The sequence below is a fragment of the Bidens hawaiensis genome, unplaced genomic scaffold, assembly GCF_021521415.1.
Source record: "Bidens hawaiensis isolate Kalapana, Puna unplaced genomic scaffold, B.hawaiensis_p1.1 tig00024421_1, whole genome shotgun sequence".
NCBI classification, from domain to species: domain Eukaryota; kingdom Viridiplantae; phylum Streptophyta; class Magnoliopsida; order Asterales; family Asteraceae; genus Bidens; species Bidens hawaiensis.
In genome coordinates, this window is record NW_027493846.1 from 195,246 (window position 1) to 267,334 (window position 72,089).

Below are 72,089 nucleotides of genomic sequence, written 5' to 3' on the forward strand. Positions count from 1 at the left end.
TGCATGTTGATCTTAATACTAATTACAACTTCAATCCTTCTACAATACATAAATATTAAAAATAACTAAAACATACTATGACATATTTACATAACTAACCCTAGACTCTAACTTGGAGGGATTAAATCTAACAGATACCTTTTGTGCGTTCTTTTATCACAAGAAAAACGTGATCCCGACGAACATAAAAGATCAGCGTTCCGGTCACCAAATATTAGCTCGTCACCGACCCTTGTCTCGATCGTTGACCGATTATCGATTTCTTGAACTTGGCTCTGATATAAATTCAAGTCCCGGATCGATAAACAAACACGAATAAACGACTAACTCTCGTTTATATTAATCAAAAAATATGACTCAAAAAACTGATTACAATATCTATCAAACCGTAACTCGGTTTGACTATTGATGAACCATAACTCGGGTACATCTAGATGAACCCTAACTCGGTTACATCTCGTGCGTGTCTCTAGATGAACCCTAACTCGATTGCACCACACTCTATAATGTCTAACCATCACTTGGTTTATATATAGTAACCTAACTTGCTAGCCAAGACATTACCTATTATAATTACAATACAATTAGAAAACATATTATAATTAGGAAATATAACCAACTATGACCAGCTTGTCAACATTGGTCCCTCAAGTTCACCGACTTGTGACTTGGAGTCCGAAATTACTTCTAACAATTTATACATAAAATTGTATTCTTAAGTGAATTTTGAAAATTTGTTCACTAAATTAGCTTTGAGCAATGATTCAATGTGTATCGAGAAAACGTGAGTATCAATGGACGTTCCAATAGAGTTGAGAATTGTCTCGAGCCACTTCATTACCTATTTAATGTATATGCAAGAGCATACAAAGGCGTCAATTTATGGAAATACTTTTATAAATAAATAAAGATAAATTGGCATAATTACAATATGAAAGGAAATTTGATTTGCATTGTGGGATACAACTACAATAGAAAATAACAAGAATGAAGAACGAGGAGAACGAGTAATTGGTCGAGGATATGTGTTCAGCGTCGTTATCTTAAAACATATTGTGCATGTTATCTTAGAGATCGAGTGTCTTTCGGTGTACATTCAAAGTAATGTGGAGTCAAATAAGATTCTAGCGTCATAAATTCTACATGAAATTGATAGCAGGAGAGAACTGTGATTGTTGAAAATTTGCTTTATGTATATTTATTGTGTAGTTAAGAGATTGTTCAAGGGTGTAGAAAGGTGTCTCGACTAAGATAACACCAATTTGATAGTTAGAATCAAATAATAAACAACTCAAATAGAAATTCAAAAAAAGAAAATACAAAAGATGTTTATTTGGTAATACAATAAAAATAAAGATGAAAGTTATCCAAAAAGCATGATAGTTATGAAATAATAGTGCCACATACTTGTAGTCATTGATGGACCATGTGGCTCTACAACCACCAACATAACATAAAACTTTAAAAGCAAAATTTGAAAGTTAGAAAACGGTTGCATAATAAATATTCCAATTACAATATGATAAAGAAAATCTCAATCACTAGATATGGAATATTTCTTCATGAAACTACATTAGATAAAATTCACACATATTTCTTCTGTATGGGATGTGACGGAAATTGTCGATACGACCTGAAACACAACGTGAAACCGACATAAAAAAGAAAAAATTTTGGATCAACTAACATGACCCGTTCACACAAACAAAACATAGAATGTTCATATGAACCTTTGCAAATTGCAATTGTAAATATCAACTAACATGACCCGTTTATTAACAAGAGTAACTGGAGTAACTGATATATATCAATATAGACATAAGTGACAAGTCACCAATACAAAAAGATATCTTGTAACACCTTGTTTATAAAAAATAAATAAAAAGAAAAACAAAGACTCTTAGGCATTTCAAATTAATTTATGTCTTTATATATTATACTTTTAATGTATTGAGTAGATAACAGTCCATCAAACATCAAATGTCATATTAGATATTTTACATTCGGCCAAACTTTAAAGCTAAAGTGACTTTCACATTAATAAAAGCATTCCAATTGTGGAAGTGTCTTATGAATGAGACTCGATTACAAACAATTGTAAATACCATTAATCAATAAAGCATTTTTTTCAACTAACACAATATTCTTTTAACTAAAAAAACATTTTACGAAATTTTAAAGTTAACTATTTCTTTGTAACTTTTTTTTTCTAAAAAAATGGTACTCACTATTAAAATATGAACGCTTAAATTATACGGAACATATAATAAATTTTTTTGTTAACTTTGGGTTGAGAAATCTAGTTTGAGCATATGTGATACTTTTAGCTTTTCTATAGTATATGTTTCTGCATAAGCTTTGTTAAAACTTATAGTTATGATGATCACACATAAGCAATAACCAAAACTCGAATGCTCGATATAAAGTTTTGTTAACGAAAGCCTCAATAACTAATCGATTTTGTTAACCTATTAAAAAGTTACTATAGAGGCTCTATATTACATTTCACTTTAGGTTTTTAAAAATGCATGTTCGTTTGGTTTAATATTATTGTTACTAAATTTAAAAAGTAAAGAGTATTTATACTACTATGGGACTTGAACCTAACTCTCTAATAGAGAGAGCGTTTTATAACACATCAAGATACCATTTGATTAAATGCACTTTGGCGCTGGTATAGAGAGTATCTATACATCAAATGAATTGATATGCCCAGACATTTTTCGTGGGTAAATAAGAATAGGTAAACATTTAATTTAATTTCTAATATTATTTAATAAACTGATAACGTTGGTGTTTGTCTAAATCATCTAACTTTTTAATATATTCATCAATGTTTAAGTCTTTAATCACGCTCTGTCTTTAATATGAAGTTGTTATGCTCACATGAGGATACACACCACATGCATGCCAACTTAAAAGCCGATTAAGTCTATCAATATTATTATGAAATAAAGTCTGGCAAACCAAATGGATTAGTCATGTAACGGATCACATCGGGTTCGGGTCCAAAAACACCAAATGACCAAAATTTTGGTATCAGTCTTGAATTAAACAAGAATCAACACCGTATTTTAGAACGTAACTCTTTGAGTAAAGGCACACGGTTTTGGCTTGTTGACTCAAACTCGCATATCTAACAATAGTCAATCCAACTCTTGGTGTTCAACACATTATTTGTAACCAAACATCAAGTAAACTGATTCATATCATCACAAGTTATTTACTATTAAAATAATAAATAAATAATTCTCTTTGTGTGCACTTTGAAAGTTTAATTACTAACAAGTACTCCGTATTATTTAAACAAAGCTTTCATACAATGAATGTATATCTAATCATTGCACTGAATTAAAATTGTTTAATACACCTAATTAATAATATTTTTTTAGTATTGGCGATTTCTTGTATTTAGTATACCGCGCTCTTCAAATTTGGAGATCCCCAATGCCTCAATCTGGCCAGACTATTTTTTTAGTATGGCGATTTCTTGTATTGTTTTAACTGGGCCCACGCAGGCTTAAGAGTTTGGCTTTGACGTTCCCCCGGGAAACCATACCGCTGATTGCCACTTGACAGCAGCTGTGCCACAACAAGAGCAGAACTCTTTGACGTAACACACGATGTGACGAAAACCCGAGGGAGATCAGGTATCGAACTTACAACCTTTCTACAAGGCCTAGCTCAAATCATTTATTACCAGTATCCACATATATATGACACAAGTGAGATTTGAACTTGAATTTCCACTGAAGAACCAAAAACTCATGTCACTAGACCACAAGTGGGGGAACTAATTAATAATATTGCAACTAGAAAAATAACATAAAGTATAGCTGTTAAGCTTAATTTACTTATGACGAGTGAATAATTTTTAAAATACAACTGTAATGTAACGTTTCCGATAACATTAATGGGGTGTTTGGGATTCCTTATTTTTCTTCATAACTTTTCATTAAGTTAATAAGTTACAACATTGTAATTTATGAAACTTTTCATCTCACAATATAATCAATCTTAAACACCTTATTACTTTTCAAAAAGTTATTAAATTATAGGTTGATGAAAATAAGCAATCCCAAACACCCCCTAACAACAAAAAGAAATTCAAATTGGCAACAGTTACCGATAACATTAAAAACTAATCAGATTTTCAAAATATGATATTCCATATTCGGATCTACTGAAAAAAAAATGATAATAGTATTAAGTTTAGAATAAGACCAACTTTTTCATTTTTTCCATTAAAAAAAAAAGAATAAGGTCAACTTTTTAAATGAGAACAAATGATCCAATATAAAACTGACCATTAAATTATTCGCCATCAACTAAAGAATATAAACTTACAATAGTGTTGTATGGTGGATTTCTTTAAAGCCCATAACTTCGAATATTGAGTTGAATATCCGGACACCACTGACGTTATGACTCATACGTAGTCGAAAAAAAAAGTCTTTAAATGGTTCATCATACAACCCATATAATAGGGTGAAAAGTGTTCAAACTGGTCATATGAGACCCAAATCATAGAGCTCGTGTGATTTTTGACTCGATTAATATAACCACCAACAAAGTCATACAACCCATATAATAAGGTGAAAAGTGTTCAAACCGGTGATATGAGGTACAAATAATAGAGCTCGTCTGATTTTTTTACTTATAAAAAAATGACTGATGTGACCACTAACAAAGCCATATAATCCGTATCACCATTTTCCACCACAAAGCCATGTAATCCATGTGAGCTTTTTCCACCCAAACGCACGGCCCATATTATACAACATAAGCCAGCCTACACTTTTGAGGGTGATATATTGCTGACAATTTCAATTTTACAATATATCTGAAAAGGTTGAATTCTTAAACGTCACCAATACCATAGATCAACCAAACCCAACCTGCCTGTATTAGAAAACGACCCGTTTCAACATAAACTGAAAACCCGTTTTAAATTACAACAATTTTGCTTTGGTGAGAAAGTTTGAAAGCCATTCAAGCTGTGACGATTACAACAAATTCAAACACAATGTATAATCCCAATATGAAAATGCAACTCAAGTAAAGTACAAGATCTTATATGTCAAATAGCATCAGATGCGTTTGCACAAAAAAGGCTCAAATAAATTGTCACGCTCGATAAACGGGCCAGAATTATTACGATCGGTTTGAAACTTAACATATTTCCGCTTAGTTTAAAGGGCATGCTTTCTCAAACTCCTTTTGCTCTTTGCGACATCGTTCAAATTCATCAGTGTTGTAATACATGCAGCCCGCATAAGCATCCATCTCTTTTGTGCACTTCTGATGAAGATCTTTCAACCTGCATGAAAACCAAATTAGAGAAGTTTTGACCCGTTTAGTTATAAATATGTGGTTCCAGATTATAATTTATTCTATCGGGCCAAACCAACATAAAAAGTTATGCAATTTATATTAATAATAGCATAAAAAAATCTAGTTTACACATTGGAATTCAAAGTTTAGTGTTGTAAACATTAGGCTACCATATTAAAGTGTTGTAAAGTTTTAGTTTTACATTATTTGGAATGTAAAATTAGCACCTCATAGAAGATTGACGGAGTAATAACTAGGCATGTAAATGAACCAAACTTTCAGTGAACAACTCTTTAATCGTTTGGCAGGAAGTTCGTTTATTTAATAACAAACAAACATGAAAACAAAATTTGGTGCACTTAGTTAAACGAACGAGCAGGAGCACATGTCTCGTTCATTGATTCATTTAAGTTCATTCATGTTCGCTTATTTACGTTCATTTATGTTCATTTAGTTTGTTTATTTAATAACGAACAAACATCAACACAAAATTTTGTTCATTTTGTTAAACGAACGAACATGAACACATGTCTCGTTCGTTAATTCATTTAAGTTCATTTGTTTTCCGTTTACGTTTGTTTAAGCATTAAAACTTGTTTAGTCTAGTCACAAAAAGTTATTAAGTCCAACACATTGTTGATTGTTCTTTACATTACTTAAAACTAGTTTTAGCTCAGTTATGTTCGTTCTTCTATGTCCAATTATGTTCATTACTTTACGTTTGTTTATACTGTTAACGAGCGAACATAAACGAACATGAATATGTTCATTTTCTTGACCCCGAACACGAAGACCCCGTTCTCTTAACTGTTCATGTTTGATTGTTTGTTTGGTTAAATTTAAACAAACGAACACAGGCATGCTCCATTAGGTTCGTTAACAAGCCTATATTAAACATTTGTATACATAAACAATCACAAAAATTAAGTCAAAATATGAAACAAACATGAATGAAGATGCAATTTAGTTAATAGTTTCATGCATTCCAGTTAGAATACTGTGTTTTAGCTTCACCTACAATAAGAATGAAATAAATTAAGCTAAATGCCTATTTTGATACTTTGACTAGACCTCTTTTCCAAAAGAAGTTTAAATATTTGAAGGTTAACATATAGCGACAAAAAGCCTCATTTATTTTAGAGGGAGACTGTCATATAAAATAGAGTTTGTGTGTTTCACTTAAAAAAACATCCCTTAATGGTTCATCGAGCCTCTTATTGGGTAAGTTTTAGTAGCATGTTGACCGATTCAGAAGCTACCACCAGTGTGGGACATTAAAAAGCTTCGCTAAAATTGACTAAAATAGAATGTGAAGAACAATGTGGAACCTCAAGTAAGTACTTTGTTGTTCTATGGCATTACCACATATAAAGCACCCTTTTACCTTCAAAATACATGTTACATGTTTTTTTCAGTAGGTATGAGTTGAAAACAGTGCTATGGATGTTGATAGCAGTAAGTAGTTAGTCAAATGTTTAGCTATATATAGAATATGTAATGCATACATAGGCATACTCAAAACTTCTAATAAACTACAGTCACACCATGTCATCTCTTATCTCCTAAGTGTGTAGATTAACAATCTTCAAGAACTATTTCCCATTTCTGTGTTATGGGTGGTTCGGTTCAAGTAAAAAGACAAGAAAGATAGAAGGAGACTAGAGAGAATTTAAGAGAGAAGTTTGGAATCAATTTTCTTCATATTCATTAATGAAAGGAAAAGCCCTTTAAAAAGGGTTGCAGAAAGCAAAACCTAACCTACATGCATAACCTACACTACATGGTGAACATGGGTTCATGGGTGTAACTACCCACTACTTCCTTTAATTCTCACAAACAACAAAAACCAAATAAAGATATATGCAGAATTATAAATATGCAAACATTAAAATAAATATGCATGTGACACTAGATGGCACATATCATTCTGGTTCTTCTAGAGGCGTAGTAAAGTAACAAACCACTTACTATCAATCTCAAACACGGATTCTAACTTGTTTGTGAGATCCAGAATTGCAAATATTACAACATTAGTATCAAAGCAATCTTGCAAAATGCTAGAAACCAATGATATAAACTTGCAATTCTGAATCTCACAAATAAGACATAATCAGTGCTTGAGAACGATAACCAGTGGCTAAGCACCTCATTAAGCGTCTAGAAAAACCATTAATGAGAAACTGTTCTTAAAGATTGCTATTCTACACACACTAACAAAATAAGAAGGCAAATGGCTATGAACAACCCTATCTATGCATTCCATCTTTTACTTACAGTGGCGAAGCTACGCTTGTACGACCGGGTCCGCCCGAACCCAGACTATTTCCGGTTTTATATATACGTATAGTACCGTACCGACGAACAAACCCAGTCTCTTCTAAAGACCGAACCCGCTATCGAATATAAAAAATCTTTGGTGTAATAGCTTGTCCATCCTTAACGATTGTTGGTAGAGTTCGAAAATATCTTAGATGAAAAAAGGAAAAGTAAAAATGAGATAAGTGAGTTTTACGTCAGATCCATTGGAGTGGCTATGTTTAAAAATCTTATTAGTTAAAGGAAAGTGAAGAAGATGACTAATTATATTGCGCATTCTTTTATAATTTAGGCAAGGCCCATGCTAAATAAAAAGTTAAGAGTTTTCAGGTGTAGTGTGTAATTATTAAAAAAAGAAAGGGGAAAAAATACAAAACGGAAGTCACCATTTATTATTTTATTATTCTCTTTTAACACTTTATTTGTTTATTATTCTTAATAATTGACCCGCCCTTATTATTTCGTTATTGTTTTATTGTTATAACCATTTTTATTGTTCTTAGTTAATGTAAAAAAAAATCATTTAGCCGTTTTACTTTGTTCTGTTTTTAATTTATCTGCTTTTTAAAAAGATGACCCGACCCAGTTTATCCCGATCCGAAAACTTTGATGTCGGATAATAATAATTTTGAACACCGAAAAATACCGAACCCATATGAAACGATTCCTGGCTCCGTCACTTATACCAAAACATTTGACAAACAACTTAACCACTATTAACAACCATAGCTCGATTTTCAACTAACTACCTACTAAACAGACACGTATCAGTACACTAATAATGTTACAAGGGTTACAGTAGCAGACTTGAAAACTGATGCGATCTTTAGATTCTGAAAGGATTTAAGATAGAATTGGTGATTTGAGACATAACCACTACTAAAGAACCAAAGATCGTAGAATAATCACACAGACTGACACACAGTTAAGAGGAAAGGAGAAGAGTTTATTATCAATCTGAATCTGAATGCCCTAATGTTCACATTACATCTTCTATTTATACTTAACAATACACTTGCTTCTATTAACTCTAATTCTCTAACTAACTTCTACTAGCAGCCCTAACTAATGGCACACTTGGAATATCAATATGTAGCAAAAACACCTATATACTAATTCTGAGTGTGCATATAGATAGTTAGCACCAAGTAATAACCTAATGGAACATATTTCCCAATTTCCACACCAAATTTAACATAATTATACAAACGAGAGAGATGCATACTCACAATGACAAAACACAGCGGGTGACTTGTCGGCCTTTATCAAGGCACTTCTCCGGATTCGGATCCTCCTTCTTACACTTAAGGAAGGCAACATTTTCACCTCGGCATCCGATCGCGATGTGCTTGGACGCTGACATCAGCACCGCCGACGTCGGAACCGGTTCGCCGGAAGCTTCTACAGAACTACTCGCCATTGCAATTTATTGATCTGAATCTCAAACCCTAATTAATTAACAACACCATAATAATAATCCGCATCGTTATTTTTTAGCTTTCGGATTTGAATCCGAAGATACATTTGATAAGAAATTAGATATTAAATTGAAGTAAATACAGATTATTATTATTATTATTATTATTATTATGAAATTAGGGTTTACGCACCTTCGTTGTTGATGTCGCACCAGAAATGGACCAGTGAGAGGAATAGCTGGCGACTAATGAATAGAGGTGCGTGCACAAATCGGTTTAAAACTTAAAACCGGTTTGGTCTGGTTAACAAAAGTCAAAACCGTTTTATGATCGGTTTTAGTTTGGGTTTTGTCCGGTTTCTGTTGGTTATTTTAGTGTTATTGGATTAACTTGTCGATCGAGGAAATAACGATTAAACGAGTTAGGTGACACGGGAGTGCGGGCTCGATTTAATTCTAAAATGTTATTTGGGCTTTGTATTTATATTTGGGCTTAAGTATAATGTAAAGTGGGCTTCTAATTATTGATTTGGGCTCATATGGGTTTTTTAGTTTAAACAAACTGATGTTATAATCCCAGGGGATTTGATAAATCTCGATCGATTAAACAGAGAAGAATTCTCTCTGGTTCTTCAATTCACATATAATCAAAATCCAATTTCAACTACAGAAAATCTCTGTCTTATCCGATAAATCATTGCGTGTAACCCGCAAATAGGTTTATCTGAAGTGATTCACGATTCAGAGATTAATCATGGCAATTGTTCAATAAACCAAGATTGAAATCATGATTACAGGTTTGCATCATTGATCGAATTCATCCTCCAGGTACGCATATATACAACAAAGATAAACCTATTAGGGTTTGATTTGGTCATTGATTCTCAATTTCCAGGAACTTTAATTTAGATGCCAAATTTATTGGGAACCCTAATTCGATCAATTATAGCAACCAAATAGATTGTGGTGTATGGTTGTATTAATCAAAATTAAAAGAAACATACATGAAAGTATGTAAACCGTAAATCAATTTCTATTGGTTTGGGCATTATAGTGTCTTATATGAATTCCATATGACAAAGTTGGTTAATATGGGATATGAAAGCGATTAAATTTTTTTTTTAAACAATAGATGATGGTTATAAATGATTAGAAAATTGAGAAATCTAGAATTATATCATGATTACGATTCAGTAATGGTTTTCTTTTTGTTCATTTAGAACAATTTCATATTAGAAATCAACTTAATAAGAAAATATGAACGAAATTAAACAAGTGAATGGAAAATAAGAAAAAGTATTTTCTTTGATTAGTGATTTTTTAGTAGTTCCATTCAGTGAAATGATTTACGATGTAACAATGGAACCATAGCAAAAGCCATTCCGAATTCTATGTATTGGTTCCATGAAAAGAGTATAAGTTCACACTTAGTCTCTGAGGAAAATTCATACTAAGTTTTGATCCACGTGTTTTTTGTGAATCAATCATCACAAATATATTTGATGAACGCACTAATCGATGCCTCCTGAATAATCACAAAGGATGTGTTTTGTATTTGAAAGATATAGCATCAAATATGTTATATTTGGTTCTATTATATATATATATATATAAACAATAAATAAAAAAAATAAAATAAATTAGTGCAGGTGGGTTGGGCATACAACATATGTCCATGTGTTCTTAGGCTAGTATCTATATGGTTGTCTTTTCTATTGTGTGGCCTGAGTGTAATCTTTTAAATACTTGGGTGTCCCTGCTTATGATGGGATTGTTTTCGGAAAAGGCTTTTCTGAAGCCACAACAAGTAAACTCTAATGCTTGGATTAACTGAAAGTTATTTTTAGTTGGTGATATTTGTGTATACCAACAAAATAAGTTCTCTTGCATCCTAATTAATGTTACTAATGTATTTTGCCTATCTTTTATTCTTTTGTTACCACTTTGATTCCAACAATTTCAAATAATTTGATTGATTATGGCAACCGGGAAAACACAAAAGTATAACGGGATAATGATTATTTCAAAAAGAAGCCAATGTAGTTATGTTGGAGACGTGGCAACTCGTGACATCTTGAGAAAGATTGTTGAGTGAAGCTTGCTGGTGGAAACAAGTGTAATGTGGCGGGTTCAGGTGGGTCGAAGGACCCAAATGCTCAAAAGGTACGTACGCTAATTATATTGGTTTGACAAACCCTATGAGTTTTGTAGTTGATTCAATGATTCATTGCGGACATGTTAATAATTTGCAAAACATAAAATTTGGATTTGATTAAAAGAAACAAAATTTATTTTATAGTTTGAATGAGATAAAAATATTATTACATATTTGTCCAGATGGTACACACATGGGTTGACGGGTCACGACCCGGGTAATAATCAACCACTAAAAGTATACAAGTCAGGAAAGCCCGTTAGGCGCGAAATAAACGAAACCATGGTTTCTGGTTTGTTATTGGACTTAAGAAGTTCAGTGGTTTCTAAATATAATTCGGTTAAGAATTATGTATCGTTTATTTTGAATCTTTTATGTACAGGATAACACCCTTGCATGGTGTGTAGACTCAGGTGATACGAGTCAAGTATGCAAGGATCTAGAATGGTTTGAAGAACTTGAACCAGTTGAATATGGATATGTACTTAGGATGAGATATGCAAAAGTGAGACTTGTATTTATTCCTAGAAAACATTTGTTTTGGATTATGTGTTGTGTGTTTCAAGGATTTGAAACAGTCTCATGTTTGGGATTTTGTTTTAAATTTGACTTTAAACGGTGAGTTAGATAACTTTATTTTATCTCAACATGGAATCTTGTTGGATTTAGATATTTGTGTAACGGAGTTTTAAACTAAATATTAATGTCTCATTTTCTATTGAATTTGTTTGTATGTTATGATCATTTCAATGCAGCGTAGACTATGTGTATATATTGTGACATGCCAGGTTAGACCATGTGAATTATTTTGGAGTGAAAAGAAAAATAGAATCTTGAAGGAAATGATTGGTTCCTTGTTATCTTACTCGGGTTTGAGTGACTGATTAGACAAAGAAATTATTATTTTCTAGTTTTGATATAAAGGATCTGGTTGTGACATTCGTCAATTTCGGGTCTCGTTTGTATTCATTTTTGTATTCGTTTATCATGTAAACCGACCCATTTTGTAAACCAAAGCTTATGATATAATCAAAATGATGGATTTTATGTTACAATATTGTTTTACACTTGTTGGGTCTTGAAAACATTCTTTTTGGTCCTTAAAACTCCTTAAAATGACTTAAACCAAACTTTGGGGACTATTATTGCCATTTATCAAAAACTTGTTTGACCATTTCAACCATCACATGCATCTTTACCCTATTTGTATGAACCATACTCTTACCATTATAAAAGCAAGGCTCCATACACCATTTTGGTTGTTCATCTTCTCCAAAATCTCTCTCAAATCCAAGTATTCATCTTCAACATTTTGTTACTTTGATTCTTAAGGTCAACTAACTATAGTCTTTCATTTTCACTTGTTCATCTAATATTACTAACACTTGAATATGGTGGTACAACATATATATAATACACACCCCTTGTTTCCTTTATTTGTTACTTCACCGACTCCGGTTGGCTAAGTTTCGAATGTCATAAGGCAAGGCTTCATGGAGGACTTCGTGTTCTTGATATATATTTACACACACATAACTTATTATACATATCACTTATGACTAACTTCTAACCCTTTTTAGTTTGTTCATCTTATTTACAAGATCCATGGTGTGGGTTTGTATAAGACTAACCTCGGTTTAACCGAAACTAGTCCAAACCGGAAACCGAACTTTTGTTTACTAGTTTGTTAAAATAGTTGTTTAAACATGTTTATTGCTAGATTTGAGTTTCAAAAATCATTTTTACAAGTTCTTTGATATTAAGCATATGGAATCCATCTATGAACTCGTTGGGAGATGGAAACCAAACTAAACCGAAACTTTTGCTTAAAAGACTTGTAGTTAACTTTTTAGTTGTAAAATTTAAGTTTTCTTCATTTATAAACCAATATACAAGTTCTATGATATTTGGGCATGTAGAAACATCTATGAACTATTTGTGAGATGGAGACCGAACCAAACCGAACTATACCGACTTTTACTCGCTTAAGAAACACAAGTGTGTTTTTAGCTATCAGGACTTGTATATTTCTTTAAAAATAGTTTACAAACTGATTTTAATTATTTTCTTAAGTACTTGGAATTGTTGGATCCAACTTGATCTCATCACATAGTTTGGACCGACAAAACCGAACACTCGCTTAACGTGCGTTGTTAGTTCTAAACAATAGATCTACATACTTGGTTAAGTGTTAGTATATTTTAATGAGTTATCTCATAACAATTAATATGTTGGAAAGTTGACTTTGGGTTTGACCATTTGTCAAGACCCGAATCGACAACCCGAACACTCGTTAAAAACCCGTTTTAGTATCTTTGTCCCAAAGGAACTTGCATTTTAGCATTTTTCCCACCTTATTACTTAACATTGGTTAAGTAAATATTAAGGTTAGATACTTTAACCTGGTTTTGAGCAAACTTACATTTTTAAAGGATTGTTATTATAAATTCTTAAATAGTTACATTTTAAACCTTGAACTTTAATTGTTTACTTTTTGCAACAATTATTTTATTTAAATATCTTCAAGACAACTATTCTAAATCCAAGATTTTATTGTCATTTAGGCCTTGCTCGTTAAACTTCATCCATCCGGTTATTCATCTTTTACCGATCAAGTTTTATACTTGAACGTGAGTAACTTCATACCCCGTTTTCTATCTTTTGTTTTGGGGGTGACATTTCATACTTATTCAAATCTAATGCTTTATACTTGAGTCTTAAACCACAAACGTTGTTGTATACTTTACTTGAATAATTGCTCGATTTGGTGTTCTATGCTTATATGCCTATGTGTTTATCGCTTTCGGTTGGTGGAATCTATAAATCCTAGACTACTTGGCATCCCCTTGTAGCAAGGTGTCATTAACGTAATGCAATTAACGATATTCTATTAAATCCTAGACTACTTGGCAATCCCTTGTAGCTAGGTGGCGCTAACGTAATTCTATTAGCGATTGTCAATTTATCCAAGTTTATAGCTATTATTTATGGTTTTGTATACTAGTTTTGTGGCTTTTCATACTATATATCTATTGCTCAAACTTATGAATTGCTCACTAACCTTTGTGTTGACAACTTTATTTTATGAAATGCTACAGGTTTGCATCTAGGTTGATTATGGAGTTCGGTGAAGAAAATGACACAAATACCGTTAGGATATTAGCAAAAATGAACAATATTCGATTTGCTATATTTTGTTGTATTTGACTTGTGAATATTTGGTTGTGTGACATTTTCGATGTTGTGAAATAAAATGAGTTTGTTAAATATTGTCGCTTTAAATAGTGTCATGCGCTTATGGGCAATCGTTACACCTCGGTATGTTCCGCCGCCTTTGGTCGGGGTGTGACACTGGGGGAGGTTGATGTTATCCTAGGTATAATAATAAAAGGGAGTAACAATGGTATAGATGATTCAATTTCATTATACTAAGAAAGTATTGAAGAAATTCAATAAGTTTGATTGTTCTTCGGTTAGCACTCCTATATGTAGATCCTAATATCAAGTTTATGCCTAATCAAGGTGATTCTATTTCACAATTAGAATATTCAAAGTTAATTGGATATTTGATGTATGCAATGATTGCACAAAGACTTACATAGTGTATGTTATGGGCAATTTGAGCAGATATATTAGTAATCCTAGTGCTCAACAGGCAAGTAGTAAACAAACTGCTTAACTATGGACGTGTATTCTCTTTTGGAGAATGTTTCATTTCTTAGGTAATTAAGAAATTAATTTGCATCACTTATCAATGGAATGTGAGTTTCTAGCATTTTCATCAATTGATAAAAGTGGTTAAATGACTAAGAAACCGTGATTACAAAATTCCATTGTGGTCGAACCGATATGACCAAAATCTATCAGGTGAGATAGTGATGACTATGTCAAATGTATAATGGAAAGTCTAGACGGTTATATGTTATACAATACAATGTGTAATATCAGTTGGTTTGTAATATATGAGTATAATTTGGCTGATGATCTAACTAAAAAGTTAGGAAGAGATCTCGTGAACATATCAGTCATGGGGATGGGTTCAAAGTCCATACTTTAATATCCTATGTCAAGACACCCAATTCCTATAATACAACGTTAGATGCTGAATTCAATGTGGAAAGCTTGTCATGGAGATATTGGAACACAATATAATAAATATCCCAAGGTTTGTGTTCGGACCGCAAGATAAAGAAGGTTGAAGTATAGCTTCTTAATAGTTCATTGATAAATTGCAGTGCGTGTGCGAGAATAATGAACTACCTATAAGAATATGAAGTTTAGTCGATTCAAGAAGCGTTAGACTTGAGCTTTGATATATTCTTTGAAGGATTAGGACACAGGCTAGTAAAATATTGTGTTGAGTGGAATTTGGATTTATAAAAGTATGTGTATTTTACCTTGAAGTATTCAAATGAATAGCAAGGGTTCAATCTATAGGACACCCCGATATTCGAATATTTTGATCGTGTAATTTACTAAGATGAAAATTCGATCCATAGGACATTTTCATTTATGCATACGTTTGTGTTTCTGTGACGATGGTTAAGTTATCATGGATATCACTAAAATAGGGGAGGATTGTTGGTTATTTTAGTGTTATTGGATTAACTTGTCGATCGAGGAAATAACATTAGAGATTAAACGAGTTAGGTGACGCGGGAGTGCGGGCTCGATTTAATTCTAAAATGTTATTTGGGCTTTGTATTTATATTTGGGCTTAAGTATTATGTAAAGTGGGCTTCTAATTATTGATTTGGGCTCATATGGGTTTTTTAGTTTAAACAAACTGATGTTATAATCCCAGGGGATTTGATAAATCTCGATCGATTAAACAGAGAAGAACAGACGGTTACTGGGTTCTCTCTGGTTCTTCAATTCACAGAGACAATCAAAATCCAATTCTAACTACAGAAAATCTCTGTCTTATCCGATAAATCATTGCGTGTAACCCGCAAATAGGTTTATCTGAAAGTGATTCACGATTCAGAGATTAATCCAGGCAATTGTTCAATAAACCAAGATTGAAATCATGATTACAGGTTTGCATCATTGATCGAATTCATCCTCCAGGTACGCATATATACAACAGTTTCGTCGGTTAACCAGTTTGGAACAAGTTTGGTGAAGAAAATTACAAACTGGTTCTGAAGCTACGGTTTCAATCGGTTCCAAACTGGTTTCTACATAATCGGTTTCAAACGAATTTCTACATAATTGGTTTCAAACTGTTTCGGTTTTGGTTTGATTTTCGAGTCGTTTTGGTTAACCTATTTATATGACCACACAAAATTCAGTAAATTAATTGTAAAAGATGTCCTCTACCATCTCCTGATATGCAATTTTGACACCTAGACTATCCGCAACACTGACATATTCTTTCCACAAACTCATTTTATCCCAACTTTATCAAATTCATTCTTTCCACATACAACCCATATACTATATTTATTTAATTATTTAATATTATGTGTGAGAAAAAGGATACTAAATGCGAATGTACCACACGTGCATATGTGCAAATCTCCAAGACCGGAGGTGCCCCAACGTACCATGTGAGGCGGATGGAAGCCGCTTCAGCCACAGATGGCATGCATATCCCCGCGTTGCGGGTTGTCTAAACCAGTAAGTACAGGTTTTTAATTCAAGCAAACAACACAGGCCGACGAACCCGCCAACCAAGTTCTGGTATGGGGAGAATGTAGGTCCCCCCGGGGCGTCGCCGATCGATACGAGATCCGCACGAGGTCTAGGAGTGCGGCATCCTCCTAGACTCGTTAATGGTGTACAAGATGAAGAACACAAACACGTACACGAACAAATACACGAACAAATACAAGAACGGGATAAACAAATCTGCAGATTCTTTATAATAATAATTAAACAAACACGTTACATACCGTAACATAAACAGAAACACGTCCGACCCGAGGTGAGCTCTACCTCGGGTCGTCCCTAACGACACTCTCTCTCTGTTTGTTCTCTCTCGACACTCAAACTGTAACACACAACTCTCGGAATTACTGGATTCTTAAAACTAAACAAGACACACGTATATATATATATAAACTTCAGTAGGCGTCAGTAGGCGAAGTTGTTCATAACTTCGCCTATGGCGAAGTTGTGATAACTTCGCCTAAGGTGAAGTTGTCCTAACTTCGCCGTTGGCGAAGTTGTTCTAACTTCGCCTAAGACGAAGTTGTTCTAACTTCACCTATGGCGTCTCCGCTGGTCTGAATTGCATAGCGACGGTCACAAAATGCACCAACAGTCTCCCCTTTGACCGTTGCTCTCAATTCTAACAAACACAAAAGATCATCTGTTACAAAACATGCACCAACAGACTCCCTCTTAACTGATGATCTTTTGTTTGCTCATCAACCAGCCGTGTCTGAAACTGTCCTGTAGCTTCACAAATCTACCAATCACCCAGCGTCTTCCATATCAGATCTCCCCTTCAGTGTAAGCTTCTCCGACTATAATGATTGAGGTATTTGAAATGCATGCATCCTCGTGCCAATAGATCATCTCAACCAATCACGTGAGTCCATCTGACTTCACCAACACGTGAAGTTGGGCGTCCTCCACAACTTCACCAACTCGTCGGCATACGATAAGGTTTAATCTTCAACTACTTAACATCAAGTGATCAATTTCATCACAAAACCACCTTGACAGAATCTAACACATGACCATTAATTAATCCGAAGCATCTTCAATCACCAGGGATAACGATCAAGAACATAAACACTTTAGTTCCCGATTAAATCCAACTTGTTCCAGAATTTTCACTCTAATAAATGAGCATCACGTTTCAGGATCCAATTCTCGAACGCCTTGAAAATAACATAAATAATATGCTCTGACCGCAATCCAGTAATGACGAAAACCTTCAGTTCAATTTGACTTTCTTCAGTTGGTCAACCTCGAACAACAACAATTTCATTGCACACATACACCCAAATATGTGTCAATATCCAGTTTCAATCAATATCCCATTCTCAAACTCAACTCCATATCCAGAGTTGACACGTATTTGTTCACACGTAAGACCAAGAGATAACAAGTTTCACTCGTTGACGGAACAACGTCTTCGGTCTCACAATAATCGTGTACACCTGGCCATACAGACGAAAACTCCAAATACTCTTTTTTTTTTTTTTTTTTAACTTCGCCGAGAAGTCAACTTCGCCTAAAGTCAACTTCGCCTGTTCATAACTTCGCCTGGCTATAACTTCGCCTGTCCATAACTTCGCCAGACCTTATATCTTCGCTGAAACCCTACGAACAGTGACGGCAACTTCGCCTGATGAACAATAACTTCGCCTGCGGCGCTGTTCGGCCAGAAACGCACTGAAACGTGCCAGAAACACCAAAACGCAGATCTCGAACCATAGCATAAGAGCCTAAGGCTCTGATACCACATGTAGGTCCCCCCGGGGCGTCGCCGATCGATACGAGATCCGCACGAGGTCTAGGAGTGCGGAATCCTCCTAGACTCGTTAATGGTGTACAAGATGAAGAACACAAACACGTACACGAACAAATACACGAACAAATACAAGAACGGGATAAACAAATCTGCAGATTCTTTATAATAATAATTAAACAAACACGTTACATACCGTAACATAAACAGAAACACGTCCGACCCGAGGTGAGCTCTACCTCGGGTCGTCCCTAACGACACTCTCTCTCTGTTTGTTCTCTCTCGACACTCAAACTGTAACACACAACTCTCGGAATTACTGGATTCTTAAAACTAAACAAGACACACGTATATATATATATAAACTTCAGTAGGCGTCAGTAGGCGAAGTTGTTCATAACTTCGCCTATGGCGAAGTTGTGATAACTTCGCCTAAGGTGAAGTTGTCCTAACTTCGCCGTTGGCGAAGTTGTTCTAACTTCGCCTAAGGCGAAGTTGTTCTAAGTTCACCTATGGCGTCTCCGCTGGTCTGAATTGCATAGCGACGGTCACAAAATGCACCAACAGTCTCCCCTTTGACCGTTGCTCTCAATTCTAACAAACACAAAAGATCATCTGTTACAAAACATGCACCAACAGACTCCCTCTTAACTGATGATCTTCTGTTTGCTCATCAACCAGCCGTGTCTGAAACTGTCCTGTAGCTTCACAAATCTACCAATCACCCAACGTCTTCCATATCAGATCTTCCTTTCAGTGTAAGCTTCTCCGACTATAATGATTGAGGTCTTTGAAATGCATGCATCCTCGTGCCAATAGATCATCTCAACCAATCACGTGAGTCCATCTGACTTCACCAACACGTGAAGTTGGGCGTCCTCCACAACTTCACCAACTCGTCGGCATACGATAAGGTTTAATCTTCAACTACTTAACATCAAGTGATCAATTTCATCACAAAACCACCTTGACAGAATCTAACACATGACCATTAATTAATCCGAAGCATCTTCAATCACCAGGGATAACGATCAAGAACATAAACACTTTAGTTCCCGATTAAATCCAACTTGTTCCAGAATTTTCACTCTAATAAATGAGCATCACGTTTCAGGATCCAATTCTCGAACGCCTTGAAAATAACATAAATAATATGCTCTGACCGCAATCCAGTAATGACGAAAACCTTCAGTTCAATTTGACTTTCTTCAGTTGGTCAACCTCGAACAACAACAATTTCATTGCACACATACACCCAAATATGTGTCAATATCCAGTTTCAATCAATATCCCATTCTCAAACTCAACTCCATATCCAGAGTTGACACGTATTTGTTCACACGTAAGACCAAGAGATAACAAGTTTCACTCGTTGACGGAACAACGTCTTCGGTCTCACAATAATCGTGTACACCTGGCCATACAGACGAAAACTCCAAATACTCTTTTTTTTTTTTTTTTTTTAACTTCGCCGAGAAGTCAACTTCGCCTAAAGTCAACTTCGCCTGTTCATAACTTCGCCTGGCTATAACTTCGCCTGTCCATAACTTCGCCAGACCTTATATCTTCGCTGAAACCCTACGAACAGTGACGGCAACTTCGCCTGATGAACAATAACTTCGCCTGCGGCGCTGTTCGGCCAGAAACGCACTGAAACGTGCCAGAAACACCAAAACGCAGATCTCGAACCATAGCATAAGAGCCTAAGGCTCTGATACCACATGTAGGTCCCCCCGGGGCGTCGCCGATCGATACGAGATCCGCACGAGGTCTAGGAGTGCGGAATCCTCCTAGACTCGTTAATGGTGTACAAGATGAAGAACACAAACACGTACACGAACAAATACACGAACAAATACAAGAACGGGATAAACAAATCTGCAGATTCTTTATAATAATAATTAAACAAACACGTTACATACCGTAACATAAACAGAAACACGTCCGACCCGAGGTGAGCTCTACCTCGGGTCGTCCCTAACGACACTCTCTCTCTGTTTGTTCTCTCTCGACACTCAAACTGTAACACACAACTCTCTGAATTACTGGATTCTTAAAACTAAACAAGACACACGTATATATATATATATAAACTTCAGTAGGCGTCAGTAGGCGAAGTTGTTCATAACTTCGCCTATGGCGAAGTTGTGATAACTTCGCCTAAGGTGAAGTTGTCCTAACTTCGCCGTTGGCGAAGTTGTTCTAACTTCGCCTAAGGCGAAGTTGTTCTAAGTTCACCTATGGCGTCTCCGCTAGTCTGAATTGCATAGCGACGGTCACAAAATGCACCAACAGAGAAAGAAGCAACAACTTGGTGACGACCGTAAAAACACATTTTTCTACTCGAGTAACTTACTGCATATGAAACATAACATAACAAAAACAAAATCAAAATCAAACATAATAACTAACATCACTAGCTCGTGGATTTTAGACGAGGGGCTGTCCTTGAAAATCAGCGATAGGGATGAGCAAATGTTACCGGTATCGGTATCAAAATGGGTACCGTTAGTACCGATTCGATACCAACTGTTTGAGGTTTCGGGATTGGTATGGTACCGGTATGGTTCAGTTTGGTACCAATAGTTACTGAATTTTTGCCTATGATACATATACCGAACCGATCATTTTAGGTGCTAGCGGTACCAAGTTTTTTGAAAATTTGGAATTGGGAAATTGGTAATTGGTACTGATATGGTTTCGAACTCATACCTAGTCAATGGAGACGGCGGTGGTCTCTACCCTCTAGATAGAGAGTGTAGACCTCAGAGAGAGATAAAAGTCATACATAAATGGGTGGGTGGATGGGCCCATTAAAAAAATACTCATTTTAGTATATATATATTTTAATTATACTACTTGAATAAATACTTTTTTTTAACCATGCTAGTTAATATGTATTGAAAATTTGACTCACCAATTTATCAATCAATCAATCAATCATACCCAGTGAAGTCCCACTAACAGCAAAGCTATAAGTAGGGTCTGGGGAGGGTGGGATGTAGGCACACCGTACCTCTATTCAAGGGATAGAGAGGTGGCTTCCAGAGAGACCCTCAGCTCTAAAGTGCATATCATATTGGTGCCTCACTAATATAGAAATATCCAATAGAAGTTGCCCACATAAGCCCCTTGGACGCTTCTATTATAGTTACTTATGATGTTTTAGATACAAAATTGTTCATAAAATATCATCCCAATTGACTTGTTACGCTTTTTGTCCTTTTTATAGAGCAATTCATAAACTATAAGTGTTCATAGGTTTAGGCATATTATGACTTTATTTTCGATAGTGTAACTAACCGAACCATTACCGATAAAATTCCAGATGCGTCTATGTCGCAACGTGCCGGGTTAAATTCCACTAATTTTTACCCTTATTGGTTTTAGTGGCTGTAATTAAAATAAGATTTAATGTTATATAATAATTGTGTTTTGAAAAGCTACAACTATTTTCAACAACAGGCGTGTGAATGTGTTGTCTTGTGTTGCTAGCAACTTTCCAAATTAATGTAAAGTACTGCTATAATATGAAAAGGCTTATACAAATATAATCGTTACCTATTTATCATTTTAAATTGAAGCATAACGTTCGTATTAAATTAATGGTCAATTATATATCATTTTAAATAAAATTGATCAATTTGTAAATAAAAAATATCTACAAATATAGCCGTCCAATTTGTAAATCGATAAAATCTGCAAATATAGCCGTTACCCAACGGCTACAAAATCAAAAATTTTGTATTTAACGTGATGTCAAGTAATTTTTCTCGCTACACATGGTCTTCTCTTAGTTCAACGTTAGTGTGTATTACATTACCTTCCTTCTTCATTTAATACGCAAGATAGGTTACCAACAAAGTAATGGTGATCATGTTTGTTGATTATCTATATTCTGAGTTTTTTTCATTTTTCTCTCGATATAGTTACCAGGAAGAAGAAATCTTGTAACTTTTGGCTAATAAAGTCTTTAAAGAAACTGCATATTCAACATATGATTCATGACGACATCCAACTTTTTGAGGGGTTCAAAGAAATCCCCCAACCCGATGATACTCTTCTAGTAGCAACCTGGGGATCGTTGAAGAATGTCTCTGGTTCTCACCTTGACATGTGGATAATGAAAAACTACAATGTAAAACAATCGTGTGATGTGCTGCTGCGACATAATCGTGAATGAAATATGATATCGTACACTACTTTAGTATACTGAACAAGAGCACATCGAGGATGTCATTGGGATTTTATTGAAACCCCTGTATTTGTTCAGAGCCTCGTAAAGGGAGCAACTAAAAATAGCAGTTTAAACTAGGGAGATCCTACTAGTCCTGGACTCAGTGCTCGAGTTGTTGTGGAAGCAGTTTAGATCGTAGAGCTTTGCGGTATGAATTTATTTCGAGTAATGTATGCTCAAGGCATTTCAGACGTGGGATGAATTAATATTGTTCATTTCACTTTCATTCCGTTATTGTTGATTATTATGATTGATTTCATTTTCATTTCCGTCATTGTTATTCATTTTGGTGATTTTCAAAGAACATGCAATGGAAAAAATGACGATGAAAAGAAGGTTTAGAGAGAGAGAGAGAGAGAGTGAAGAGGCTATGCTTTTAGTAGAAAAGATATAACACATTTCATATGGGATGAATGCAACACATGTATATACAATAGTTTGATTTTTTTTAGTAAAGTTGATATTTTAAGTTGTTTAAATTTTAATATAAAAGTACATAATTTTTATAAACATGTTTACGACTTTCTTACAAGTTTACATCTCACAAATTCGTTTATGATTCGTTAATGATTTAGATTCGTTTATGATTCATTAATGATTTAGCGGATGTACACAAATGCATTTTTTAGTTGTGTGGAAAATTTACAAGATCAATAAACATTTTATATAGTAACTCAAATGTATATATCACATGAAGACATTTGATACTTGACGCATGGTTAATCTCATTATACACATGATAACATATACATAAGAGAAATGTATCATTTAGCATGATATACAAAAAGATGCAATGAGATTGTATGTACAATCAATCAAGCAACTAATATAGCATAATCATAAATCACACTTTTAAGTAAAGTTACGACTAATTAAACCCTCGAAAATAGCATAGAGGTCCTTGTTTTCGGGTCCAAAAATTTCATCAGCCTTCCTTAAAGTCTCCTATAATAATCACAATTAATTAGAACCAGCATTAGTTCCAAAAATGAAAACAGAGTAACAAAGGCTTATAAACACGCATACCTCCTTCGATTGTTTTTGAGAGTTGAGTTCCTTCACATTGGCTAAGAATGCAGCAAACTGCTCGTAGGATAATCGGCTCCTGATAAGATTAGATATATCAAGGGTTAAATGCAGACATTATTAAATAAGAATGAAATTATAAAATAAAAATGCATTTATGTAATGTTATTTTCAGTAGATTTGTTTATTTACCTGACTTGTCTAAAAAATTCTTTACCATCCACACGAGTCCTTCCTCCTGAAATAAACACGAAGTAGAATGTTTATGAGTGTCTTGTTCACCTTTTTTATACATTTATCTCTAATGGGTCAAATAGATAAAATCATAAAAAAAGTTTTAATAAAATAGAGAAGGGGGGGGGGGGGGGGGGGTGTTCTAACGGGTCAAAAAGATAAAATCATATTTAGCACACAAATTATCCATATATATATATATGTGTGTGTGTGTATGTATATATATATATATATATATATATATATATAATTTGCTAAAAGTTTTTCAGGTCAAACTAACCCAACCTACTTTAAGTAGGCTTGTAACGAACGTGTAGTGAACTGTTCGATAGGAAGTTTGTTTATTAATAAACAAACGGCCATTCAACAAATTTTTTAGTTTATTAGCTAAATGAACAAACATGAACACATGTCTTGTTCGCTTATTTATGTATGTGAACGTTCCAAAAGAACACGAACAGGACATCAGTTTACACTTGTTTGGTTCACTCATTTACATTCATTTGTATATTCAGTTAAATTTTTTAGACCCACTTGTTTGGTACGCTCGTTTACATTCATTTATATATTCAGTTAAATATTTTAGTCCCACTTTTAATCTAGTTTTATAAACTTTTTAAATTCGAAAGATTTTTGTCCACGTTTAATTTTAATCGGCGATCTCTCGGTTATGTTTGCTCATCTATGTCCAGTTATTTTGTTCGTGAACCGTTTGTCATCCTATTAACAAACAAGTACGAACAAACTCGTTTCTTAACAAACAAATATGAACAAGAAAACTCTGTTCGTATAATTGTTTGCTCTGTTAAAGTTAAACGAACAAACACGAACATGTCCCGTTCGTGTTCTTTTGGTTCGTTTGCAAGCTTAATTGTAGTACCTGACATTGAACCGTACGGACTCGAGCTTGCGGATGAAAAGACAGAAGATTTTCCATCAATCCCGCCCCGTGCAGATGAAACAGCAATTGAGTGTCGTCTTGGAGAAACGGGCTTAGGTGTCCTTGTTGGCGATGCTGATGCAGATAAAGTTGGCGGCGATCCAGGTGGTGTAAGCCTAGGTGTACTCGTTTGGGATGCTAACAAAAGGCTTGGTGATATACGAGGTCTTGGGGCTGATAATAATAAGATATAAGACAAAAAGTCAAACTTGGTCAATAACTAATAACAAGAAGTCAAATCCAAACACTTAAGTGTCTCACCATCCTTCACAGGCTCATCATGGTATGAGTTTCCTACGTCTGAGGATTGACTCCTCGTCAATGAAGCACTTTCATCATCTTCTGCAAAACATGGCATCACCTTTTTTTCTTAAAAATATGTTCTTTTGTTGAATAATATATTTGAAATGACACAAGAAATTAAGTAACCTCCAGAATATGTTTGAGATGATAAACTTGTTTGGCTTTGAACATTGGCTGCAGCAACCGTGGGACCTGCTGCCTGTAGTCTCGCAAAATACATGAACATATGATCAAAAAAATGTGCAAAATAAAGGTAAGTTTATTTTACATTTTTACCCATAGATGATCAATTTAGTTGCATCAGATTATTGAAGATAGGCTGGTAAACGGCGTGAACCAGGGAAGTCCGTTTAATAAACGAACGAACATGAACAAAAAAAAAGTTCTTTAGTTTAACAAACAAAATGAACATGTATTGTTTGTTCATTTGTGTTAATATAAATTTTCCTATGCTCGTTCATTTACGTTCATTTATGTTTGTTTAAGTCGTTAATACTTCATTTAAATTATATTACAATTTAATCTAGCTTTAATAACTTTTTAGGCCCAACACATTGTTGTTCGATTTTACTTTCAATTGGATATAGCTCAGCTATCTTCGTTCATCTATGTTCAGTTCTGTTTGTTAGTTTACGTTCATAGTTATATCCTAAACAACTGTTTAATCCATAGTAAATAGTATAATAATCAGAAGCTTAATTTGTTTATGCATAAATAATTAAAAAGCCGCTTACATTACTTCCTTCTTCATCTTGAAGTGACATCATGAGTGTCTTTCGGAAGGTCTCCAACTGCATGGATAACAATCATGATTTAGTTAATAACTTAGAAACAAATAGACCGTAAGCCACACCTTACAGTTACACAACTAATACTAATAACATTACTATTTGATTAGTTAGTCGATGGCTATTTGGTAAAAATGTTCATTATGCTCATTTTCCCTATTATTTTTACTTTCTGACCAAACAAGATAATAAGTAACCTTATCACCTTATTATAAACTTTCTACATGTTCAACCTCTTATTCATAGAAATGGCAATGATCTTACATTCTAATGACATTTGTAACAGTGTAATTACTAGTTAATAGTTTAACAAAAAGTGTTTACAATTAGTACAAAAGCATCAACAACTATGAAATATTGTTAGTCAGAAAACAACAAATGTAGCTTTACAATTCACATTCAAGAACTATCTCAACTTTAATCCAAACAAGTAATGATAAAAAGAACTAAAAGTAGCCACTTTCTCTCTCATCAAGTATGATTTTTAGCCCTACAAATCATATATCTATAATCCAACAGTAGCATAATAGAATCAACATCAATTCCATAAAAGCAATCAAGTTCATCAAAACTAAATGGATTCCATAACCGAAAATAGGGTAGGGATATGCATGAAACCGAAAAAAATTGATCCCAAAACCGAAATAACCGAACCGAAACAAAAATCGGTACGTTATTGTAAAAACCAAACTTTCATTTTGGTTTCGGTTTTGTGCGTAAGTAAAACCGAAAAAATAAAACCGCACTTAACTTATAATATTTTGTTTTTTATATATTATGTTTTAACACAAATATGTTAGCCCAAATGTATAATAATCAAGTAATTATTTTTCCACCCAAAACTTTCAAGCACACATGGCAAAACCGTAAAAACCGAACCCAAACCAAAAACCGAAACAGGATTGTTTCAAAATCTCAAAAACCGACATTTCAGTTTTCAGTACCGAACCATGAACACCCCTAAATTAGAGCAAAATTCACTTAAAATTATCCAAATTACCTTGGCAACATCACGTTTGAGCTTATTAACAGTTTCCACCAACGTCGCATTCTCTTTCACCAAACTCTCCTAAAACCCAAAAATCAATATAAATAAAAAAACAAACCAAACCCACAAACAATAATAATAATAATAATAGGCCTCACTTTCTCCTGATTAACAATCGACAGCTTATTCAAATTCTGCGACACGGAGGAGTCAAGCGAGTCAATCTGAGCGTACAACTCGCCGATTAGTGTTTCCCGGTCGGCGAGCTGTTGGCGGAGGTCGGAGGATTCAGCTTCCAAGGCGGAGACACGTGTGGAGAGAGCAATGGAGGTGATTTTGCGAGCAACGTCCAGTTGTTGAAATGGGTCTGAAGGTAGTACTGATAATATCTCCGGTGGAAGCTCAAAGCCGGAGGTTGGTGGTGGTGGTGGTGGTTCTGTTGTCGCCGGAGTATCGGCGTCCATGTTTTTCGGAGGAGTTTTTTATTTTATTTTTATATGTTGAATTGATAAAAATAGTGTAATAATATTTGGAGGTGAGATTGGGTGATGAGATGGAGATAAGGTATTTGTATTGGTTTTGTTTTGTATTGGTTTTGTTTTGTGTAGGGGCTATTTGCGTGGTCTGTATTAGGTTTCGTCGGTAGATGTCGTTGGTTTTGTTACTAGTGGGGGTCAACGGTTGACGGGTGGTGGTCGGTTAGGGTGGTGGCAATGGGGAGCGGGAGAGGGGTGGTATCGCATCGGTATCGAAAGAAAACACCCTGGAGTGTTCCAGGACGGTGTGTAACTACGTATGTCCTATACAACATCAAGATCATTAAAGACGCATGATTTAATTTCATGATGCATGAATGATTTTGGGACGGGAGGAGTGGGAACACCGTCTCATTCATCTAGGTACCAAATCGGGATGAGGGGGTGGCGGGACCATTGCCACCACTCTTAGAAGTAGTGGTGACAATCATGTCAAGTTTGACGGGTTGAGTTAACGAATCCAAGTAAATAATATATATTAACTAGTGTTAAGGTTATCAATCATGACTATTAAAATCATGTAACTAGAAAGTTGTATGTTATCTAAACAAGTCAGATGGGTTGTGACGTGTTGTAAAAGGGTTACAATGTCTATAAATAATTAGACGCAAGTTGTAAACAAGTTGACGGGTTGACGTTACAAAAATATTTTTATGTTTAATTTTAAACAAGTTGACGTTACAAAAATATTTTTATGTTTAATTTTAAACAAGTTGACAAGTCGATTTATATAGTTAAGCGGTTTTAACAGATGCAACCCAATACAACTCGTTGTTAGATATGTTCGGGAACATGCTTGTTGATATCATGTTCCTGGAAAATATAATAGACACTAAGAGGGGGTGGTACCGCATCGCTATCGAAAGAAAACACATCGCTAGAGTGGTATGTAACTATGTATGTCTTATACATCATCAATATCATTAAAGACGCATGATTTAATTCCATGATGTAGGAATGATTTTGGGACGAGAGTAGGAACACCGTCTCATTCATCTAGGTACCAAATCGGGATGAGGGGGTGGCCGGACCATTGCCACCACTCTTAGAAGTAGTGGTGACTAGGGATGAGCTCAGTACCGTACCAGAACCGAAAATACCGATCCCGAAATTTGCAAATTCTTGGTACTGGTACCAGTACCGAAATATTCGGTACAGTTAGGGATAATACCGGTACCGAAGGTAAAAATTCGGGAAATACCGGTACCGTACCGATCCCGAAATTCAAAACTTTGGCACCGATTCGGTATCGACGGTATCAAATCGGTACCGATTTCGGTACCAATACCAAATTTGCTCATCCCTAATGGTGACAAGCGTGTTAAGTTTGACAGATTGAGTTAATTAATCCAAAATACATAATATATATTAACTAGTGTTAAAGTTATCAATCATGACTATTAAAATCACGTAACTAGAAAGTTATATGTTATCTAAACAAGTTAAATGGGTCATGACATGTTGTAAAAGGGTTACATTGTCTATAAATAATTAGACGTGAGTTGTAAACAAGTTGACGGGTTGACATTACAAAAATATTTTTATTTTTAATTTTAAACAAGTTGACAAGTCGATTTATATAGTTAAACGGTTTTACAGATAAAACACAATACAACTCGTTGTTAGATAGGTTTGGGAACATGCTCGTTGATATCATGTTTCTGGAAAATATAATAGACACTAAAAGGTAAAAATTATGTTGTTGGGTAACATTGTAAATTTATAAGACCATCCGATGTGGTCCGCTATTGAAGTCGCGAGCCACGTTAGGCGCGCACACCGCAATGATCCGACGTGAGTGCCCTCGCCAGCGAGCCGGCTTGTCTGGGCTGAAGTTGAACGTTGGGTGAAATTTTTTTGGGGTGCACGTTTTTGACCGTTGAATCATTAAAAAACAAACTTTCTATATTACATACACACTTTCACAAAGAAAAAAACCAAAAAAACAAACAAAACCTCACCCGTTATACTAGTTTTTCTTCAATACAACCGATTTTGAAGAAACACTAGGTGACCCCGAGTAGATTATGGATAACCTGGGGGTTAAGTAATGTTTCCCACGAGGGTTAGGTCCGGCAAAGAAGGATGTTCTTCAGATGACCTGCAAAACAGACACCGTGAGCTCGTCACTGAGAAGGGGGGGTTCCTCCTTGTGACCACCCTCCGGCGTGAGAATCAGACTAGATTGCTCTGAATATAAGTGTATATTGAGAGAAATAGCTAGTGAAGGTAAGATACAAGATGATGATACCGTTCCAAGGTGTTGGAGTATTTATAGCCGAAGGTAGGTTTCCAAGCAGGTACAGCCAGCTGTATAATATTCCTGTTCTACCAACTATGGGCTACGCACGTGCCATGCTGGTTGGTGGGTAGGCAGCGGCTGATAGTGACAAGGCCGGCTGTGTAGTGTTCCCTTTCCACCAACTGCAGGCTATGTGCGTGCCACGACAGGGGTTGGTGAGTAGGCAGCGGCTAATAGTGAAACAGTACTAGAGCATGCTCCTCCTCGTACCGTTGTCGGTGAGCTGTCACCCTGTGATTGGTTCATGGGCTGCTTTGGTCAGATCTTGTCTATTTTGTCCATACCTTGGCAGGTATAGTACAAAAGATCTTCCAGAAGCATACGGACTGGCTCATTTGGGCGGGAGTATTCCCGCCTTGCTCATTCCTTCAGGTGACACTGAATTATTGAGTTAGTGCCTTGTGCGTGTAGCCTTGCTATTAGTGCGGGTAGCCTTCCCTGATGGCTTGTATCCGCAGCTGCGGGAACAGGCGGGGTACTTCACCATTGGGAGGCTTTCCCTGCGGGAACAGCTGGCGTACTGCGCGTAATGTCTTCATCTCTGAGCATGGTGGGTCCTGCGGAACCAGTTGGTCCTTGCGCAGACGTCCCTCTTCAAGGTGAGTCTTGTGGGTCCAACTGGGCTCTGCTGGAACCTACCTCTTCAAGTCCCCCCAGTCCAATGTTCTTCTTATGAATTGTTAATAAGTGAGGTGAACTTTGGACTTAAGCAAGGGATTTTGAAAAGGATTTAGTTTTAAGGTTGTCCGTGGGGATTCTTCCCGCGGTTTCCCTAATGTCACGTGCAGAAATTCCCGACTTTTCTGCTTGATCTTTGGGTATGATGCGGGTAGGTGTGTAACCTCCTCGCAAGTCAGGAACGTTGAGTTTCACTTGTGTAGATTCTCCACGAGGTTTTGGTAGTTTTAAACATAGTGATCAATTATGTTAAAGAACCAATTCCATCAAGGAGCTTCAAACAATCTAGTTCTCAACGTTCCCGCTATGCGGGGATGTTATTTCCCTTTCCGCAAGCATGGCCCAGAAGATCCTTCTTGGTTTCAATTCCCTGCGAGTGCTAAGTATGTGAAGGGTTTCGCCTTGACACTGTACCCGCACTCGTCTTATAGTTATCTTACTTCCAAGGTATTCTTGGCGTCCATTCCCTGCGGGTGCTAAGTATGTGAAGGGTTTTGCCTTGACACTGTACTCGCACCTGTCTTATAGTTACTTGGTTGCCAAGGTAAGGGGTATAGTCCCGCTTACTTTTGAATCTTTTTGAATCTTTTTGAAATTCGAAGAGTTGGTGAAAGGATAAGAACAGTCCAAACTGTTGAAACGTCGTCCGACGGTTTCTTCTGACAGTGTCAGGACGTGCAGGAAGTTATGGCGACGTGACAGTATATGGTCATTCCAGACGCTTTTTCAGGCGCGATTTTTCGGGCGCGTGGGTGCGGATTTTACGACGCGCGTCCCGTCAACAGCTGTTGCCATCTTGCTTTTTCCACGTGTCATAGTTTCATTGCACCAGCTCTTTTCTCTCTCCTCCGCATTAAATTCATCGCATTCATTGCGATGAGTATATAAAGGGAGAGAGGGTTCCTGGTAATCCACACTTTCACTTCGTTCTTCTTCTTATTCTAAGCGATTTCCGGCGAATACTCTAACTTTCTGTCGAGCATTCTCCTGAAATCGTTCTTTACCTCCAAAACATGTCGTCTACTCATGATCCAGAAGCTACCGTCGAGGAGTCTGACTTGTATGTCGAGAACCCGACGTCTACGTCCGATAAGGACGATAAGAGCACTGCTGGCGAATGCCAGTGTGCTCTTCCCATCGAGCTTTACCGGTACATCATCCGGAAGTTCATGCTCGAGCCGTTCGAGCCTGAGTTTCCGGAGCCACACCAGACGGTGTACGATGCCCCCAAGGGCAAAATAGGGGTATATGCCGCCTTCTTCGTCTATGGGAATCTTAGGTTCCCATTGACGAAGTTTGTATACTGTGTTCTGGATAGACACGGTGTGCACCTGACGGAGGTACACCCAATGGCGATCGCCAAGATCCGCCATTTTGAGTGGGTGTGCCTCATTCTTGGCGTGGATCCCCACGTCGACCGCCTGATGACCTTCTACTCCTGGAGGTGCATCCAAGGCTGGTACACCCTGGTCACCCGGATCAAGGGTTTGAAGATCTGCGCTACCGAGCGCAGTCTTCGGTCTTGGAAGCTGGAGTTCTTTTACATCTCTGCCCGTGTCGTCCCTATAGTGATGACATTTAAGAACGGGAGAGCTCTCCCCAGCCTTCACGCCTCCAACTACCAGGAGGCGGAATGGTTCTCCAAGATTTCCCGGATCCAGACTCCGGTTTACCGCTTTCCGGAGTCCGGGATGGTGATGCTCGGTATGAGCAGGGTGTGGAAGGATACTGGGGCGGATGCGCCACAGATTCCCATCGTACTTGAATACGGTTTAAACTTTATCCCTTACGGTATGCTCCGTCTTCTTTGTTGATTTAAGGTTTTTTCTAACTGTTTTTCTTTTTATTTCAGAGGGAAATGACTTGCAGTCCCTCTTGCATCCGCGGGAAGCTGACGGTCCCGCTCGGTTGGGTACTCGTGCTCTTGACGAGAACGAGTTGCCCATCCTTGCGCAGACTGCGGATCGGTTTGTGGAGGCCTACCCGCCAGGCCATGAAATACTGAGCGCCACGCGGCCAGGTAAAAGACTATTTAACCCTCGCCCTCTGAATGCTGAAACCTCTGCTGGAATTCCTCTAATCTTGTCATCTTCTGATGAGGAATCCGTAGATGGTCCTTTTCTTGCGCGGAAGAAGAAGGCTGCTGGCGGGAAGGGCAAGGCGAAGGTAGCCTCCACTGCCGACCAGGTGAACCGGTCTGAGTCGGAGACCGAGAGTGAAGAGGCGACGGGGAACCCGGGTGGTGTTGAGACCACTGCTCTGGAGGTTGAAACGGCTGTCACCTCCGAGCAGCCCAGGACAACGACGGTGACCGGTACGAAGAGGCCGGCTCCATCGGGTTCGTCCCCGCCCGTTCGCACCTTCAAGCTCAAAAGGACCCGTAAGTTTACTTCCTTTATCTTAGCTGCATAACTTTCCGCCATTATACTTATATATCTTCTTTGTGCAGGCGTGGATGCTACCGCATTCCATGGTGGAGCGGGGAGGAGCACCTCCGGACCCATGACGGTAGGTTTGGTTAACCTACCTGAGGCGATGACCCAGGCGACTGCGCCTACTTCAGTTGTTGGTTCAGTTGCTCACCCGGTTGAGCCAACTGTTCCAACTGTGACGACGTCTCCGCCGGCTGTCAGTGTCATATTCACTGATTCCTTCACTGAGCCGGCGGTGAGTGTTTCTGTGGATTCTTCCACAGCCGCGGCCGCGGTTGTGAGTTCACCTCCGTTGGTTTCTACCATGGCGGCCTCCGCTATGCCTCCTCCGGCGCCGGCGACTACGGACGGTCCTTCAGGTATGTCCGGGGTTGGGGCGTCAAGCCAATCTCTGCCTCCTTCCCATCTGCCTGACCTCTTGGATGGATATCCGTTAGGTTCGGGTGATGGGTTTGGCGGCTACAGGCCTGTCGTCGACCCTACAGGTGCGTAGGGTTATTTTGGCCTTTTATTATTTTATTTTATATTTTTTTTATCATCTTTTCCTAACTGCTTTTTTCTTTTGCAGTGTCGGATTCCAATGAAGTGTATGTTCCACGATGGAACATCCGCCGAGGAACAACCTTTCGGACGCCTGTGGAATGCGTCGAGTGGGTGCGCCACGCCGCCCCAAGTGGGGCGCTGGGGGAAGCAATGTCAAGCTACCAGGAGGGTAGGTTGACAAATGAGCTCCGTATTCTCGTAGCCCGGATGCAGCCGCGCATCGAGCTGCTTTGTCGTGAAAAGGACAAGTTAAAGGCAGCTCGTATCCAAGAAGTAGCTCAGGCGCGGGCTGTCCGGGAGGAGAACAGGAGGCTCTCCGCCGTTGCTGCGGAGAAGGAGAAGGCCTTCAAGGCCCTTGAGGTTGAAGTTCAGGCTCGTCTCGAGGCCCGTTCCAAGGCCGCCCAAGCTGTTAATGAACAGCTTCGGTTGGCTAAGGAAACTGCACCGAACGCAACCGAGAGGGCCACCAAGGCTGAAGCTGCTGCTGAGCCTCTACGCATCGAGAATGAGGAACTTAAAGCCAAATTAGAGAGGCTCCAGCAGGCTCATGATGCCTTGGCCATGGAAGATGCCAAGAAGCTCCAAGAGATCTTGGACCAGAAGGGGGTGCTTGACCACACTGAGCGTAAGCTAAAGGGCGTCGAAGAGGCTGCAGCCAAAGATGTGTTGCTTGCCAACCTTACAAAGAACGAAGCCGAACGCGCCCGTAATGAAGCTCAAGCTGCCCTCCAAGAGACTCTGGTTACCAAGGAATGGCTTCTCCGAGAAGCGTTGTCTCAGGTATGCGTAGTTTCACAATTTCTTTACGCTTTTCCTTAGAAGAGTTTTTGATATACTTCTGTTTTTTAGGTTGTGCATCGGGTGTTCACGAACACATCATATGACGATGCGATGAGCGCAGCCCTCAACGCTTCTCATGAGGATGGGGAAAAGGCTGGCTTCTTGCTTGGTCTAGGGTTTGTTGAACAAGGCATTCCGCCTTCCAACTTCCCTCTTTACAATGTGGATACTGAAGCTGCGTATGACCAAGCAGTGAAACAGTATGCCGCCTTCCCGCATCCGGTGGTGGAGAAGGTAAACGAGATTGCTGCTGCTGATGATGGGCTAACTATCCTCAAAGCTTTCCTTGAACCGCCACACTCTACTGATGGTGCGGGTCCAAGTGGGAGTGGTCCTGAAGCTTGATACTTTAGATCCCTTTCCACCATTAGAGTAGATTTTTATGTTTGTATAGACTTCTAATCTTGTATGCGGGTATGTACCCAGCAATTCTTGTAATGTTTGAATGTTGATGGAATAAAGATTATTTGTTAATGCCTTGCCTTGTTTATTTCGCGCATATTTTGTTTTAACTTAGCAATTTCTTGAGTACTTAGATAAGTTAACTTTTCAACGTGGTAGATAATAAGTTAAAGTTTTGCTTCCTCTTTCGTGATTGTGCGGATAAGACCGTCACTTTCACTTAGTAGGATGGCTAAACTTTACCTATATCTGACCTGCGTGGAAGTTTTCCTCATCTTTTCCTTTGAAATTTTCTAAGTGTTTTGAATAAGTTAACCTTTCGACGCGCGGTTGCCAATAAGTTAATGTTCAGTTTCCTCTATCATGATTGTGCGGGTAGGACCGTCACTTTCATTTATTGGGATGACCAAACTTCACCTATAGCTAACCTGCGTGAAGGTTCTCTTTATCTTAGAAATTTTTACCGTTTTATGTGTTTATGCGGGTTTTGCCGCCTTCCACACGCAACGACTTACTTCTTCCCATATTTATGCGGTGAATACCGGCATATCAGTGTGGGAAGTTCATAAGTATAAAGGTAAGGCTATCAACACAATGTGATAAAGGAAAATCATTTCCATTAGAAGTGGCTCTAGGCCTTTTCTTTACAAGTTTGGAATTGATCTACATGTAACATTTGCGTAATTGAGCTCCGTTCCATGTTCTTGGGATAGGAGTGCCATCGACCCTTTCGAGCCGGTATGAGCCTTTTCCCAAAACTTCTTTGATAATGTACGGTCCTTCCCAGACCGGTGCCAGTTTTCCTGGGCGCTCTTGGTTTGAAGCCTCGTTGTTACGCAATATGTAGTCTCCTACATTGAAGTTGCAGAGTTTTACCCGCGTGTTGTAGTACTTTTGCATTTGTCGCTTGTAGTTTTCTTCAAGCGCTGCGGCTAAGTCTCTGCGTTCCTCGGTTAGCATAAGGTCTAACCGTCTTTCCGCATCATTGTCTTCTGGCTGAATCAAGACCCTTGGTGAGGGCAAACCAATTTCGACTGGGACCATGGCTTCAGTGCCACAAGTGAGGCTGAACGGGGTTTCTCCCATACTGGCCTTTTTCAGCGTTCTGTTTGCCCAAAGGACGTGTGGAACTTCGTCTACCCAGCCGGATCTGTGTTCCAGGAGTCTTTTCTTTATGCCTTCGACGATGCTTTTATTTGCTCTTTCCACCTCACCGTTACCTTGCGGGTGTGCCACTGAGGTAAAGGTGTGGGTGATTTGAAGTTCTTCCAGCCACTTTTGTAGCTTCTTGTCAGCAAAGTTGGTGTCGTTATCACTCACCAAAGTCTGTGGAAGTCCAAAACGACAAATAATAAATTCCCAAATAAATTTTTTAATATGTTTTGCGGTTGTTTTGGCTAAGGGTTTTGCTTCTATCCACTTGGTGAAGTAGTCGATGGCTACCACTAGGAACTGAACGTTTCCTGCTGCTGTAGGAAATGGGCCTGTCACATCGATGGCCCACTTCTGAAATGGCCATGAAGAGGTGACTGGAGCAAGTTTATTCTTCGGGTGATGCGTGTTGGGCTCGTAGAGCTGGCAAGACCTACACTTTCTGATGTATGCCAGCGCATCCGTATGCATCCCCGGCCAAAAGTATCCCGCGTTGTTTAGCTTAGCTACAACAGCGCGTGGACCTGCGTGTACTCCACAGATGCCTTCGTGTACTTCCCTTAGGAGGTAGTCAGCATCTTGGTTGTCCACGCATCTTAAGAGTGGGCCAAGAAAGTTACGTCTCTAAAGGATGTCATCGATGAGTTGATAGTTTAATGCTTTACAACGTATTTTTCTTGCCTGTGTTTTTGACTCTGGTAGTATACCCGCTGCAAGGTAATTTATTATCGGTGTCATCCACGTTTTTGTGCCAGTTTGGATGACACAAATTTCCTTGTGCGGGACTGATGGTGCTTCAAGGAGTTCAATGCGGATGTCCTTTCCCAAATGGGTGAAGGCTAATGATGCAAGCTTGCTTAACGCATCCACAGATTTGTTTTCGCTACGCTTCGTGTATGACTTTACAATCATTAAAATCGCGCATAAGGGTTTTTGCTTGTGCGAGGTACAGGGCCATTGTGTCGTTCACGACCGTGTACGTTCCGTTTATTTGGTTGGCTACTAACATGGAATCCACGTGGGCTTCCAAGTTTTTCACTCCCATTTTACGCGCAATTCTCTGCCCGGCCAAGAATGCTTCATACTCGGCTTCGTTATTCGTACTTGGAAAATCCAGTCGAATAGCGTAAGTGTATTCTTGGCCTGCTGGGTTGGTTAGTTTCAACCCTGCGCCTGAACCCTCGTTGCTGGCTGCTCCATCAGTGTAGAGTCGCCAGACATCATTGATGTCCTGTGATGGGGAGGGTTGAGCCTCCTCCTGGCACTCTTTCTCCCGCGAAGCGGGGACTTCTGCAATAAAGTCGGCCAGGACCTGGCCTTTTATGGCTGGTCTTGTCTTGTACTTTATCGCATATTCCCCAACTCAATTGCCCATTTGGCTAGACGTCCCGATAACTCGGGTTTGCCTAGAACGTTTGCAAGTTTGAAGTTGGTGAGAATGGTGATTGGGTGACCTTGGAAATATCGTCTTAGCCTGCGTGAAGCCTGTACAAGTGCTAAGACTAGTTTTTCCAGGGTGGAGTACCGGGTTTCTACGTCTGTTAGGACACGGCTAACATAGTAAATAGGCATCTGGATACCTTTTCGCTCTACTAGCAGGACTGCCCCGGTTGCTCTATCTGTGGCAGAAAGATATATGATTAATTCCTCCCCCGCTTCTGGTGCTGTGAGCGTTGGGAGTTCGATCAAGCGTGACCGAATTTCCTGAAAAGCTGCTTCCGCTTCTGGTGTCCAGCGGAAGTGCGTTTTCTTTAAACAGTTTCTCAATGTTGACACGAATGGGAACGACCTATCCGCATGGTTTGACAAAAAGCGGTTAAGTGCGACTAGGCGTCCATTCAGTGTCTGGGCTTGCTTGATAGTAGTAGGTGATTCCATTTTGATAATGGCTTCGACCTTTTCAGGGTTCGCTCTGAAGCCATCTTTAGTAACAATGACTCCCAAGAACTTCCCTTCTTCCATCCCAAAGGAACACTTGCTCGGGTTGAGCTTCATGTTTATCTTTCTGAGCGTGTTGAAAGTTTCTTCGATGTCTTTCAACATCGCTTCTGGCTCAGGGCTTTTGATGACCAAATCATCCATGTAGACTTCCAAGTTTCTCCCAATTTGGGCATGAAACTCTTTGTCCATCAAGCGTTGGTATGTGGACCCTGCATTCTTAAGTCCGAATGACATCATTTGATAACAAAATGTGCCATCGGGCGTCCGAAATGCGGTTTTGTCCTGATCATCTACAGCCATGTGGATTTGATGGTACCCCTTATATGCGTCAAGGAAGCATTTTAGGCGAAACGGTGCTAATGAATCCACTTTGAGGTCAATTTCGGGTAACGGGTAACAATCTTTGGGGCATGCTTTGTTTAAATCTTTGAAATCTATGCACATGCGCCATTGTTTGTTAGCCTTCGGTACCATAACGGGATTTGCAACCCACGTTTGATATCTACTAGCGCGTACGATGCCCGCGTCAAGGAGTTCCTTGACTTGGGTTCTACACGCGTTAGCCTGTTTCGCCCCCATTACTCTGCGCTTTTGTATGACTGGCGTAAAAGCCGGGTCACACTTGAGCTTATGCTCTGCTTTACTTCGAGGTACACCAGTCATGTCAGCTGGTGTCCACGCGAAGATGTCAGCGTTTCTCTGTAGTAAGCGTTTGAGTAAGGTGCGCGTAGGATCAGTGATTGTTGGGCCAATGGTAACAGCCTGGTCAGGGTATTTGCCATTGAGGGCCCATTTTTCTGGTTCGGTGATGGTTGGTTTAGCCATCTTTGGTTTGGGTTTAGATGAGACAGATGCGATGCATACCTGGGGGATACCGGTGATCATCGCTACACCCTCAGCATTTGGCCATCCCATCATGCCGTGGACTGAAGATACCACGGCGTTGAATCTTGCCATCCCGTCTCTCCCGAAGAGAATGTCGTATGTGTGGTGTGGCTTCCTCATCACGACGAAGTCCACGTCTTCTGTGCGGGAGTATTTCCCGTCCGTGAGAATGACGGGGAAAGATAGGATACCCAGGGGGTGTTTGTGCTGCCGTCGAACCCTTCCATTGAGGCGTAAACCGTTTCCAGGCGTTCTTTGTCTTCGTCGTCTAGCTTGTCGAAGAACTGCCTGTACATAACCATTGACGAGGCGCCGTTGTCAGCAAGAGTGCGGGAAGTTATGTAATGCCCCAGCTGGCTTTTGATGACGATAGGGCCTTCCTTGCTGGGTCCTCCTGGCACTCGCGGGAAGCGCACCTCAGCTTCCTTCCATTCGCATGGTTCTGTCGTTCGTCATTTTCTTCCTCTGATGTTGCCATGAACCATGTGGATGCTGATGTCAACGGGCTTTTGTCCGTTGCCTTTATACCGGTTATCATTCCTTCCTCCATTCTTGATTGATGCCACAAGGTGTGCAAGTCTTCCATCCTTGACGAATGTTTCAACAATATCTTTCAAGGATGTACACTCCTCTGTATTGTGACCCTTTGTCCCATGGAAGTCACAGGATTTGCTCTTATCCGCATTAGGTCGCTGCTGGATCATTGGAGCTTTTGTCCATGGGAGTTTTTCGGTGGCAACTATCTCCGTGACGCTTTTGGTGAGTGGCGTCCACCGGTGTTTTCGGCTTGAAGGGTGCATGTTATCCCTTCCGCCAACAAGAGGGCGAGAGCTAGATGAGGTGTCAAAGTTTACCCTTGACTGCCAAATACCTAGCTTCCTCTTTTTGTTCTGCCGGGCGATCCGAACATTGTTTTCTCTGGTCCTCTGCGTGTAGAGGTGTGTACTCTGGGGAAGATCCCTACCCAGTTGCTTCTCCGTCTCGGCAAAGCGCTTGGCCGCCGTCATGATGGCATCCCATGTGGATGGCATGCCGTCCTTACCCGTCAACGTGCGGATAAGCTCTGGGTATTCGGCGCCCTGGATGAAAGCGGCGCGAACAAGTTCTTCACTTATGTTGCCCAGACTCAGCTTTTTGGTGTTGAAGCGAGTGATGAAGTCTAGTAAAGATTCATCTTCCTCTCTCACGCAGTTGAGGATCGTCCACTGCTCTTCAGTATATTTCCTCTGTTGACTGAAGTGTTGGCTGAACTTGTGTTGAAAGTCCGCCCAATCATAGATGTGGTGGACCGGTAAACGATCAAACCACGCCCTGGCCGCTCCAACCAGCGTCATCTGGAACATATAACACCACGTGGGTTCCGTCCAGTTACTGACGGTTGCCCCCGCTATGAATCTGTTCAAGTGATCATCTGGGTCGGATAGGCCATCATAAGTGCCGATGTTGGACATCTGTTTGGCACTTCTCGGAGCGATTGCTTCCGCAATGTCCCTTGCAAACTTGGATGTTCCCGCATTTGCAGCAGTTGGTCTAAAGGTTTTGGAGAAGTCGCGTGGGTTTCCCCCCGCGTTCCTTGGTTTGAAGGTTTCTCCGAAATTCCTTCTTGGTTGGAAGTCCGTTTCCTTACGCTTCCTTTTCTCCCTATGGCGAGAGTTCGCGTCAGTGTCGGATTCCTCCCGATCATCATCCGAGTATTCGCACTCACTGTTCATGTTGAGCTGTTGTCGAGTGCTCCCGAATTCGTCAGCCTGCTGGAGTGAACGCAAGCGTTCATCCAACTCAGCTTGGAATTCCTTTTGACGTGCTTCGGCCCACGCTTTAACTTGATCGAGTGTTTGACGGGGGAGCCTCGTCTGTTTCTCCAACTGGGCATCGGTGAATCCCAGTGAAAGATTGTTTACTGCACTTGCCCCGGCTTGGGTAACCGGGGTAGTGTTCGTAAAATTTGTGTGACCGCCGGTGTTCCCCTCAGTAGCTGGGGTTGTGATTACCGGGGTTTCTTGGTCACTCACTGGCCTTGGGACCGGAGCAACGTTAACCATCTTTTCAGAGGTTTTGAAAAAACTGAAAAAGTAGTTCTAGCTTTTATGCACGGATGGCGCCAATGAAGAAACACTAGGTGACCCTGAGTAGATTATGGATAACCTGGGGGTTAAGTAATGTTTCCCACGAGGGTTAGGCCCGGCAAAGAAGGATGTTCTTCAGATGACCTGCAAAACAGACACCGTGAGCTTGTCACTGAGAAGGGGGGGTTCCTCCTTGTGACCACCCTCCGGCGTGAGAATCAGACTAGATTGCTCTGAATATAAGTGTATATTGAGAGAAATAGCTAGTGAAGGTAAGATACAAGATGATGATACCATTCCAAGGTGTTGGAGTATTTATAGCCGAAGGTAGGTTTCCAAGCAGGTACAGCCAGCTGTATAATATTCCTGTTCTACCAACTATGGGCTACGCACGTGCCATGCTGGTTGGTGGGTAGGCAGCGGCTGATAGTGACAAGGCCGGCTGTGTACTGTTCCCTTTCCACCAACTGCAAGCTATGTGCGTGCCACGACAGGGGTTGGTGAGTAGGCAGCGGATAATAGTGAAACAGTACTAGAGCATGCTCCTCCTCGTACTGTTGTCGGTGAGCTGTCACCCTGTGATTGGTTCATGGGCTGCTTTGGTCAGATTTAGTCTATTTTGTCCATACCTTGGCAGGTATAGTACAAAAGATCTTCCAGAAGCATACGGATTGGCTCATTTGGGCGGGAGTATTCCCGCCTTGCTCATTCCTTCAGGTGACACTGAATTATTGAGTTAGTGCCTTGTGCGTGTAGCCTTGCTATTAGTGCGGGTAGCCTTCCCTGATGGCTTGTATCCGCAGCTGCGGGAACAGGCGGGGTACTTCACCATTGGGAGGCTTTCCCTGCGAGAACAGCTGGCGTACTGCGCGTAAGGTCTTCATCTCTGAGCATGGTGGGTCCTGCGGAACTAGTTGGTCCTTGCGCAGACATCCCTCTTCAAGGTGAGTCTTGTGGGTCCAACTGGGCTCTGCTGGAACCTACCTCTTCAGATTATAAACCAAAAATGCAATGGAATTCCTTTTCTTCGTTCCTCAACCTTATTTTTTTAAGCCGGGAGGATAACAATTAACTAGTTGGTTGAACGGTTTCAATGGCGACAAAGACTAACAAGACAATCACCTCTTCTACGTGATCTAGTGGGCACTAATGAAACTTTGGTATGCCGCTATTTTAGCCATGATCCCTTTTATGACGAACATCATTTTAGGCATCGGTTTTGAATGAGGAGACGATTATAATGTGTTTATCAAATTACTTGTCGGATTGTTATCCTTTTTTTCAACAGAGACTAGATGCAAGAGGTAGACCCGATTTCACAACCATGCAAAAATGTACATATTCTATTCGTCAACTAGAGCATGGAATTTCATCAAACGCAATGGATGAACACTTAGAAATGTCTGAAAAAGTTTCACGAGACTTGCTTCGTTTTTTGCGTCAAGGTATATATATATATATATATGTTTCATTTAGTTATATTTATTTATTGTTCAAGGGTTTAATTGACGATGTTTATACATATAGATTCACTCACGGAGATATTTGCGCAAACCAACTTTGTATGATATCCAACACATATACGATGTGCATGGTGAAAAACACGGTTTCCCCAGAATGTTCGGTGGCATCAATTGTATGCATGTTAGATGGGATATGTGATGTAAGGCTCCAGTCCCAGTGCCATATATACTTTGGCGTTGGATATACTCATAAACACAGTTCTAAATATAAGAGTGAATTAAAACTTTTTGCGGATTTTAAAAGTCAACCGTATATTACATAACATTCTAAATCTTGTCTTAACATCATTCAACTTTTTCTTTCAAAATAAAAACATAACCAAATATAACATCATAACATTCTTTTCAAGATGCCAATATCTTCATTCCAATGCTATGTGTCTTCATTCAAACTAGCTGCCTTAGCCTATTCACCTGCATACATACTAAAAATCAGCTACGCTGAGTGAGTTATAGTTCATCAGGCACATACAATACGTTCGTATACTACATACTTAACATGCTTTACTTTCTTTTGTACATACATAAGTATATACCTTCATTCATACTGTCATATTTTCGTTCTTTCATATCTTCACATTTTATCTTACTTTACATACATACTTAAATGTTTTAAAGAGTCTTTTGCCCTATAACATCACATATATTATTAGGGTTGGCCACTCTCCTTTCACAGATATTATTAGAGTCTGCCACCCTCCTTTCACATATATTATTAGGGTATGCCACCATTCTTTCACATATATAATTAGGGTCTGCTACCATCCTTTCACATATATTATTAGGGTCTTCCACCCTCCTTTCATAGATATTATTAAGATCTGTCACCCTCTTACCATACAACCATACAAGCCTTTCTTTATTTATATTTATATACTTTCATACATACTCTTAATTTTTTCTATAGCATTCATACATCATTCATAAAACATTCAAATATCATACACTTTACCACTTAAGGTAAGTGTATTAACTAATAACATCGAGTATGCACACAGCCCCGAAAACCTACCAAGGAAATAGGGCTAGAAACTCCCTGTGTCCTGTTCATCTTTGAGTTAACTAGTTATACCCCTCTTTAACTGTACACGCTAACTGTGTAATAATTATAAGTAAATTGCCTATCTCTAACTATATCATGCTTCTATGTTAGTGAAACCCCTAGCTAACGGGGGTTCGGGGGCAACACCCCTGGCAGCTGGGTTCTAGGGGCAGAGCCCCTGGCTGGGGTTAAAAAATTTATTTTTATTAATAGTCATTTACTAAAATTTCATCAGAAAACTGACTTTCCTAAATTCTGGGTCAAGTCTAAACCAATCGAATCGAGTCCAGATTTTAATCGAATCGACTGTAACAATTTGTATTTTTCGTTTTAAAATTGTGTTAGCCGTTACCCGACCAGTTTCTATGTTTGGGTTATTTTATCAATAAAACATTCGCGTTTATCGAGTTATTATTATTGTTTATCATATTTATTTAATTTATTCAAAATAAATTTAAATAATAGGTTTATTGGATTTCAATAATCCCTATTTAATGATGGCCGATAATAATCCATATTCATTTTATCGCCACTAGTGGTCTCAAATTTAATAAAGTTGGCCCCAATGGTCCCTGGTTAAAAAGGACTTAACGGCATTATACTTTTTTCCGAATTTAAAACTAATGTTTTAGGGTTTTTGATCGGATTGAGGAGACAAATTGATTGATGTAAAACTTAGCTCGAAACGGTGATCCAAACGGCTTGATTTTTGTTAATAGTAAGTTTAAACACTCGAATTGAAGCATTAGGAAGGTGTTCGTTGCTGGGACGGGTTCAAACTGGACTGAAGGGAGGAGGAATTCAATAGTCCTATCTTCATGGGGATTCATCCGCTCACTAAATCCAACTATGACTCACATGAATAATTTTGTCATTTTGGAGCACCATTTCGAACTAAACTTTACATCAATCGGCTCGTATCCTTCTTCCGATCAAAAGCGCTAAAATATTACTTTGAAATTCGGGAAAAAATATAACACTGTTAATTCCTTTTTAACAAAGGACCACATGGGGGCAATTTTTTAAATTTGGGACCGCCAGTGGTGATAAAATGAATATGGATTATTATCGGCCAATACTGTTCAATAAGGATTAATAAAATCCAAAAAACCTAAATTATATACCATTTTAACCCTAAACTTTAGTTTAACCCCTTAGTGTATCCCTACTTAAAGTTGAGGGACCTCTTTGCAATTCTGGTCATCTATTATATTATACCTAGTATCCAAACCCATTAACCCAAATCATTGTCCGTGACCCAATTGTTGTCTTGTACCTTAATCTTCGTTGTAAACATGGAATTGATCAAGACAGATCGTTGTATTACCTATTGCGACTCACACCGACATAATTGATTTGGAAATAACGATCGTTTTGATACGAATTGACTTTTTAAACAAACCGTCTAACCTAATTGGTATTATACCATAGAGAAGATATAATAACTCGATTACTCATGTCTTCACATTCCTCGATACCTCGGAAAGATAAGCCCTGTAATCAATTACATTATCGCAACTTGCTTGTATCACTTCTAGTTTGTGTTCTAGCCGGCTGTATATTGTTCTAATTAACCATCATTTAAACACCGTTGTAAGTAATTGTTTTATAATTCAAGTTCTTTAATATACCGTAAACAAGGAGCCCTATGGTTAATCGGCCAAACACTTAACGATTTGGTCGATTGCGATATAGGGTTCCTTGTTTGGTATGGTTTGTAAATTGTCTGGTTTTAAATTAGTATTTTCATGATGTAACCAACTGACACCCAAGCACAGCTAGCTTGTGTGTGTGTGTTCAAGGTTTGTGCCGGCTGGGGGCGCAGGTTCGAGCCTCCCCCAACCCGTTTTTGGTCCATTTTATTTTGGAAACTCTTCTTAATAGTATATTAATTATTTTAAATCATTTAATACATTATAAATAATACAAAAATAATAATTAGTTAATGTATTATCATAAACGGCTTGTTAAGTAGTCGTTTTTACGCACCTTTGATAAAACCATATGTATGTGTATATATTTATGTGTATATATATATATATATATATATATATATATATATTTATAAAGAGAGAGGGAAATGATCAAGAGAGAACTCCTTAGAGAGAGAACTAGATAAATAATAATAAAGTATTTTTAATTTAATTAAAAAATAATTTTAAAGTTTTTTCCTCCTTCTAATATGTTGTTATTCTTCATCACAAAAAAATCTAAAAATTATTTTTTTTTTTTTAAAATTCGTTGTAATTCATATATGCAAGACATCAACTTTTTCTTAATGCATATGTGCATTAGTGTGTATTTTTATATGTGCAATAGTGTTGATTAACATATATGAAATTGTTTGTATTGTATATGTGCAATAGTGTTATATTATATACAAAAATAAAAAAAACCCGACATAGTGCATATGTGCATTAGTGTTGTATTACATATATGCAATAATGTGTATTGCATACAATTATTAGTGTTGTATTTGCATATATTCAATAGTGTATACTGTATAATGCAATTGTGTTGTATTGTATGCAATAGGCATTAGTACACATATGCACTACACCGACAAGTTTTTTTTAGTTTCAATATCATCTTATTAGAAGGAAAGAAAAAAAAATCACAAAATATTTTTTTAAAATAGTTAAAAATAATTCTTTACTAGTTCTCTAGTTCTCTTTTTAAGAGGAGTTCTCTCTAGATCCCACCTATATATATATATATATATGTGTGTGTGTAAATAATTGTAATAAGATAATAAATGATTTAAAATGATTTAACAATAAAAATAATATGTAATGAGAATAAAAATGATAATAAATAATATGTAATAAGATATGTAATAAATAATATGTAATAAGATGTAATAAGATAATAAATGATAATAATTAATATGTAATAAGATAATAAATGATTTAATAATAAAAAATTATAATAGAGTTTTTAATTTAAAATACATAATTAAAACATATATTATTATGTAATATGTTAAGATAATTATTGGCGTAAGTATTTTTTAAACGAATGTTTTTTTATATAAAATTACTATTTTTAAATAACCATTTTAAATAATAATAAATTTAAATAAATTATTATTTCACAAACACCCGATCAATCTCTATTAATCTAAAGAACCCATTCATTAATCCATAGTATTTCCACTATCACTCTTAATCGTTCGTTTGTACTTTCCGAAGAGCGTGATTTATTTTCTTTTTCTTGTCAACTCATTCATTTGCTTATTTGATAAGGTGAGTAACCCATTACCTTTTTTACTCATTTTTAATCTTTTTGGGGACATATGCGTATCTTATATTATTTATATATTATAAGTATTATCGTTAGCAAACTGTGAACCTTGTGTGTTATCAATTATATGCCTGACTTGTTATATCTTAATTTGTTTATTTGAACGCATTCGGAGTTGTTCATCATATTCACATTAATAGTATGATAATACGACCGTCGTAGTAGCTAAAGCCCACTTCGCAAGGCGATGGTTTTACTAACACTCATTAATTGCTCATTGGCTTGATTGTATATCTCATAAGCACAATTTTGCTCTTTTTATATTATATTGTACTTAACTGACTGATGTTTTACTCACTCAGCCTTATGTTGACAAATCTTTTTTTATTTTATACGCATATGCAGGTTTTTGTTTGAGCTGATTGCAAGATTGGTGAAGATATATTGATGCTTTAAGTTAGAAGAACTTTATCAAGATTTAAATTTACCAAAACTTAGAATTTGAACTTATTTGTCTTTGCTTTAATGATTATGTACTTGTTTGGATATTTAAAATAAATTAATAGATATTGTCATTTTTAAATACTGCAATAGTACCTAGAGAGATATGAACACTCAGTTCACACCCCGACATTTCCGCATTAGGTTGGGGTGTGACATCGAGTCTCAGTTGTAATCGAATCGAGTCTCAATTCTAATCGATTAGTTTCCATTCTATTCGATTCGTTTACCATTCGATTCGTTTCCTATTCGATTCGATTCGTTTTCATTCAATTCGATTCGTTTGGTTCGATTTGATTCGTTTCATGCCTTTTCATTCTAAGTCACTTTCTTACGTCCCGTTATGCCCGTTTCATAAAAACTTCATTTTTTCATTCTAACATGGTCCAAACGTCATCCGTTTGTCCCGTAATGATTCCAAACAACTTGTTTTCGCTCAAGTTTACATTTTTATTACATAATAAGACCCGATATGCCTTAGTATCAAATCTTAGGGCAAACCAACATAAAAAACTTAACCTTTACATCTAAAACGTAGCTTTTAGGTTTGGTTTTGCTTCATCTAGGATTCAACACATGAGCCTGGACGTTTTTATCTTGTTATTTGATGATGTTGAACACGAAACCCAACCTTTATTAAGCTCGGATCTAGGTCCGAAATGATGGGAGTGTTTGTGTGTGTTTTTTAGTGTGTTATGGAGGTTGGAATATGGAAATGAGGGTTTTAGAGTTTTAGGGAGGTTTAAGGGTGTTTATATACCCTTAAGCCCATGGACCTAAGGCCCATCACCAGCCATTATCAATATTTTATTGTCCAAGCCCACACTCTATTATTATTATTATTATTATTATTATTATTATTTAACTTAACTAAATAATAACACACTATAAGTAAACTAAATTCTTTTATATATTATTATCAGAAGTAGGATGTTACATGTTCCCTACGGCCTAGAGAGGTCAGTTCCACCGGGGTGATCACCCCGTCCCCATTATTATACGTGAGGCGGTGACTTCCCAAGTTCTTTGATTCTGGCATGCGTTTTTTGGTGTTGCAGGGTCAAATAACGACATACATGCTATTTAACAATCACTGATATTCGATGACATTATTTACAGGGTTGAGCCAACTCAATCGTTTTATGCGAATGGGGTTCAATTCAAGCATGGCTACTTCCTGGTTGATGACCTTTATAACGAATTATCGACGCTTGTTCAAGCTTATGCACCTCTAGTTGAAGACAACCGGAAGTACTTTATGTAAGGCCCCTGTCCCGGTGCCTTACTTTATCGTTGAATTTACTCATAAAGACAGTTCTAAATATCAGAGTGAATTAAAACTTTTGCCAAAACATTAAACTTCAACCATATATTACATAATCATAACATTCTTCTTCAAAACATTAAAATTGTCTTAACTTAAAATATCATAGATAAAACACTATGAAAACTTGTGAAAAGCAAATACGGGTTCTTTGCACTCGAATCAAGGTCCTGAGTGTAAAGAATAACAGAAGGTCCTTTCCAGTTGGTATTGCGCACCAACGTACACGGATCGGGGTTCCTTTTCTACTCGAAACACTGTCCTGAGTGCAAAGAGGGGCACATGATCATACTTATCAAAGAAATCCATGCACGTAATTGATGTGCTAAAAGTAGTCAAATAATTATTAACTAAAATTATACTAATCTAGACACTAAGTAATACTCTAGACCCTTAAACTACTAACCAGCAAGTGAACCGATCGACTCTATTACAGCTAAGTAAGTTCGGATATCGAACCCACGAGACTCTTTAAATTACGAAATTAGCAAACAAGACTCAACTACAAGACATGACTATTTATTAATAATGTTTGAGGGGGAATTTAATACTAATAATTAAACTATTAAAACCCTAAACCTAATTAATATAATAATAAAACATAATCATTACCTTAAACTTAATTAATTAATTAAACTTAAACATAATTACTTTTTTTTTTTGAAAATTAAACATAATTACTTTTAACTAATAAAACAATTAAACACTTAGATTAACTCAGATGATAAAGATAACTACCCAGGCCAGAATACCCAAAGTTACGGTTATTAATTAAATGAAAAAAACAAGTTATGGAACTGGGATTATAAAATGGACCCTTGACAGAAAACCCGAACAGGACCCTTGAACTTCAAGAAGACGCATATGGATTTCTAACAAGTTTTAAGACTTACCAGTTTTATATTAAACTTCTTTACGGTTATTAATCACTTATGTCTAAGTATCTTTTATGACGAAAACCTACCTTACAGCGCAAAATTCAAAAGATAGCAAAGCAGACCCAATTAATTTAATAGACTAAGCTGACAATCAAACATAGACAGACTCCTTACGAAGAACTAAATCTATCAATCCCGACACGCAAAGATCTATCATTAGCCTATCACTTTACAGCCTTTTAGGCTAGCAGCTCACTTTTATATGTTTAATTGATTTTATTGTTTCTATGATTTTAATGCATATTAATCATAAACTAGTCAAGAACACAAAGTAAATGACCTAACAAAACCCTATCCTATGAAACAATCAACAAGGGCAATGTGAAACAATAAATTCAAGTAAACAAAACAAAGCAATCATACGCATCAATTAAATCAAACTCAACCGTTTACTTAGAACATAAAATCCATAACGAAACAAAATCCAAATAAAAATCAAACCGAACTAAGGTTCATCACGACCTAGGTAGTTTATGGAATTTAACCTAGTATCTTAAAGTCTAATTCAAACAAAACAAGTAAATAAGAAAACATGGTGAAAATCTAAAGAACGAAGAATCAAGGATGATAAAACCCGTAAACTTCAAACGTGAATGTGTAGCTCTTCACCGGCTGTCCCCTTCAAAATCACCAAGAAACTCAAAAATATACTTCAAGATCTCTCAAATTCGGCTGGCAGCTTTCAGGTTATGTTAGGTTTAAGTTAAAGGTGTTTAAATACCCAAAACAAGGCCCGACAATAAGCAAAAACGAAATAAATCAAGCCCAGCTCTCCCTAGGCTCCGCGCGACAGGCCTTGGGCACCCCGGTCACGCGGCGCGGCGTGCTTTTCTATGGGGGCCGGTCCCGGTCTGACCGGTTCTCTGTTCTGGCGCGTTCCGGAACTCCGTTTCGGCTCGTTCTAGCTCGTTTTTCGCCCTTTTTAATCATGATCAAATCCCGGAACCTACGAAACATAAAAATGTTAGTAATATACAAATCTCGACTAAAAAGGAACAAAAACTATTAAAATATTAAATAAAATATACACGGGAAACATAAATATTTAGCATTATATCAGTAATCTTTGAGTAAGTAAGTAAACACACAAGTCCATTATGCGAATTGTAGTTGTAATAAGAAATACTAAGAAAATGGGTTTGAATACGATATATATGCTATCCCCAAAATATGTAAAATCGTTAAAAGGGGTGTGAGAAACTCACCAATGAAATTGGGAAATAACTTGGAATAATAAACGAAGATGCGTTAAAGGAACCGAAACGGTCGAATGTAAACGCTAACTGGCAGGATTATAAAAATTAAACTGATTTAGTTTTATGTAAGAGATTATGAATTATTTTAGTATATTTTAGGGTATTTTATAATATAATATCTATTTTAGTCTTTAACGAATTTTAATGGTTTATGATTATATTTATGGGACTGGAGGTTTATAAAGTTTATCAAAAAACACTACTGATTTTAACTGAATTTTAGCTTATTAGCGTTAGAAGTTAACAAATGATATTAATTAAATAATATTATATTTAATCGGTTTTTATGAAAAGTTAACGAAAAGTATAAAAGTTGGTGTTTAGGTGAAAAATGATTAATAACAGTTTTATCTAACTTAAAATAATTTTTTTGATTTTTAATAATTTTTATAAATTGTAATTGATTTTTTTATAATAAGCTGAAGCTTTTAAAAAATAAATAAAACAAAATGTGCACTAACCCGGGTTCAAAGCCGGGTCCTCAAGGTTGCATGCAAGAGTTTTAACCATCGGACTAGTTTGTTATTATGTTAACTAGTATTTAGACCCGCCGCAATGCCGGGTCCTCAAGGTTGCATGCAAGAGTTTTAACCATCGGACTAGTTTGTTATTATGTTAACTAGTATTTAGACCCGCCGCAATTGCGGCGGGGTTGTTAATTTTTTGAGGAGGTGAAGACTTACGTCTAAGCACCTTGCACTTGCAAATACACAAAATCAAAACACAAACGAAATAAGTTCTACTCGAACTTCATGTCACTATTCCAAGTTTTTAACAATAATACAACTAAGATCACATCAACAACCTTTACAAAAGTCACTTAATTAGGCATTTGTGATTTGCCTAATTAGAGTGTGGCCATATTTGTCATTAGCAAAAAGAGATTTCCCCCGTTTTAGTTGGTGCTCTTTTGATGTTTCAGTTCCGATCCTTCGCAGCCTGCAATTGTCATAGTCAGCAGCCTCCAATTCATTTTCTAATCAAAAGGAGGAAATAGAAAAGTTAACAGGAGACAAACACAATCAACCTTTTGCTTGAAAGGTAATAAAACTCAAAATGTGTACCAAAATAGGCTCAGGTTCGTTCACACAATGCTTGCAACATGATATAAGGCCTGCATTATAACTATTATGAGAACTATAAACGAATAACATATAAAATAGTAAAAAAAAATATTGGTCGAAAGTCGAAAACCAAACCGAATTAATTACCTGTATTTCCTAAACTCAAAAGAATCTAGCGATAGGATTTCGTCTATCAATGGGAAGACCTGCAACAAACACACAAACACAACCATCCTTTTTTTTCTTCAAATTTTGAATCATAAATTACTTCCTACCAATTTGAAACAAAGATTTATTGACCAGAAAGATCCCGAGGATCCATAAACCAATCTGAAGAAACGAAATAACAAATATAAGGTCCATCCGAGTCAAAACAATTCCTCCTAACTTTTCAAGAAGCAACACTTGACTGATTCTTCAAATCCAGTCATCACAGTTGTTCTCATTCTTTTGAGAACGCAAGGCAACTAATTCGTAATCGGTTACGTTTAAAAACTACAACTGGTTAAATAAAAAAGTCACAAAGAATGTCATAGCTTGGGTCCGGGTCGGGCAGGTCAAAACTATTATACTAAAGTTATTTTCTTTTTTCCTTTTTTATCTTAAGTCAGTGTTGTTTTTAACGGTAATCGATTACCGGAAATGACCCGAATCCACCTGAACAAAAGAAATAAAACATGAAAATAATAATACCTTTCTGTAGGCCTTTTCAAAGGTTGCCACTTGCCTCCATCTCCAAAACAGATGTTCCTCGACCGACTCCCAAGTTCTAGACCTCACAACCAAAAAAATTACAGTAGCTGTAGCAAGGTGTGAATACCAGAAGAAGAAAACTTTGTCGTCCTGCTCGACACGTCAAATTTTTAATGATATACTTTGGATTTAAATAAAGAAAAACCAATGAAGAACATACCCAAAAACACAACTTTGCTTTGTAAAGAAGTAAAGAAGGCAAAACGTAACGGAAGGAACTTGCTACAGTTTTGGTTCCTTGCGCGTTGCGCCAGGTTTTGAGCTAACAAAAAACAGAAACGTGATTATAAATAAAACGCTCAGTTATGACATACAAATATAGCATATATTACCATGTCATGAACTGTAGTATTATCATAGCATCGCCAATTGTTACCGTAAATTCGTTTATGTTGGCAGTGGCTCAGGTCCTGTATACGGCTGCAAACAGATTGCCACACCATAAACTGGAATATCATCACAACCAAAGACCGTACACAATTCGCTAATTATACAATAGTTGTGGCTAAGAGGCAACCATGAGAAATATGAGCGACAATTAACGAAGCTAACTGTTGCGCCCAATTTTTTTTGGAGCCCGCAAGCCACAAATAAAAGGAGGTTTAAAAAGAGGTATAGTCACACATTCTTATGTCCGGGGAAGCTCAGATATCACTCGTGAAGATAGGATCTACATTAATTATAATAATTAATGCCCCGGCAAGATACAACAAAGTGACAAACATATGTGTTCGTGTCAAGGCTGCATGTAATACAAATTCAGATTTCCATATGATCATAGCCTCTATCAAAACAAACATGAAATTAGGCATAAATACGAAAGAGGATTCCAACAAAGGGCTCCGCACAGCATCATAGCCCCTAATATTTAAAAACCACAACCGACTTCATGAAACAGTGATACCGATAAGCTCAATGCTCAGTCATAAATCATTGCATCACAGACACAACTTATCTTTTCCAAATGTAGTTTGCACCTTTCAGTTTGCTTGTTGTACCATCTGAATCGGACAGGGTCCTCGTAAACAACCACAATCAACCAATTCAAAGGTCAAACTTGAAAGTCAAAGCAAAACAAAATCCAACCACAAACCCAATATCAAACAAAAAGACATTAAACATCACAACTATCATCCATACCTTCAACAATATTTGACAGCCAGCAACAACAACAAATGCAAAGGCAACAATGGTTATTAGGAGCAAAGTAATGACATCAACAACACCTAACAACCACAGGTCCAAAATCAGACTTTGACAAACTCTTAACTCAATTTGCAAAGGGTTCTCTTAGGACTCTTACCCTATATATATTTCAACTTCATCTTCTTCCCCAAAACCATAGGATTTCCAATTGATTAAACTGTTCCATGTTTGTTAATTTAAAGTTAGGGGTTTTGTTTTGTGGCTTATAATGATTCAAATACATATATTACTTACTTGATTTGGTGCGGGGTTGGTGGTGAAGGGAGCTTCGTCGGAGACGGATCTTGGAAAAATTACGAGATTTTAAAGAGTGTTTTTGTGTAAATTGATTTTGTAAACAAGTTTAGTCTATGGTTGGGGTCCTATTTATATTCTTAATTGGAGCGTAGGACGAGTAATTGGTTGTTAATGATGTTGACCGATCCACAATTAAAGTGATTAAGATGAGTTAATTAGCTTGATTATTGATCCTAATTGGTGGAGAAACACGTTGATACAATTTAATTGGTCAAAGAACGAGTGTTACAGGGTAATTATGGTCGGCAGAATGCAAAAGCGTGAAGAAAGGGACCCGGGGGGGATGGGTTGGAATTTTATTTTTAAATATTTTGTTATAATTTAAATTATATTTATACTTTAACCCCTGAACTTTATAACTATATATAAATTGATTTTAAACTTTATTTACACAATTAAACCTTGAACTTTCAAATGTTATATATTCTTGATATAATTTTGTATCTTTGGATTATTTGTATATTATATCCTCATAGTTTGGAGATTGATTATTTTATTAACTTTAAATCCCAGAATTTCGTTATATGAGCAAAACAAATAAAAAATGAACGAATCATAACTATAAATCTTCATAATTAATATTAAATGACAAACGACAAATAAGAATACATTGAAACGACACAACGGGTCGGTTTAATGAATACATATACAAATACGAATTAAAATTGACAAATGTCACAACATTCCCTACTTTTGAGGATTTCGTCCCGAAATTAAGTAGAAGAATTTGTGTCAAAAAGATGAGTATATTTTATCGGCATCTGGTCTTCCCGTTCCCAAGTGAATTCAGCGCCTTGTTTGGATTCCCAACGAACCTTTTCCAAAGGTATACGGCTACGTTTGGTTTCCTTGTCTTTGCGATCCATGATTTACACCGGTTTCTCAATAAAGAGCATTGTTTCATCAACATGCACTTCATCGAGTGGTATGTGGAGATTTTCCTCAGCTAGACATTTCTTTAAGTTAGAAAAATGAAACGTTGGATGAACGTTCGAAAGTTCTTGCGGAAGCTCTAGAGTATAAGCCACATTTCCGACACGCTCGAGAATCTAAAAAGATCCAACAAATTGAGGAGATAGTTTGCCTTTCTTGCCAAAACGAATAACACCTTTCCAAGTGGATACCTTAAGAAGAACACACTCACCAGCATTAAACTCGAGAGGTCGTCGTCGATTATCAGCGTAACTCTTTTGACGGCTACGAGCGGTTAAGAAGTTTTGTCGAATTTGAGCTATTCGATATGTAGTCTCTTGAACAAGTTTCGGGCCGGTGATTTGGCTTTCACCAAATTTCATTCCAACATATAGGAGAACGATATTTATGACCATACAGAGCTTGGAATGTAGCCATACCCATACTCAAATGAAAATTGTTGTTGTAAGAAAACTCAATCAAGTGAAGATGAGACTCCCAGTTTCCCTCGAAATCCATGACACATAAACTAAGTATGTCTTCGAGCGTTAGAATCGTTCGCTCGGATTGCCTATCAGTTTGGGGATGATAAGTTGTGCTAAGATCCAATCGAGTTCCCAACGCAGTTTGAAGTGATTGCCAGAAACGTGAAGTAAAACGGCTATCATGATCAGAAATGATACGCAAAGGTATACCATGACGACAAACGATATGCTGAATGTAAATCTGAACGAGTTGATCAGCTGAGAACTTTTTGTTAATCATAAAGAGATGAGCGGACTTAGTTAAACGGTCGACTATAACCCAAATACCGTCGTGGTGGCTTCGAGTAGTCGGGAGCTTAAACACGAAATCCATAAGTATATCTTCCCATTTCCAAATAAGAATGCGCGGTTGTATGAGCAAACAAGATGGTCGTTGATGTTCGGCATTAACTTTAGCACACGTAAGGCATTTTTCCACATAATGCGGTGTCTTTCTTTATAGCGGGCCACCAAAATGTGGACCGTAGATCGAAATACATCTTATCCGCATCGGGATGAATAAAATATCAAGACTTATCAGTTTCGTCCATGATGAATGTGCGAAAATCGTCACGATTAGGAACCCACAAACGATTGAGTTAATACAATAACCATCGCGCTTAGTTTCAAGTTGATTCTTGGCCCACAAGACATTTGTCACACCCCAACCAAAGACAGAAATGTCGGAGCACGAACTAATCGTTCACAGCACTTAAGATACTATCATGCAATAATTTAAAATGTGATAATATCTATTAAATTAAATTAAATATTCAAATACTCCAAAACAAATCTCAAATGACAAAGCATACAATTTGTAACACCACGTAAATTACCCATATAGAATTAAGCCAAAAGTGTTAATTTCAAAAGTCTAGTGACTTAAAATAGAAAATCTGAAAATCTGGACCCATCGCGATACACTATGTTATATTTAAAGAGCCATCGCGTTACGCGATGGATCTCCACACAAATCAAGATTTGGGCGGTTTCTCGATACGCGATGGCCAAACCTACAGGACCATCACGATACGCGATGACCTTCTTTACATTCCCGAGTACACGTGTCACCACATGACACGTTGTGACATGCCACATGGCAATCTTTCATAATTTCAGCGTCGCGATACGCGATGGCCAACTTTTTACTCCGTCGCGTATCGCGATGGGATACAGAAATTGCCTATAAATAGGGAGTTACGGGATTGAACCCATTTTATCTCAAAACACCTTCATTTTACACACACATAACCTAGGAAATCATGACCGATTGCTACGGAAAGTCGACGTTCCGTTTTCTCAAAGTACGTGCAAGTATCGAAGTCCCAAACAAGTTATCAATCATATAAGCGTGCTTTAGATCAAAGATCTACCCGACAAGTTCACTCTCTTCTTGTTATTAGTATTCCGAGTACTTGCATTATGGTAGGGATTATGCTTAAGTTAATCAAGTTGTAGATTACACATTAAACAAGGCTATGATCTTAACCTTGAAAGATTTTATAAACATTCATAGAGAGTTTTCATAAAACGTTACTTTTGGAGGAAGTAATGTTAAGTTATAATTCGACGGGCATGTAGTAACTGTAAGGGGGACATCGCTAGCAGTGAGTTTCTTGCCTAAGAAAAGTAATTCATATAAATCTCAATCAACCGCGGGCCCATTTACTTACCTGGAGAAACTCGCCAACGTGTTAAAACCTATTAAGCCAAAGCATGCTATATCAAACGTCACCTGAAACAAAGTGTTTTCATTCAAAAATAAAGTTGGAAACTTTATCAATGTTAAGCTTAAGGTCAATGGCTTAATCAAGAAACAACATTAAAATATTTATACAAACCTATTTATGTATAGGTTAATATATTATTTGCATTCATAATCGATAAGGTTTTTAAACGCACACCGACGGTACAGGTGAACACATTAAACCTTTACAAACAGTTAAAACATATTTATACTCTATAAGATGAACAAGTTGTTTATCTTAAAGAGCCAGTCAACGTTTACATGAGATTACGTGATCTCTAGAACATGATAATACAAAACAGAAAATAAAATCAACTCAGACCGATTACACATGTGTCCGAATCTATAAATAACTGTCTAGCCTAAACAGTCGAAAGCTACGTGGCCGCGGGCTAACAGTCATAATTAGTTCTCCATTAGGGGCTACGTGGCTCGGGGAACATTTTTGTGTGTGTAGGGCAGTGGTACAAATTCCAGGAATGAAATGCTTTCTGCTGAGCTTGTACATAAAACTATATTTGTATTGTAACTGTACCTTAAATATTTTTAGAATCATACGTGTTCACCAGCACATAGCTGACGTATTTTTCCACCCATTGCAGGTAATTAAGTATTAATAAACAATAGAAAGGATTGGAGTCATCATGGAGATAGAAGCTCGCGTTACAAGGTGGCTCAGTTTTTGATAATGAAATCCTTGTAATATTAACAAGTGTTTTGGAAACAAATACTTAGATATTTAATTCTCAAGTAAATTTTCAATGTAAATTAATTTTTTAATCAATCTAAAAGTCTTCCACTAAAATTAACCCATAAACTCTGATATATTTACAAAACAAGTACCAACTCGTGATCACATTTCTAGGCCCTAAGTCGGGGTGTGACAAGTTGTTATCAGAGCCATCAGTTTAAGTGAATTAGGTATTAAAAATTGTACCTAAGCTTTAACCTTAAAGTTATTATTATTATTTCGTAGGGATAAGATAGGATTGGTAATCTTCCTATCCCTAAATCTAACTAGTGCAGATGTCTAACATAAACTATCTTGGTCATAGACGCCGAGTAGCCATTCAATCTAAGCCAACGCCTATTCGCGAACCATCTAATATGACGAGCAACAATAGTTATTACACCAATTTCTTTGGTCAAAACCAACTGATAGTTCTAGTGCTACCATATGGGAGTCAATCAGTATATCTCCTGAGAAGCCAAAACATGCCAATCAAAATATTCGATAACACTACCGAAAACATTCCACAATATCATCCGTCAAAATCCCACCGTATCATCCTTCTGAAGAACTTGAAGTTCAAAGTAGGATCAAACATGAAACTAGTTCTGACTCATCAAGCTGGATGGATTGTTAGTCTGTTCAAAGCAAATGGCATTTTGGATCGGCACCACTAATTTATCAATATTAGGCTCCAAAAACTATAGCATGATCTAGTCGAAAACCAAATATGAGGGATACTATGTCATATGAGAAGATATAATTTCAAATGCCAATCAATGACCACTCGAAACCAGAGGAAGAACCCGAAGAAGAAGATGAAGAAAATAAAAATCCTCATTTTCACCAATTTAGGACCAGTACACACAATTTATGAGCAAGCTATGGAAATTCAGGAAGAAGCTAAACCTTATTGAGGAGTTCTATACTAATAATATTCCTAATGAGGAAATGCATGCCTGCGTTGCAAACCCACATCTATACCCAATGGAAAATGCATAACTCTTCCCAGCTGCATCTGCACCTACGGGATATCCTTACCCACCAAATGCGTTGATGGATGAGCTGAGGAATGAGAAATTTGACAAGAAGAAAGTAGGAAAGAAAATTATCAAGAAATGTGACAAAGTGAAATGTCTTGTTAAGAAATTGCCACACCCCGACTTAGGGCCTAGGCGTGTGACCACAAGTTGGTACCTGTTTTGTAAATATATCAGAGTTGATGGGTTAATTTTAGCGGAAGACTTTAGTTTGAATACAATATTAATTTACATTGAAAATTTACTCGGGAATTAAACACCCAAGTATAGTTTACAAAATATATGTTTCATAATACAAGGATTTGTTTATCAAAAACGGAGCCATCTTTAACGCGCTTCTATCTTTATAAGACTCCAATCCTTGCTAATGCTACTAATGCTTAATTACCTGCAATGGGTTGGAAAAATACGTCAGCTATATGCTGGTGAACACGTATGACTTAATAAAACATTTTGAATGACATTACAATACAAATATAGTTTTCTCTACAAGCTCAGCAGAAGCATTTCTACTTCTGGTCTATGTACCACTGCCCTACACACACAATTGTACCCGAGCCACGTAGCCCTTACCTGGAGACTAGTTATGACCATTAGCCCACGGCCACGTAGCCTTTGAATGATTAGGCTGAACAGTTATGTTTGGATCCAGACACATGTGTATTCGGTCTGAGTTGACTTTATTTTCTACTTTGTATTAAAAAGTTTTAGAGATTACTCGATCTCATATAGAAAATTGATTGACTCGTTAAGACAAACACCCGTTCGTCTCATTGAGTATAAATATGTTTTGACTGATAAAAAGGTTAACGTATTCACCTGTACCGTCGGTGTTGTAAACCTTGACTGATTGATTGATTGTGAATGATATTAACCTATACACGAATAGGTTTGTATGAATGATTTGATTGATGTTAAGCTATGATTGTAAGCTTAACCTTGAAATCGTTTTATCTTTGATTATGATTGAAAACTCTTAGTTTTATGTGACGTCTGATATAGCATGCTTTGGCCTAATAGGTTCTATCACATTGGTAAGTTTCTCCAGGTAAGTAAACGGGTCCCTCGGTTGATTGGGATTTATACGAATTACTTTTCCTTAGGTAAGAAACTTACTACTAATGATATCCCCCTTCCAGTTACTACATGCCCGTCAAAATGTCTCTTTTGCTTAACATTACTTCTTCATGAAGTAACGTTTATGAAAACATGATTGTGAATGAATATTTGTAAAATACGATCAAGGTTAAAGGCCATAGCCTTGATTGATAGTCTAAGCTATAATTCAAATAACCTAAACGTAACTCCTACCTTAGATTGAATGCTTAGATTGATAATAAGAAAAAGGCAGGATCTTGATCTACTCGCTTATATGATTGCTACTTGATTATGACTTTGTTTCTTGCACGAACTTCGAGAAAACAACACGTCGGCTTGCTACAGCAACGGGGCATGCTTTCCAATGCTATGTGTGTGTAAAGAGAAGTGTGTTTGGGATGAATGGAGCTCATACCCTTCACCCCCCTTTTATAGCTGAAACTTGACCCCGTCGCGGTACGCGAAGGGGTTCTTGTGACCCGTCGCGTACCGCGGCGCCGCACTTTTACGCCGCCTTATGCGGTTGTGACACGTGGCCTGTCATATTGCGCCACGTGTCGACACGGTGTTCAACACGTGTCCACTGACTCAGCAACCCCGTCACGCTACCGTGACGGGAGAGGATTTTCAAAATTTTCATTTTTAGTCCCTGTACTTTCTAAGTTTAATACATTTGGGCTTAAATTAAAGAGGGTAAAAGATGCGGTGTTACAGAAATGGACTAAGGATTAAAGATAAACTTAAGAATAGTTGTTTGATGTGTATTTTCTCCCTAGTATTATAAATAATGTAATATAAGACAGTGTGTTTACCTATAATCAAAACCTTGTCTTATTCATTTACAACATGTCTGGACAAGAAAAGGTCAACAGTAATCCCGAAATCCAAGTTAACAACAAAGAAAAATCTGTAGAAGAAAACATTTAAGAGATACCAAATTAACATGTTCTTGGTATTCGTGATTTAATTAAAGAAGCCATAAACCCACTCATGGAACTAATTAAAAATGATCAGAGTAGAACTGCTTCCCATTCTAACAAGAGAATTAGTCGAAGTAGAAGTGAACAGTAAATTCAAAAAAAGAAACTAAAAGAGAAACCGAAAGGAAAGAGAGTAATAAGAAAGAATCAGAAAAGAAAAAAGAAGAGAGTGATCAAAGCTCAATTGCTGAAAACTAGCTTCGTGATAAAACAAAGAAACTCAAAATACAAGAGGGTTGTGATTTCAAAATTTTCAAGGTTTATAACCCCGAAATAATTTCATGGGGATAAAGGAGAGATTGTTACCCTCCGTTGGTTGGAAGAGATGGAATCAATTGTAATTATTAGCAAATGCACCGAAAGGTAGAAGATTCAGTATACCTCCCAAATGTTTAAGGGAGAAGCGTTAGAGTGATGGAATACCCTTATCGAAATGAAGGGTAGAGAAAATTTGTACAACCTTGAATGGAAAACTTTCAAGGAAATGATTTTGAAGAAATTCTGTGCAATCCACGAAGTAGATCAGATTCAAACCAAGTTATGGAACCACAAAGTCATAGGAACAAATCTCAAGGAATGTAACACCAAATTCCTTGAATATTTTAGGATCGTTCCACACTTAGTCGCTCCTAAATTCAATAAAGTGACTCGTTACATCTAGGGACTACCAATAGAGATACGTGATCTGGTCCGTTCTCATATGCTATCTACAGCTGAATCTGCTATGGAGTTGGCTGGGTATTTGATGGATGGGATGATCCGGAATAGAGATGAGAAGAAGAAAGATGAAGGAAGACAGTCTGTTGGAGAAAAGACAATGAAAGTTGAGAAGAAAATGGATGGAACGTCTATGTACACCCGTCCGATTTGTAAGACATGTGGCTGGAGGCACTATGGTAGGTATTTACAACCAACTAACACTATCACGTGTAATTTCTACAAAAAGACGGGTCATGCGGAAGCCTATTGTAAAAGAATGACAATGGTGTGTTTTGAATGTGGAGAGAAGGGGCACTTTAGTACCGAGTGTCCAAAAAGGAAACCAACAACAACAACAGCAGGTGCAAGTGGGAGCGGTGTTAAGACTGATTCCAAGAAAGGAAATGCACGCGTCTTCTTGCTTGATTCACAGAAGGCTGCTGATTTACCGGACGTGATAAGTGGTGTGCTTCCTATTAATAATGTTTATGCTATGGTTTTGTTTGACTCATGTGCTAAACAGAGTTTTATAGATTATAAATTTTGTAGTCTATTAAATGAACCTCTAGCTAAGTTAAATAATTATTATGAAGTAGAAACCGCCGAAGCAAATTTGATTAGAATAACCGAGGCTTTAAGTAATGTAACAATTTCTTTAGCCGATCACATCATACCTGTACGATTGTTACCCATATCTTTGTCAGGTTTTGATGTAGTCTTAGGTATGGATTGGTTATCAACTAATCAAGCCCGTATTCTCAGTGGCGAAGCTTGGGTTTCGTCATGGCAGTGACCGAAAATTTTCGGGTCGACGATTCTGTTTGTGTCGGTGGTTCGGTTCGGGTTGGATCAAACAATATGACATTTATATATCTAATTTTTTTTATTATTCAAATGATTGTTCTTACAATTAAACAAAAAAAAACTAGATAAGTTTTAACTAACAAGACCTAAAAGATTCATAATAAAATGAGAGCCGAGAGGAATGGTGAGTCTAAGGAAAAAAGAATAAATAGTAACTTGCTTTATGATTTACCTAATTAAGAAGATTCAATAGGGTGAGTTAAGTAAATTTTCACCACACAATACCAATTAAAAACTTATTTGATCAATTTCTCCAAATCCCCAATTCCATAATTACAATCCCTAATTTTACAATTCTTGAATATTAATCAATATTAATGCAATACAATGTTTAACAACACTAAAAAGATGAACTGTTGCCTTGCTGACAGGGCTGAGCAACGAGCGGTAGGCAGTTGACGGCGAATGGCAGTGGTTGTGGCTGTGTCCTGTTGTCACAGCCCGAGTTAGGACCTAGGCGTGTGACCACCAGCTGGTACCTGTTTTGTAAATATATCTAAGTTTATGGGTTAATTTTAGCGGAAGACATTAGGTTGAATATAATATTAATTTACATTGAAAATTTACTTGGGAATTAAATACCCAACTATTGGTTTACAAAATATGGGTTTAATATTACAAGGATTTTATATAAAAAATGAAGCCATCATGTAACGCGCTTCTATCTTCATAAAGACTCATATCCTTGCTATTTGCTATAAATGCTTAATTATCTGCAATGGGTTGGAAAAATATGTCAGCTATGTGCTGGTGAACACGTATGACTCTATAAAATATTTAAATAATAGTTACAATACAAATATAGTTTTATGTACACTCAGCAAGAAGTATTTCATTCTTGGGATTTGTACCACTACCCTACGCACACAAAAGTGTTCCTCGAGCCACGTAGCCCCTAATGGAGAACTAGTTATGATTGTTAGCCCGCGGCCACGTAGCCTTTGACCGATTAGGCTGAACAGTTTTGTATGGATCCAGATACATGTGTAATCGGTCTGAGTTGCTTTTTAATTCCTAATTTGTATTATAACGTTTTAGAAATCACGTAATGTCATATAAACGTTGACTGACTCGTTAAAACAAACACCCGTTCATCTTATCTAGTATAGATATGTTTTGACTGTTTGTTAAGGTTAACTTATTCACCTGTACCGTCAGTGCGTTTGAAACCTTTCTTTGATTGAGAATGATATTAACGTATACAGAAATAGGTTTGTATAAATATTTGAATGGTGTGTCTTGATTAAGCTATGATTGTTAAGCTTAACCTTGAAATCGTTTATCTCTTTATTTGTGAATGAAAACACTTTATTTTATGTGACGTTTGATATATCATGCTTTGGCTTAATAGGTTATAACACATTGGTGAGTTTCTCCAGGTAAGTAAATGGGTCCCTCGGTTGATTGGGATTTCTATGAATTACTTTTCCTTAGGCAAGAAAGTCACTACTAGTGATATCACCCTTACAGTTTACTACATGCCCGTAAAAATATATCTTTGTTAACATTACTTCAATAAGAAGTAACGTTTATGAAAATTTGTTTGTGAATGTTTATAAAAATACTTTCAAGGTTAAAGGCCATAGCCTTGATTGGTCTAAGCTATAACTTAAATAACTTAAGCGTAACTCATACCTTAGTACGAACACTCGGAATGATAATACTAAGAAAAAGGTGATGACTTGACGGTAGGATCTTGATCTACTCGCTTATGTGGTTGCTACTCGATTATAACTTCAAAACTTGCACAGACTTCGAGAAAACGGAACGTTGGCTCGTCACGACGATTGGGCACGATTCCCTATGTTAAGTGTGTGAAACTGGAGGTATTGTGGGATGAGAATGGCTCAATACCCGTCACCCCATTTAATAGACGAATTCAGTGACCCATCGCATTACGTGATGGGTTTCTCTTTACCTCGTCGCATATCGCGACGCCGCAATATGATGCCGCCTTACCATATTGTGACATGTGGCCTGTCATATCGTGCCACGTGTTGACACGTGGTTGGACATGTGTACCCATTACTTAACATGGACATCGCGCTACGCGATGGTCCTATAGGTTTGAGCCATCGCGTATCGTTATGTCATCCAAATCTTGGTCAAAGTGCAAGTCCATCGCTATACGCGATGGGCCTTAAGGGTACCGTGTCGCGTATCGTGATGAGTGTAAATTTTCATAATTTCAAGTTTAGTCCCTATACTTTATGAGTTAGTTATTTTTGGTTAAATCCTATGAGGTATTTTACGCGGTGTTGTATCCTCCCCACCTTTTGAATAATCTCGTCCTCGAGATTTATTGGAATATATGGGGATACTTCTTCTTCATTTCTAACTCGAGCTCCCACATATACTTGGGTGTCCTCGTATTGAATCCCATTTTACTTTCACGAGCTTAAGTCGCTTGCATTTGAGAAACCTGATCATGCTATCTTCAATTTGAATCGGTTGTTCTACAAACTTAAGTTTCTCTTTATCTTTAACGTCCTTCAATGGCATTGCAAGAGTTTCGTCGGCTAAAAACTTGTGTAGATTCGATACGTGGAACACGTCATGAATGCCTTTCAATTCTTCGGGTAATTCCAGTCGGTAAGCAACTGGCCCAATTCTTTCGAGTATCTTGAATGGTCCAACGAAGCGTGGACTCAATTTTCCTTTCTTCCCGAATCTTACTACACCTTTCCAGGGTGATACTTTAAGTAGTACTTTATCGACTTCCTTGAATTCTAATGGTTTGCGGCGGATGTCTACATAGCTCTTTTGTCTTTCTCTTTCCACTTTCAAGCGTTCACGAATTTGTATTACTTGATCAGTGGTTCTTTGAACAATTTCGGGCCCTGACAATTGATTATCACCTATTTCTGACCAACATACAGGTGTCCTACACTTACGTCCATACAATGCTTCAAATGGTGCCATTTGAATACTCGTATGATAACTATTGTTGTACGAGAATTCCATTAATGCAAGATGAGTATCCCAACTTCCTCCTAAATCAATGACACATGCACGAAGCATATCTTCCAAGGTTTGAATTGTTCGCTCACTTTGTCCATTAGTTTGGGGATGATATGCTATACTTAAGTTCAATCGAGTCCCATGGCTTTTTGAAAATTTGACCAGAAGTTTGAGGTAAAACGACTATCTCTATCAGAAATGATGGATAACGGCATACCATGTAAAGATACTATGTTTTTGACATATAGTTGCGCTAACTTATCCATACTAAACGTTTCTTGTATCGAAATGAAATGAGCAGACTTGGTAAGTCTATCTACGATAACCCAGATTGCATCATTTTGGTGAGAAGTTTTAGGTAACTTCAAAATGAAATCCATGGCTATCATATCCCATTTCCAAATTGGTATTTCTGGTTGTTGTAGTAATCTTAACGACTTTTGATGTTCGGCTTTTACTTTAGAACAAGTTAGGCATTTGGCAATATATAAAGCAATATCCTTCTACATACCAATCCACCAATAATCTTCCTTTAGATTGTGATACATCTTGTCGCTTCCCAGATGCATCATATACTTGGATTTATGAGCTTCTTCAAGAATCTTATCTCTTAAATTTCCAACTAGCTGTACCCAAATCTTTGTACCGAGTCTAAGTAATTCGTCACTTCCTTTGATCAGTTGATCGATGGTACCATTTTCCTTTTCGGCTTTAATGTTTCCTTCTTCTAGTGCTAACTTCTGAGCTTCGTTAATCTGACTAGCTAAATCAATTTTGAGTTCCAATCTCAGAGCTCGAACTCTCTTTGGCTTTTCATGTTATTTCCTACTTAAGGCGTCAACCACCACATTTTCTTTTCCTTCGTGATATACGATCTCATAGTCGTAATCATTGAGAGTTTCCATCCAACACCTTTGTCTCATGTTTAATTCATTTTGGTCGAATATATGCTTCAAACTTTCTATGATCAGTGTATATCGTGAACTTTAAACCATACAAATAATGTCGACATAGTTTCAACACGATTATAGCGCCTAATTCAAGATCATGTGTGGTGTAATTCTTCTCGTGAACCTTTAATTGTCTTGAAGCATAATCAATAGCTTTCTTTCCTTGCATCAAAACACATCCCATTCCCGTGTGCGAAGCATCACAGTATATGGTAAAGTTGTCCAGTCCTTCTGGCAAGGCCAAGATAGGTGCATTGGTTAACCTTTGTTTGAGTTTTTCAAATGCTTCTTCTTGTTTCGGTCCCCATTCAAACTTAATTAATTTTCTAGTGAGTGAGGTTAATGGGACAGCTATTCGAGAGAAGTCTTGATTGAATCTTTGGTAGTATCCGGCTAATCCTATTTTTGCTCGGTCCACATGAATACCCTTTTCGTTTATAACACGGCCAAGAAATTGAACTTCGGTTAACCAAAATTCACATTTAGAGAATTTGGCGTACAATTTCTCGTTTCTTAGGGTTTCAAGTATGATTTAAGATGTACTTGATGATCGTCTTTGGATTTTGAATAAACAAGAATGTCATCAATAAATACGATAACGAACTTGTCGAGATATGGTTTACAAATACAATTCATCATGTCCATAAAAGCTGCCGGAGCATTAGTGAGTCCAAAAGGCATAATGGTGAACTCATAATGTCCGTATCGGGTTCTAAATGTCGTGTTACGGATATCTTCTTCTTGTACTTTCAACTGATGGTAACCCGATCTAAGGTCAATTTTTGAAAAAACAACTTGCTCCTTGGAGCTGATCAAACAGATCATCTATTCTTGGTAGTGGGTAATTGTTCTTGATTGTAACCTTATTTAGCTATCGGTAATCTATACACATTCTCATCGATCCATCTTTCTTATTTACAAAAAAAATTGGAGCTCCCCATGGTGACAAAGTCGGTCGTATGAATCCTTTTTCCAAAAGCTCATCTAACTGTTTCTTCAACTCTTTCATTTCAGTGGGTGCTAGTCTATAGGGAGACTTAGCTATCGGTGAAGTTCCTGGTATAAGGTAGATTCTAAACTCTACTTCTCTGTCGGGTGGGGCTCTTGGTAATTCATTAGGAAACACATATTTGAATTCGGATACGATTGGCACTTCTTCCATCTTTTTGGGTTCAGGTTCTTTGGTTACATAGGCCATGAATACAAGGCATCCCTTACCTGAGCAATGACTTGCTTTTATCTTAGAAATTATTCCTACCTTTCCTCCTTCTTTATCACCGGTTATTTGAATGATTTTGTTATTAATCGTTCGAATGTCAATGGCTTTATCATTACATAGGATACGGGTTTGATTAGATTATAACCAATCTATACCAAAAACTACATCAAAACCTGCTGATGTCATAGGTAATAGTCATACAGGTATAAGGTGACCGGCTAACAAAATTGTGGCGTTATTCAAAGCCTAGGTTACTCTACTTACATTTCCATCAGCAGTTTCGACTTCATAATGTTTATCTAGTTTAACTAAGGGTAAATTTAATAGACTACACAATTTATAATCTATAAAACTTTGGTTCGCACCCGAGTCAAATAAAACTCTAGAATAAACATTATTAATAGGAAACGTACCGGTGATCACGTCTGGTATGTCGGTGGCCTTGTGTGTATCCAGCATAAAGACATGCGTGTTCCCCTTCTTGGTATCGGTCTTGGCACCGCTACCACTTGCACCTGCCGCTGCTGTTGTCGGCTTCTTCTTTGGGCATTTTGTACTAAAATGCCCCTTCTCCCCACAATCGAAACATGCCACTACCTTCCTTTTGCAGTCGGCTTCAACATGACCCAATTTCTTGCAAAAATAACATAAGATGGTATTTAGAGGTCGTTGACATCTCCCAAAGTGTCTTCTGCCACATGTTTTACAAATCGGGCGGTTGTACACAAATGCCCCTTCCCTCTTCTTTTCAACCTTCTTAACCTTTCCTCCAACATTCGACCTTCCATCCTCTTTCTTCTTTTCATCCATATTTCTGATCATCCCGTCCATTAAATACCCAACCAACTCCATGGCTGATTCATTTGTTGATGGCATATGTGAACGAACCAAATTACGGATCTCAATGGGTAGTCCGTAAATGTATCGTGTCACTTTATTGATTTCAGGAGTGGCTAAGTGAGGGACAATCCTATAGTACTCAAAAAATTTGGTATTATATTCCTTGAGATTGGTTCCAACAACTTTATGATTCCAAAGCTTGGTTTGTATATGGTCAGTTTCATTAATTGGACAAAATTTCTTCAGTATCATCTCCTTAAATGTACCCCATTCTAAATTATACAAGTTCTCTCTACCTTTAACCCCAATGAGGGTATTCCACCATTCTAATGCCTTTCCTTTGAACATTTGGGAGGTGTATTCCCCTTTCTCTCTCTCCGTACACTTGCTTATCAACACAATAGATTTCATTTTTTCCAACCATCGGAGAGTAACAATCGCTCCCTTATCCCCGTGAAATTCCTTAGGATTATAAACCTTGAAAACTATAAATTCACAACCTTCATGTATTTTTAGTTTTTTGGTTTTATCACGAAGGTCATTTTCGGTGGTCGAACTTTGATCACTTACCTCCTTCTCTTTCTCGGTTTCTTTTCCTTTTTACGGATTTCTTTCTTTTCGGTCTCTCCTTTGTTTCTTTTTGCAAATTTACAGTTTCTCTTTTGCTTCGACTATATCGTTTGTTTGAATGAGAAGCAGTTTGGCTAGGATCATTTTTCAAGATTTCATAGATTGGGTGTATAGCCTCTTTTGTTAAATCATGAATAACGAGCACGTAATCTTTCGGTATTGCTTATATATTTTCATCGGCAGTCTTTTCATTATTGTTTACTTGTACTTCCAGATTACTTTGAGCTTTTGCTTGTTCAGACATGCTGCTACATGAATAAAACAAGACTTTAGAAAAGACACACCTTTATATTACATTATGTTTGTTACATAAAGGAAAATACAACAGTCATCAACGATTTATTACAAACATATTATTCTTAGTCTCTAATCCACTTCTTAACGAGATTTTTCATCTTATCACATTTCATGACTATCTTCTTTCCCATTTTCTTTTTATCCACTTTCTCGTTCTGTAGCTCGTCCATCACCAAATTAGGCGGGTTAGGATATTCCGTTAGTACAGACGCAGCTGGGAAGAGATAAGCGTTTCCCCTTGGATACAGATGCGGGTTTGCAACGTATGCATGCATTTCTTCATCGGTTATATAGTTTGTGTAAAACTCCTAAATGAGGTTTGCTTCCTCGCGGATATCTTTGGCTTGTTGGGAGATTGAAGGCTCGTTCCTAAGTATGGAGGAAAATAAGGATTTTCGTTTTCCTCTTCTTCTTCCTCGGGATCCTCTTCTGATTCATATGGATTATTGATTATGCTTGAAAGGATATCTTTTCATAGGGCATGGTAATCCTCATCTTTGGTTTTTGACAAGGTCCTGCGGTAGTCTGCGGAATCTGTTATTGATAGTTTGGCGGTGGTGATCCATATTGCCATCTTCTTTGGTCAGAGTGACCTTCATCCAGCTTGACGATTCTGGATCAGTTTCCTGCATGATCTTACTTTGGACTTCTTGCTCCCCGAAAGGATGAAAGATGGTATTTCGGATGGATAATACTGAGGAATGTTATCGGCAGTATCGTCAGATATTTCGATTGGACATTGCTGACTTCCCGGGAGATACACAGGTTAGCTCCCATATGGCAATGTCGGAATGATTGGTTGATTTTGATTGAAGAAATTAGTGTAATAACTGTTACTGCTTGCCATATTTGATGGTTCGCAAATGAGTGCTGGTTTGGTTCGAATGGCTACTCAGCGTCTATGACCAAGATAGTTAATATAAGACATCTGCACTTGGTTAAGTTTAGGGATAGGAAGTTTACCAATCCTATCTTATCCCTATGATATAATAATAATAAGAATAATAATAACTTTAAGGTTAAAGCTTAGGTACTAATGTTTAATACCTAATTCGCTGAAACCGATGACTCTGATACCAACCTGTCACACCTAGACTTATGGCCTAGGCGTGTGACCACCAATTGGTACCTGTTTTGTAAATATATTGGAGTTTAAGGGTTAATTTTAGTGGAAGACTTTAGGTTGAATATAATATTAATTTACATTGAAAATTTACTTGGGAATTAAATACCCAGGTATTGGTTTACAAAATATGGGTTTCATATTACAAGGATTTTATATCAAAAATGGATCCATCATGTAACGCGCTTCTATATTCATGAAGACTCCAATCCTTGCTATTTGCTATTACCAGTTAGTACATGTTTTGTAAATATATCAGAGTTTATGGGTTAATTTTAGCAGAAGACTTTAGGTTGAATATAATATTAATTTACATTGAAAATTTACTTGGGAATTAAATACCCAACTATTGGTTTACAAAATATTGGTTTCATATTACAAATATTTTATATAAAAAACAGAGCCATCATGTAACACGCTTATATATTCATAAAGACGCAAATCCTTGCTATTTGCTATTAATGCTTAATTACCTGCAATGTGTTGGAAAAATACGTTAGTTATGTGCTGGTGAACATGTATGACTCTATAAAACATTTGAATAACAGTTACAATACAAATATAGTTTTTTTGTACACTCAGCAAGAAGTATTTCACTCTTGGGATTTGTACCACCACCCTACACACACAAAAGTGTTCCTCGAGCCACGTAGCCCCTAATAGAGAACTAGTTACGACTATTAGCAAGCGGCCACGTTGCCTTTGACTGATTAGGCTGAACAGTTTTGTATGGATCCAGTCACATGTGTAATCGGTCTTATTTGCTTTTATTTTATACTTTGCATTCTAACTTTTTAGATATCACGTAATCTCATGTAAACGTTGACTGACTCGTTAAGACAAACACCCGTTCATCTTATCGAGTATAGATATGTTTTGACTGTTTGTTAAGGTTAACGTATTCACCTGTACCATCGGTGCGTTTGAAACCTTTCTTTGATTGAGAATGATATTAATCTATACAGAAATAGGTTTGTATAAATATTTGAATGGTGTTTCTTGATTAAGCTATGATTGTTTAGCTTAACCTTGAAATCGTTTATCTTATTATTTGTGAATGAAAACACTTTGTTTTATGTGACGTTTTATATAGCATGCTTTGGCTTAATAGGTTATAACACGTTGTTGAGTTTCTCCAAGTAAGTAAACGGGTCCCTCGGTTGATTTGGATTTGTACGAATTACTTTATCTTAGGCAAGAAACTCACTACTAGTGATATCCCCCTTACAGTTTACTACATGCCCGTCAAAATATATCTTTGTTAACATTACTTCATTAAGAAGTAACGTTTACGAAAACTTGTTTGTGAATGTTTATAAAAATACTTTCAAGGTTAAAGGCCATAGCCTTGATTGGTCTAAGCTATAAATTAAGCGTAACTCCTACC

At 37.4% G+C, this 72,089-nt stretch overlaps 2 protein-coding genes across 3 annotated transcripts; both read right to left on the reverse strand.

The window, feature by feature from the left end:
- Window positions 1-5,006: 5,006 nt before the first annotated feature.
- On the reverse strand, window positions 5,007-9,121 carry LOC143569219 (NADH dehydrogenase [ubiquinone] 1 alpha subcomplex subunit 8-B-like). The gene is made up of 2 exons (XM_077055186.1): window positions 8,880-9,121; window positions 5,007-5,320 (listed from the first exon to the last, which is right to left on the reverse strand). The coding sequence occupies exons 1-2, from the start codon at window positions 9,068-9,070 to the stop codon at window positions 5,188-5,190; spliced, it is 324 nt and encodes a 107-aa protein (XP_076911301.1). The 5' UTR covers window positions 9,071-9,121; the 3' UTR covers window positions 5,007-5,187.
- A 14,477-nt stretch (window positions 9,122-23,598) lies between these two features.
- Window positions 23,599-27,706, reverse strand: LOC143569220 (uncharacterized protein At4g15545-like). 2 transcript variants are annotated; one of them, XM_077055189.1, is made up of 9 exons: window positions 27,323-27,706; window positions 27,177-27,245; window positions 26,123-26,179; window positions 25,515-25,587; window positions 25,347-25,424; window positions 25,026-25,259; window positions 24,104-24,149; window positions 23,912-23,990; window positions 23,599-23,830 (listed from the first exon to the last, which is right to left on the reverse strand). In XM_077055189.1, the coding sequence occupies exons 1-9, from the start codon at window positions 27,626-27,628 to the stop codon at window positions 23,738-23,740; spliced, it is 1,035 nt and encodes a 344-aa protein (XP_076911304.1). In that variant the 5' UTR covers window positions 27,629-27,706; the 3' UTR covers window positions 23,599-23,737. The 2 variants fall into 2 exon arrangements, with proteins under 2 accessions (XP_076911304.1, XP_076911303.1); XM_077055188.1 differs by having other exon boundaries at window positions 25,347-25,427; window positions 27,323-27,705.
- Between the last annotated feature and the right edge of the window lie 44,383 nt (window positions 27,707-72,089).

What these genes read in the sequence shown, in the direction of transcription:
- LOC143569219 (XM_077055186.1), bottom strand. Translation starts at nt 9,070, where the DNA reads ATGGCGAGTAGTTCTGTAGAAGCTTCCGGCGAACCGGTTCCGACGTCG. An exon ending in ACCCGCTGTGTTTTGTCATT is followed by an intron (nt 5,321 to 8,879) that starts GTGAGTATGCAT and finishes GTTTTCATGCAG; the next exon opens with GTTGAAAGATCTTCATCAGA.
- LOC143569220 (XM_077055188.1), bottom strand. Translation starts at nt 27,628, where the DNA reads ATGGACGCCGATACTCCGGCGACAACAGAACCACCACCACCACCACCA. An exon ending in TCAAACGTGATGTTGCCAAG is followed by an intron (nt 26,180 to 27,176) that starts GTAATTTGGATA and finishes TTATCCATGCAG; the next exon opens with TTGGAGACCTTCCGAAAGAC. An exon ending in GAATTTTTTAGACAAGTCAG is followed by an intron (nt 23,991 to 24,103) that starts GTAAATAAACAA and finishes TAATCTTATCAG; the next exon opens with GAGCCGATTATCCTACGAGC.